The sequence below is a fragment of the Agelaius tricolor genome, unplaced genomic scaffold (genome assembly GCF_023055355.1).
Source record: "Agelaius tricolor isolate 1412-34295 unplaced genomic scaffold, bAgeTri1.0.p SCAF_23, whole genome shotgun sequence".
Taxonomy (NCBI): Eukaryota; Metazoa; Chordata; class Aves; order Passeriformes; family Icteridae; genus Agelaius; species Agelaius tricolor.
Genome location: NW_027269283.1, coordinates 12,512,701 through 12,573,648, shown reverse-complemented (window position 1 = coordinate 12,573,648; position 60,948 = coordinate 12,512,701). Strand labels below are relative to the sequence as shown.

Sequence of the window (60,948 nt, the reverse complement as noted above, 5' to 3'; positions counted from 1 at the left end):
TTCATTAAAAAGGGCATCTGTGTCCTATAGAATCTAAAAGAAACACTTCCATAGATGGCCAGTGATCCCAGGGATAGCTCATCACTGCTTTCAATAAACAGTCTCCCAAGTCAGAGATTTACTTTATCCAATTGCAGTCCTAATTTTCTTGTTTTTAGGAGTGTTTATGGCTCTATTACATTTTTGTAGAAGATGGCTGTACTGTGTTTGTACTCACCATTATTGACGTTTCCCCTGTGGAGAATATTCAGGGTTCAGTCCTGCCTCTGCCCCTGCTCCTGGCCCTGCTCTCGTGCTGAGGCACTCACTGCCCCAATGTCCACGGGATGGGAACATGCCCAGAACAGCTGCTCCTAATGCTGCTCTTCCAGGGCAGGACACATCTGTGTTCCTGGGACAGTTCCCTCCTCATTCCCAGCAGGGGCTGCCAGCAGCAGTGACCACCCCTGTTAAAACCAAAGCTGGCTCTGGAAAGAATTTATCACAGCAGCTCTGATCACCTCTTGGAGATGCATTTCCCAGCCACAGGTTAAAGGCCCATGGTACAACTTCCCTGTGTCCTGACAATCCCCACATGCCTGGGACTGACCATGCCAGGACTAACCAGGTGCATCATACAGGGGTGAAGTAAAGAAGTTGCATAAAATTTATTTTTTCCACCTTGTTTTACAACATTCCCTTTTAAGGTCTTACACATCTGCGACATGTAACTCCACAGAACAATAAATAATTGGCATTCATGTTTCTCTTGACTCAGGATATTTACAGGTTGTTTAGCTGGATGACAGGTACAAAACATCGGCATCACAGTAAATACCATTTTGACACCAGAATCCATTTCCCCATTAAAAATTAAATTAACTTAACATTGAGTTTTTAAACAATTTTAACAATGAAAACTGTTCTCAAAGGCATATAAGTACACAAGTTGTCGTAGGCAGTAGTAATGGACCATATTGGCAAAGCTGTGAACCACAGGATTTCATGCAAATCATAGAGTTTAACACTTATGAACTAACTGATAATAAATAAAGAGCCCATCCTGCTGAAATGGGCCCCGGACACTGGGGGCTGAGCCCAGTCCCACAGGAACAGCTCAGGACACTGAGCTGCACAAGGCAGGGCTCACATCCCTGGTGGGGCAGAGCTCTGCTGTGGTGCAGCAGAGCTGCAGCAGCTTTCCCCCACAGAAACCCCCCAGAGCAGCTTTAGGGGTTCCCCTGAGCTGGGGCTCCCTGACAAAGCCAGCACCACTCCCCAGGCAGCTCCAGAGGCCGGGGCTGGGCTGGGACAGCTCTGGGAGCACAGGAGGACACCCCTGCTGCAGCCCCCAGCACACACCCCAGGGGGACACCAGGGATGGTCCTGAACACCCCTCACCTCAAACAGCTCTGATCAGACCCTGCACAGTCTGTGGAACCCAAAATGTTGGGTTTCCACTGCCCCACGAGCTGAGCTGAACAAATGTTCGCCCAGGTGAACAGGACAAGCTCTGCAGAGGAGAGAGATCCAGAGGTGAGGGGATAGAGAGGGTGTGACACACCTGGAACTGCTGCAGAGTGTGCCACAAAACCTCAGCCTGCAGCAGCTCAGCACGGGCAGCAGGAGCACAGGGAGACTCCACTGGCACCAGGGGCAGCCCCAAAGCACACAGGTCACACATGAGCTGCCACAGCACACAACCCACACAGAGAAAGGAATAGGAAGAACACTAAGGCCACAAACAAGATACTGCACAGAAGAAGAAAAACAATGCTTCACTCCCCAAAAGTACAAATTATGAGCATACTAGAGGAAAAGATGAAATTTCCAGCAGAGAATCCATTTATTTTAATGTACAGTAATAGGAACATGTGTATTAAATTTTGCTTTTAAAAACATTTTTAAATAACTTACGAGAAATGGGTTGCAAACATAAAGTGCTAAACTTGAAAAATAGAAGTTCCTGCTGTTTGTTAGATGGCAGTTTTAGCCTCTGACTGCTTTGAAAAACTGTAGTATATATCCAGGCAGAAATGACTTCTGGATTTACTACCTTGTGCAAAAACACAAACTGCAAAGAACATAATCCACACCCCAAAACACAGCTCTAGATCACTATCAACTCTACTAAATATGCTACTAAACTTATGATTCAATAAATACAGATGAAATCACAGTTCACTCCCTTCTTGGTGTAAGCTAATAGTTTGCAAATATGGTCCACTCAGTGTAAACTGTATTGACTTGAGGAAACAGTGAATTCTACCATTTATATGTCTCAAATATTTACACACAGTAGCTTGGCACTGTTGCTGTTGCAGGACATTGAACTACCAAGACACAGGAGAGGGGCAGGGCTGGGCACCAGAGCCCAGGGGGACTGGGCTGCTGCTCAGTTGCCACCTGGGGCCAAGAGGAATTCTTGGTTCTTGGATTTAAACTAATGAAAGCAAACTGGAAGGGATATTTATATAGAAATTCTGGGAGGGTGGGCAGGCCCTGGCACAGGTGCCCAGAGCAGCTGGGGCTGCCCCTGCATCCCTGGCAGTGCCCAAGGCCAGGCTGGACACTGGGGCTGGGAGCACCTGGGACAGTGGAAGGTGTCCCTGCCATGGCAGGGGTGGCACTGGATGGGCTTTAAGGTCCCTTCCAACCCAAACCATTCCATGATTCTGTGAAATGCTGTCTGGGGACTCCAGAGCAGTGGCATGGCCAACACTCTCCAGTCATGATGAAGACAACGTTAAGGACCTTTCTGGCAAAAAGGCATTCATTAATTAATTCATTCACAGGAGGCTGTGAGCCCACCTGCCAGAAGGGAGCCCTGGTTCTGCCTTGGGACAGGAGCTCAGGCCCTGCTCTGGGACAGGAGCTCAGGCCCTGGGCTCTTTCCCCCTGGGCAGCCAAGGAACAAGGGTCCCAAGCAGTGCCAGCTCTGCCCGTGGTTTCTCTGATGTGGGAAGAAAACAGCAAGCAGCTAATTTAGCACAGACTGAAGAGCCTCAGACTCTTGGAGGATGGTTGCCACTAAAAGCCCATCCGTGCTTGATGCACCAACCCAGCTCTAAAAGGTCCCTGTAAGTCTCTGTCCTTCTGCTGAGAAGCCCAAGTACGTGTGGCTCTCCTCATGAGATTACAATGTGGACTAAATAATTATAATAATGACAGAACTCACTGAGTTTAATTTTGGAGAATGAAAACCACATAAATTTGCTCTGCACTCAGCCTAATGCCTTTGTATGAACCCACTCCTGTGATTCAGGTTTGGTTTTTAGAGCCGAGCAAGTGCAAGTCTCCAAAAACTGCCTCTCTGCAGGGAGCATGTCATTAAAACATCCACCTAGGAGCGCCTCTGCTTATTTGCAGCTCATCCTCAAAGTTTCACACTAACAGGAAACAGATTTCATGGAGCTGTGAGGAGTAGCAGCTCTGTGACCTCTCCTTTCAGTCTCCAAGGATTCAAGACACGTCTGCCACATTGTCTGCAGAACAGTACGAGACTCTTCTCACGTTGTCGACACATTTCAAGGATGATCAACTGCAAAGTTCTGTTCCAAAGAGGATTTGCTTTAGTTTAGATAATTTTCTCCTACACAAATAAATACAGAGTGAAACTATTATGTCACTGCTCCTTTTAACAGGAAGCACAAAAGCTAAACAAAACTGAATTTTCTCGTTTTGAGCTACCACTTTTCTGTCGTTATCAATGGCTGGATACCTCCAAAATCACTGGGGTGACCACATTTCAACGGAAGGAAAATCTCAGACATGCTCAGATTCTCCAGTGTGTGTAGATCCGACAGGCTGGAGCCCCATTATGGAAACAACATGCCATAAATCAGGAATCAGCTGTCAGCAGTGTAGTGCATCACCTACATTAAGGGATTTCCAAGATGTAAAAAGAATGTAACTACTTGAATCAAAAAGACGAATAACATAAACTTAACAAAAGGTAACACAATGCAAAGGACAGCGCAGACACTTAAAAAATTCACTTCAAATTGTCAAATGTAAATCCCAAGGTCAGGTAGCAGCTTCCACAGACTTTGAACCATGCAAGAGAAACCCATTGCCATCGCAGTTCCATGCATTTGACCCCAGTTAAGTAGAACAAAAGTGCCAAGAACTGGATGAACTGAGAGCCTCCACCCTCCAAACAGTCCCTTGTGGTGCCAGGCTCCCGTCCAGGGCAGTCTGGAAGTGCCTCACCACAGCAGCAGGTACCAGAGATCACCACGGGGCCCTGAGGCAGGGACAGGCCTGGTCATTGAGGAACAGCTGGGGTGTCTCGGGGCCCTGGGCAATGTCTGTCTCTGTGTGCCAGCAGCAGCAGCCCTAGGACGTGAGCTTCGAGTAGCTGGGGGGAGAAAACCTCCGTCTCAGGTACTTGAGGACGTAGAGGGGCAGGCAGCTCACCAGGGTGATGACAGTGACCTTCCACAGGAACGACAAGGTGGCAATGAAGTAAACATCTGTGTGGAGAAATGAGCACAGAGTCAAAACCACGGGGAGAACCTTCTGGGAAGGGGTGCAGAAATGCAACTCAATCCCCCACTGCTTTCTTCTGCCCATGGCACAGGGTTGGACCCAGATCATCTTGAAGCTCCCTTCCATCCCAGGCCATTCTATAATTTTACAATTCTTAAAGCTGCCCCACCTCCAAGATCAAAGCTCACATGATACCTGGCTCCTCACTCCTCTGCCCTCCTCTTCCCCAGGAGATGCAGAGCTGTGCTGAGCAGTGGGGTGTAAGGAATGTGGTTCTCACAGGTAACTGCCCTCCCAAACCCCACCTGGAACAGGGACATCCTCCTGGCACTGCCAAGCACTGCATGTCCTCCCACTCTGGGAACTGCCTCTGCTGCCTGGCTGAGCCCAGCTCCTGACCCAAAACACCTCAGAACCTTTACAAAAAGAGTTAAAGCATCCTTCAAAATGGAACTGGCATAACCACATGCAAGAGACAGATCCAGCCAGGGGGAAGTTATTCCTGTTGTCTTCAGTTAGGAAAGAGCTTTATGGAAGAAGCAGTGACATCTTGTGGCTCCTGAATGAACACTGAACGAGCCCATGGGTCTGATATTGGCAATTCGACAGTTACTGGGGGAATCTGGAACTGCTCACCCTTCTTCCTCTAGCCAGGGAATAGGATCAGTTCTGCTTCAGGCAACTAAAACACCAACAACTAAACCCATAAGAGAATGGTCCCAGTGAACAGATAAAATAAGGTAAGTTTTAGGAGGCAGCTCCTTCCCCCAGTTTAAGAGACCAAATCTTTCAATCCAACAGCACAGACTTCAACCTTCCATGTCAAATTCCCACATGGGAATAAAGGTCACTGCTACATGAGACAGCTGACACGTGCTGGAGCTCAAAGAATGAATGAGATTCACTGGGTATCAGCACACTCTGCTGACCATCTTTACCTTCTCTAGCATTTTGCTGTGGGAAGAAACCATAAAATATCTTCCAAGTGCCTTCAAATCCCACAGAGCTTACTGTGGTACCACTGTCACTGTGCCTGCTGTTGGCCCCACCAAGAGCCTTCTGCTCAGCTCAGTCCTGTTACCATCCAGGCCATGAACTGACTCTGGTGGAGAGCATGGAACCTCACCAATAAACTCGTGCAAGAAGACCAGGGAAGCGATGTAGCAGGAGAGGCTGAGCAGCTCAGCCACAATCATCAGCCAGTGCCACGTCTGGATTGTCAGTGCCACCATCAGCAGCTCGGTGAGGATCAGGGACGTGAAGGAGATGGCAACAATGTGCACAAATTCGGATTCAAAGAGGAGGAGTGCTCCGTACATGATGATGCTACCTGCAAGGGAATGGAACTATTTCAGTCAAACACCGGCTCAGCTCTCAAACCCACAGTTAGGCCTTGGAAAGGCTGAAACAATCCTGTCTTGAGGCTGTTTTTCATGAAACCTGATGAATGTAATGACAACGAATCAGTTACTATTTAGGAGACAGAACTGATGAGAAGGCAGGGAAAAGTTACAGCAGAGGTACCCAAAGTTTTCTAACAGTCTATCATGTTCATAGACACATGGAGATAGGAAATTAATACATGCTGTTTTGGCAACTGGAGATCTCTAACATCATGAAACTCTATCCTCCCACAAAAGCACTTGGTCACTACTCAGAAGCTAAAAGATATCAAATTCTTCTATATCCTACCACACTGCCTCATGCCAAGAGGCAGCCAAGTGTTGAAACGCTCAGTGGATACAAGTGAGGCTCAATTTGCACTGCCTGAGCTGAAATCTCTCCCCTTTACACCTCCCCTAAGAGAATCCCATTAGAGCCCTGCTAACGAGGCATTGTTTGTGCTCCTATGCTGCCTGGCCAGGGCTGCTGCAGGCCACCTGCACAAATAACTCATGTGAGCAGCATGAGTAATCCACACCAACATCCATCACTCCTGGCCGCCTCCGGAAGGGAAAACCTGCGAGGGAACCCAGCTCCAGCCACGGAGTTCAAACCCAGCTGTGAACTTTCCAAACTTTTGGGCTGCTCAAGTTTTGGTCGGGCTCATCTCTGCTAGCAACTGGCGCCGTTGTTTGGCCGCTGTTTGCTGGTTCTTGAGCACAGCACTGGTGAGGTCACTTTAACCAAACCCTGTAACCAGAGAGGGCTCTTAGCTCAAGGAGGAATCTTTCCCCCTGTGCATCACCCTCTGGCTGCAGCCTTCCACCACTTGGGAGTGTTCTCTCAATGCCTTGGCTTTGCCATTGTGTTACTCAGCATCCCAAGCCCTTGATCCCTGTTGTAGGATGCCTGTGATAGAGTTCAGAAAATAAAGCTAACGGAGATTTTACACTCCATCCCTGCTGAGGGTGGCAACATTAATTAAATCTGTAAGAATTACCTGCTTATTTTGACCCCTTATTCTCACTCTTGTTGATAAAGAGAAAACAAGGAATTTTGCCACTTCAGCTTTTAGCTCCACATTACTGACCTGTTTTCTACAACTCCCTGATTAATATCTACAGAGACCATTTGAATTTGAGGGTCCTGATTTTAGAAAAAGACAAAATGAAAGAAAATACCTTCTTAGATATATACCCAAACTACTACATCCACTGTTGAAATGCATTGTAATTAAGGCATTTACGTAATTGCTTTAGCAGCCTAATTAGAGTGTATCAGATATGATCAAGAACATGAGCTTGACTGTGACCCTGAATCACAGATGCCTGTGAAGCCACCAGAACTCTTGCCACTTCCATTTTTTGATAAAATACAGAAGGCTACAGATGCTGCATTTTCCATGTCGACAAAAACCTGCAAAATCCATAGACTGGAGAACTTTTCCCAAAAGAAGGGAGGGAGAATAATGAGCTCTGCTTTACAGAGGAGTAACTACAGCACTGCAAGGAACTTGCACAGAGTGACAGTGGATGGCTCTGATGGGAAGAGGCACAATGGTTTGAATTCTACATCACAGCATTGACCAATTACTGCCAATATTTGGGTTTAGATAATTTTTTCCTTTGGTAACGCTACCGACATTTTCTGAGACAAAAAAAATACATATTCATCACCACAAGGATGCTTTGGGAAATTCATTTCATGCCTTACTTCTGCAATACCAAACCTTAGATAGCCACACACACTACAAAATCTAAAGGCACAAGCAGAAGTTGATTTCTTACCTTGATAAATGCTTATCAAGACCCAGATTAAAAACGTTTTGTATGACAACGGTCGTCCCTGGGTGGGGGAAAAAAAGATAAAGCTCCATTGGGGTTTTCTTTTATGAAAATTCACTTATTAGAAATTAATAAGAGAACTGGAAGGTGCTTTGGAAAAAAAAAGAAAATAAATCAAGCAACGCTAAGGTAGTGCCTCTTTACTCTCATTTTTCTGGGTGCATGAAGGGGCTGTGGCAGCTCAGGGCTCCCCCAGCACAACCTGGCCCTCAGTGCAAACACAATTAATTCAGTGCAAAGATGCCTCAGGAGTTGAATCCCCATGAAATAGAAGATGTGTGTACACACATCGATGTGAACACATTAATGCTGTATTTCTAGACACACACAAATCACCCTCATATTGAAGGCAGATAGATTTTAAAAACCCATCTCCAGCCAACACAGCTATACCAGCACAAAACCCCCTATGTTTAGACCAGGCCTAAGGATGGTTGAAGAATTAGTGGTTTATGACATAAGAGACAACATCCAAGTGAAACCAGATGGAGACTTATTGAGGCTCTGGAAAAACAGGCTGTGCTTCTCAGAGTATCTGTTAAACAGCAATCCTTGAGGGAAGGGAGCTGGGGAAGACTCAGTCCACCCCTTCCTCCAACTAAGAAAGATGTTCCCAGGCTGCATTCCCCAGTTATTCAAAACATTTTCCAGGGAGGAATAAAAAAAGTTAAAAAGGAACCTAAGACAAGATCTACCTTCCTCATATTTCTGTGGCAAACATAAAATAAAGTTTTCTTTGTTTAAGGAGAAGGACCTGACATAGATGCTAAAGCTACAAACATGGCACAACAAGCAAACCTTTAGATCATGCTGCAGTCAAATTTCTACTGAAGAAACTCTGGGATAAGCCCCTGCCTCCATCAAATGAGCAGATCCTTTCCCCTCTTCCCTCTTCTGGCTTCAGGACACTGCCAAATCCCCAACAATTTCTCTTTTCCCTTTATTATGGAACAAATTGGTAATATTAAATCCCCAGAATTTCCCACAGAATGGAACTTCTACTTGCCCAGCCGTTTTTAATAAATTGCATTTCATGCAGCATTCAATAAACAACTGCCAGAAATTCTGTTTCTATCTGTGGATTCAAATTTGACTTTAACAGAATTTTGCCTGAAAATCCCTGATAAAGTTCTGGATCTCCTGGCAATATATTTGACTTTACACATTTACAGTTTTAAATCAAGATGAGGATCTTGCCTTAGAGCAAAACACACAAGCAAAAGTCTCACACACCTTAAGAAGATCTTTGTAGAGCTCTGGGTACAACATTGCCACTTCAGATTTCACATCCTTGTCCAGGACAAGAGAAAACACAGGAAACATGGTGTAAATTGTAGAGTACCTGGGAAGAAGGCAGGAGTCCAGTAAATATCTCAGGTGGAGAGAAGCAAAACAAATGCTAGGCTCCAGAAAGGAAATAGCATATTCTCTAAGTGCCCAATAATGTACACATTATAAAAACAAGCAAATGGAGCACACCAGAGTTTTGCAGGTAGGGAAAAGCCATCAGGATTGGCTTTTTGAGTGAGTTTTGATCAGGAACACTCATCCACAAGTGACAGCCTCAAATACTGCAGTGGGTTCTTAAAGGAGCCAAGGACTGACCTGCGCCCTTCCCAAAGTCTGCTCTAGAGCTCAGGTCTGATTCTGTTTGCATCAGAAGGCAATGGAGATGAATTTGCTGGTTTTCAAATTATGTACTAGAATGTCTCAGAAGTCATACTGGGATTACAGTTGCAATGCCCTGTTCTAGAGAGTTTTTGGGTAGGAACTAAGGATGGGTTTTCTCTCTTCCTGACACTGCCAGGAGCTGGGCACTGCCTCTCACTGCTGTGCAGACACCAGCCCAGAACAGCTGCCCCTCTGCTTTTACTGGGATCAAAGGAACATTCCTGGAGGATGGGTGCTTCACAAACATGACAAACCATCCTGCTGGAAAGGTTTCTGCAAGTGCCTGCACTGAAGGGGACGAGGCTCACACCCAGCTCCTGAAGCAGTGCAGTCAGCAGAGTGGAGATGCTCATGGCTTGCCTGTTAATCAGCCCAAAAGTGTTCACTGTGCAGAGGTTCTCCTCATTACCAGCAAAAAGTGAGCTCTTACCCAATGATGAGGAAGCCTTGGTAGAGAGGAACTGAAGCAAAGTAAAACACTGATGAGAAAACAGCCTAGAAAAGAAATGAGCTTTTTAGGCACTGAGATACTGCAGTAAAAGTAACAGCTTAAAAATACACTCTGTTCAAACTGGAACATTCCTCCAGTGGGCTCTCCCAACTCCTGAAATGAAGACAGACTCATGGAACATCCACCCTTTCTATTCCTTTGGAGCAGTTGCTGGTATTTGTCCAACACCAGGAATTTTCTCATGTGTTTTCATATCAAAGTAGCAATTTCAAGTCCTAACCCATGAAAATTTTCAGGAGAAGAAATAGCAGCATTCCAAATGAGACACAGGACCTTTCCTTCATGATTTCCCTCCTGGCAGCCCCTTTACCTGCATGGTGCTGATGCAGAGGCTCCTGTGGATCACAAACTGGCTGAGGGCTGCAGACCTCTTGTAGCTGTTCCTTCCATGGACCATGAGCAAACGGCCCAGGTGCTTGAACTGAGTGATGGAGAAATCAGCTGCCAGTGATGCCTGCTTCCCTTCCTGGGAACAAGGGCAAGGAAAAGCACAGTGAGATCATTCAGCACTGGAAACAAAGAATATCGTGTTATTACTGAGTTATCACGGACACAATTTCCAGGAATATTTGCAGTATGCTAGGTGAGGGAGAGCATTGCCTCAGTACTTCTCCTTCCACTGTGGGTTTTAAGCAAAGAGCAAAAATATGAAGAGAATTCCCATTTGAACCTTGGCCTCCAATTCTAAGCAACCTCTGGATTCTGATTCACAACACACATGTTAACGTGACACTCCTATCAAGTCAGTGCTGAACAAATTCTCAGTCTCAAAAGTTCACACAATTTTGGCTCACTGCAAGCAGAGTCTGTCTGCTGCTGCCAATCCAGTCCTGCAGCTCCACACAGCCCCAGGTGCAGGAATCAGAGCTCTAACCCAGAGTTTGTTTTGCAAACTAATGTGAGCAGTTTTTAATTGTGCATGTAGGGTATATCTTATCAGTGTAATTATAACTCCAGCACTTGGAGCATCAAAAACCCCCAAAACTAACCATGAGGTAACAAATTCAGGGGTTCTGCCAAAAACCAAATAATGAACTTGAACTCCCTTTAACAGTAGTCTCCTTTATAGCCAAATTATTTCTCATTATAGGGCTACTGGTCTGATGATGGTTCTTGTGGGAGCTTGTTCCCTTTCTTGCACAAATATCTGAGGATTCATTTAAGAGTGGCCTGAAAACTGGCCACAGAAATTCTCATTAAAGATGAGGTAATCTCACCTTTCCTTCAACTCCAACACCACAGTCAGCCTCCTGAATCATGCTAACATCATTCCCTCCATCACCTGCAGGGCAGAGCACAAACAAAACTGAGAGTTAAGCAACAGGGGCAACCTGCAACCCCACCAAAATCATCTGCACCACACTGGAATATTATAAGAAACAACCCAATCAACAAAAGCAAGATTTTAAACAGAAATCATGAACTTAAGCCCTTAAGTTTTGTTTTAATAGACCCCCAGATCAGCGATTGATATATCTCCCTTGCAGGTGGTACCATTCTATCTCCAATGCTGAAACACAGCTCAAATTAATAGTGGCACTTCACCTGATCAGGTCCAAGCTCTGCTTTGCAAAGATGCCACCTGAAAGGGTGATGAGGAGTTTGGCATTGAATTTCCACATGCAAAATTTCCATCATTTTCTCTATGACCCCACAGAACCACCGCTCCCTAAATCTCCATCTCCAGGGGTGTGAGGTGAGTGAGACTTCACTCAGAGAAGAGCTGGCAGCTGCCATTCCCGCGTGCCTGGCCCTGCTGTGACTCACCCACGGCACAGGTGAGCTTGCCCGTCCTCTCCTGCAGCAGCCGCACGATCTGCGCCTTCTGCGTGGGGGCGCAGCGGCAGCACACCACGGCGGGGCACTGGCACGCCAGCTCCATGAACTCGCACTCGTAGTACTTCAGGCACACCTGGTTACACACAGCACAGCCCTGGTTACACACAGCACAGCCCTGGTTACACACAGCACACACCTGGGTTACACACAGCACACAGCCCCGGGTTACACACAGCACACAGCCCCGGGTTACACACAGCACACAGCCCTGGGTTACACACAGCACACAGCCCCGGGTTACACACAGCACACACCTGGGTTACACACTGCACACCCCTGGGTTACACACTGCACACAGCCCCGGGTTACACACAGCACACAGCCCTGGTTACACACTGCACACAGCCCTGGGTTACACACAGCACACAGCCCTGGGTTACACACAGCACACAGCCCTGGGTTACACACAGCACACAGCCCTGGGTTACACACAGCACACAGCCCTGGGTTACACCTGCTCTGCGGGCACCAGTCTTTCCCCAGCCTGTGCTATGGGCTGGGCCTACTGATCCCTTGAGAGGCTACCTAGAACAGAGGCTACCTAGAACAGAGGCTAGACAGCAGGGATTTAATAAACTAAACTATAAATAAACTAAATAAACTATTTAAATAAATACTTTAATAAAGTAGGGATTCATTAAAAAGGCCTTCAAAGGATACACCTTGGGTAGCACAATAACCCGGCCATGGCTCTGCCCAAGATGGACCCAAGATGGACCCTGAGTCACAACTTTTCACACTTTGATAAGTTTTGGTCCATTTCCATATTGGGGTTAATTGTCCAATTACAGCTCCAGGTTAAGCAGTCCCATCCTCCCAGTTTGCTCTCCTCAAATTCCCTGCTGTTTGCACTTTTTGGGCCTGAAGCTGCATTGGCTCTGGGGCTGGAAAGGGATTGTTTTGTGTGACTGAGCTGTGAGGAGAACTGGCTAGCACTTTATATGCAGTTCAGAGTTACATACTATGCAGTCCAGCATCTGGAAAGTGTGAAAGCTAACACTTGAGGCATCAGTACCTCCAGTGAGTCCCCCGAGATGACCAGGGCACAGTCGTGCTTGCGACGGAAGGCGTTCAGCTCCAGGTGGGCTTCTCCTCGGTTTGTCACCTGGGGGAGGATGGAACTGAGCAAGGGGTGCTCCACTGGGGTGAGAAAACAGCAAAGAGTCCCAGAGGGAACAAAAGTGACGCAGCCAGGACAGGCAGCACACTGAGTCAGGGCAGCAGTCACAGAAATAAAAACTCGGGGTAGAAAGCTGGGGCAAAAGAATAAAAATACCCTGCTGGAAACCAGTTGTGATCCCACAGCCCTCCTGTCCCAGAGCCTGGGCCCCTTGAGCCAGGGTCTGTGGGTGTTACTCACTAGTCTGAATATATGGATGTCCTGTGTCCGTGTCACCAGATGAGCGTTCTTGGCCGTACACGTGGCTGTCTCCAGCTTATCCCCTGTCAGCATCCACACCTAAAATCCAAACATTTCATGTGTTAAGGGAAGCTTAACAACCACGTCTGCAGGACCTCTGCAAGTACCACCTGCCCCTTCAGGCTTATAAAAGGACTGTTAAAATACATGTACAAATTATTCTTCTAAAAACCCCCTATTTTAAAACATGCAAGAAAATTCTCACACGCAAAGACAGCAAAGCTCTTACAGAGGCTGAGACACAAAGGAAGTCACAAACTCTGGGTAACATTTTTCCCACCTGCAATAATTCAAGATTCTGCTGATAAACCCACAAAATGCAAGTAAAAAAATGTGTATTTGTGTGTTAATGTGTCCCTCCCCAGCCATTTCTCAACTGGGCCCTGCTGCAGAAAGATCCCTCCTGGCCCAGCCTGAAATGTGGATGATGCAACTGGGGTTAGCTCAGTGCTGATGTGTACGTCTGGAACACACTAACTTGCTTGAGGGTTTTTTTTTAGATTTTTTTTTTTTAATCTACACTGCTTCTTTTATTTTGTGCTGGTGAGGGGAGGGAGTTAGAAAGCAATGTCAGCAGCAATGGCTGAGAATTCCTTCTCCAGTGTAAATATATCACAGTGAGTTTGGTTTTTTCCACTGGTGTTTTTATTCTTTCAAGACACTGCCCAAAAATATTTAATGAAAAATACAAAAACCTTAAGAAAATCCCAAAACATCAACAAAAAAACCCACACAAAGACTCATTCATTTGTTCAATAATCTGAGGTTGGAAAGAGATTTGATCCTAACAAGACAGTCATGAACTGCAAGACCCCCTCCACTCTGGATTTACTCCTCACATGCAATGCCCTGATGAACACTGCAGTGCAAGGGGTGCTCAGCACGTCCCACACCTCCAGCTGCAGCCAAGGTGAGGAGAAAGGGAAGCAGGAAAACCCTTTGGAGTGCTGGGCCAGGACTCCAGCATCACTGAGGAGCTCTGATTCCCCTGGGCTCACCTCTCTGCTGAAGTCTCTGTTGTTTACAGGGGTGGCCCCAAACAAAAAGCTCTTTTGGAAGCTCATCCCAAGTATTGAATTCCCTGTCCTACCTCAGCCCCCAGCACACAGCCCTACTTTTCCTTCACAGCACGGATTTGGATTTTTGCTCACTTTGCAACTTAAAGCAGAGAAACCACAACCAGGACCTTTCACCTACTTTTCTTACCCAAATCTGAATGTTTAATCCATTTTTTTCCCCTTTTGCAAGCCTGACAAATTTTTCAGAGAGAGAACCTACAGAGGCACCACAGCAGCTCCTTCACAGCTGAGCACAGCTCAGGCTGTAGGTGTGGAGTCACAGATGCCCAGAAAGCTGGAAAAAAAAAATCCAGTCCCTGATTCTCTTGGCTCAGACTCCCCTCTAGTGGCTACTGAAACGTGGATATCCACAGCTCTCAGCCCAGCATGGGGGTTCATGTACCACAAAGCAAACACAGCCCAAACCTGCCTTGTTTCATGCAACTCCCTGAAAGAAGAACTGCCCCAAATCTCCTGTTGGACCCCTCTCGTGCCCACCTGATTCCTTTCTGTGCCAGAAGAGATGAAAAGCACAAGAGGTGCCACACTCATGTGTTAAGATTTACCACCTGCAGCACATTCTGTTCCCACAGTGATGTTTAAAACCCTCACAGGGCCCCCCAACATTTAATGTACTGCCTGTGGGACAGGGCCACACGCTCCAGAGGGTCTCAGTGCTCCTGCTGGAGCAGCCCTGGGCAGGCAGACCTTAATGCCAGCGTTCCTCAGCGTCTCCAGCGTGGGCCTGACGTCTGTCTGCAGCTGGTCCTCCACCCCAGTGAGACACAGCAGCTCCATCTCCATCTCCAGGCTCTCGATCACCGTGGCCACCTTCAGGGAGCGGTCGTGGACACTCAGCTTGGCCTGGACGTAGCGTGCCTGGGGACAGAGCACAGCCAGCTTGGGACTGGGGACAGAGCACAGCCAGCCTGGGACTGGGGACAGAGCACAGCCAGCCTGGGACTGGGGACACACAGAGCACAGCCAGCCTGGGACTGGGGACACACAGAGCACAGCCAGCCTGGGACTGGGGACACACAGAGCACAGCCAGCCTGGGACTGGGGACACACAGAGCACAGCCAGCTTGGGACTGGGGACAGAGCACAGCCAGCCTGGGACTGGGGACACACAGAGCACAGCCAGCCTGGGACTGGGGACAGAGCACAGCCAGCCTGGGACTGGGGACAGAGCACAGCCAGCCTGGGACTGGGGACACACAGAACACAGCCAGCCTGGGACTGGGGACACACAGAGCACAGCCAGCTTGGGACTGGGGACACACAGAGCACAGCCAGCTTGGGACTGGGGACAGAGCACAGCCTTCTCGGGACTGGGGACACACAGAGCACAGCCAGCCTGGGACTGGGGACAGAGCACAGCCTGCCTGGGACTGGGGACAGAGCACAGCCTGCTCGGGACTGGGGACAGAGCACAGCCTGCTCGGGACTGGGGACAGAGCACAGCCTGCTCGGGACTGGGGACACACAGAGCACAGCCAGCTTGGGACTGGGGACAGAGCACAGCCTTCTCGGGACTGGGGACAGAGCACAGCCAGCCTGGGACTGGGGACAGAGCACAGCCTGCTCGGGACTGGGGACACACAGAGCACAGCCAGCTTGGGACTGGGGACAGAGCACAGCCAGCCTGGGACTGGGGACAGAGCACAGCCAGCCTGGGACTGGGGACAGAGCACAGCCAGCCTGGGACTGGGGACACACAGAGCACAGCCAGCCTGGGACTGGGGACACACAGAGCACAGCCAGCCTGGGACTGGGGACACACAGAGCACAGCCAGCCTGGGACTGGGGACACACAGAGCACAGCCAGCCTGGGACTGGGGACACACAGAGCACAGCCAGCCTGGGACTGGGGACACACAGAGCACAGCCAGCCTGGGACTGGGGACACACAGAGCACAGCCAGCCTGGGACTGGGGACACAGGGCTGGCCAGCTCCAGAGGGAAGCAGTCAGCCTCCCTCTGTGGCCTGGCACCTGCTCTAGGGAAAGGTGTCCCCGTGCACAGCTTGGAACCACATCCTCTTTAAGGTGCCCTCCAACCCAGGCAATTCTGATTCCATGATTCAAGGTGTAACATGCTTCAGGGAGCTGTTGCAGTTTTGTCCCTGGGCATTCCAGGTGGGCAGCACAGGGCACACACAGGCACAGCAGCTGCTGGAGGGGCACCTGCAGAGCCTGCAAGCAGCTCCCTGCCACCACAGGCAACACTTCCAGAAACAATGGCACCACAGAACCCTAAGCAGCTGCACCACATCCCTGCATTAACTGAACAGTTCCCCTTCCCATTCTGTCTGCCTGGATAAGCCAGGCAGTGCCCTGAGCAGAGACCAAACCCCACATGTGGAGCCCCTGTTGCCAGGCAGGTTTATATTGTTGCCTGGTTTATATTCTGGTTATTCAGGATTCAGGAACTGCTTGGGAGGGTCTTCCTTGGGATAAACACTTCATACCTATCACTTGAAAAAAGAATATCAAGACATTTCAGAACAATTCTAGCAGAGAGTTGGGAGGTGAGAGGCAGCATTATCACAGGAGTTTTGTGAGAATCACTTCAGTGACTGTTTGAAAACAAAGGAAAAAAAACCAAATAAAAACTTACTTCAAAGTCTTGGTACTGCTCTTCTGTCAGAGACTTCTTGGCCACGACAAGAACCCTGAGGCCTTCCCGAGCCATGTTACCACACTGCAAAGAAGGATCAGATTGTAAACCATAAACTGCACTGAAATGATTTATGCACAGCAGCGTGGAGATGCCAGTGTAAGATAGCAGGTTAAGAAAATAACCATCCCATTTGAGCAACCCCAGCAAGTCTGCAATATCTGATAAAGTGCATGATAAACACGAGAGGAAAGGGGGATCTCCAGTGGTTTGTGACCTAGCCCAGTGATCAGGAAGAAAAATGTCCTCACTAATACACCAGGGGGGCAAAAACAACCCCACTGATTAGATTTTCTCTGTGTCTAAGTAAAAGGGCACAAGCCTGTGATTTGTAGACTTCACATCTTTGGCAACCAACTCTTTAAAATACACCCAAGATATTATTATTTCTCTGAACACCAGAGAATCAGTAAGTGAAGCTACTTTTGAGGATGCCCCTGGATCCCTGGAAGTGTCCCAGGCCAGGCTGGACAGGGCTTGGAGCATCCTGGGAAGGGTGTCCCTGCCCATGGCAGGGGGTGCAATGGGATGAGATTCAAGGTCCCTCCCAACCCAACCCATTCTGGGATTCCATGAACTCTGTGCCACCTTTACTGCTAACCTGACAAACACACCCCAGCACAAAGCTGCCAAAGGTAGTTTTGAAACCGGACCCTTCAGGCAAAGACAGATCCAAACACAGAATCAAGCCCAGGACAAATCTGGTGAGTGTCAGTCAATTTTGAGCCAAACCCATTTTATTCCCAGCACCTATTTCACGTTCGATACGCTGAACTCGCCACTGACACCCTTGTTCCTGTGGGTGTATCTGGCTGAGGACTAATCCAAGGAACTGCCAGGATCAGAACCTTCTGGCTTGCAGACATTTCATGGATATTTGAGGCCTGCTGCAATGGGCTGGAGCAGAGCAGAGCAGCCCCGTACCTCCTCCTCCAGCCAGTCGTTGTACTGCACGATGCCAGCCATCACCACGTCTGCCCCCTTCATGTAGAACGTGATCTCTCCTGTGGATTCATCCTGCAGACACAACACAGCACTCACACAGCTCAGGGGCAAAGGGAGCCATGAATTCTCAGCACAGCAGGCACAGAGCTGTCTGCTCTGGGGCAGTGAAGGGCCACCAGCTCAGCTCCTGCTCTGGGGCCACAAGGAGATGCCTACCCACCTCCTCCCAGCAGGAATTCATGCTTTAGACAAGGGGGATCAGCTTTTTAATCAGCATCTCCACACAGACAGGCCCTCCCAGCCCTGAGTGCCTGTGCCTCCAGAATAACCTCAAGCTCTCACCTTGAAACCTGACTCTCTGCTTACCTGAACAACAGAACAGATGCACAAAGCCTAGCAGGGTAAAAATCCCTCTGATTTACCTGCTCTGTTACACCATATGGAATATGCATAATTAAAGCTCATGCTTGCCACAGAAAGCTTAGACTGCTGCCTGCCTTATCTGATACAAGGGGTTTATAGGCTGCAAGCAAAGCGTATTTACATTACCACAAATTAAAAGGTCCCTTCTAAGCAGGCAGATAGGTGAGGGGGCCACAGCTCTGAGTATTACAAGCTAATGGAAACCCTGGCAATTTCCTCAAAGGAGACAAAACTATGAGTAAGGAACAAACTGCTCTGTAAACCTTGACAGCCACCAGGGATAGGAGGAAAACAAACTTAAAATGCAAAACCAAAAAGCCCAGGAAGATCTGAAATAAACAGCTGTGAATGAAGGGACCAAAGAACTTTGGAAATAAGAAAAATGAAAGAAAAGCAAAGTGGACACTTCAGTCTCTCACCTAATATTTGGGTCAGTCTGTTCCACTGTTACAGAAATTAGTGGTGGAGGCTCTCACACATGAATAGGTTAAAAGCCCCAGGTTCTGTGGCACTGGCAAAACAGAGTTTAAATCCATAGCAAAAAAAAAAAAAAAAAAGGCAAAATGTAGCACCTGATGTGGACACTAAAACTGCAAAGAAATAAAGTGTCTTTGCTGAGGAAATGAAGAAGTAGCCAAGGATAATGAAGCTCCTTTGCTGAATATCTTTGCCAAGCTCACAGAGATTTTCACAAGGAAGATGCTTATAATTGAGCCCAAGTGTGGTTTTCAATGTCCTGGAACATCCAACCCTCACTGAGTGATACACATCCCACATCCCCAGAGGAAAATGGGTGTCACTCTTCCAAAACAACCAGAACCTGTTTAAATAAAACACACCACTTCTGGCAGTAGCCAAAGGTAAAGGTTTATCTATGAAATTATTTGATTAAAGAGTGTCTAACAACATCTCTGTAGGAAGCTGAATAAAGACTGTACTTCCCGTGCTGCAGAGCTGGCTTAAGATAGTTTAGATTTTTTGTCCAATATAAATACTGTATCAGCTATCTCCTTGCATTAGTCATTTCCTCTGCCCGAGTTCAGGAGGAGGTTAGTGCGTTCTCAGATCATGGCAAGATCACTCTATAAATCTGCACACAGATTTGCCAGTTACATTGTTTTGGGGAAGCATCTTTTTCCACCATGGGCTGCCTCTGGCCACGGTTCAAAGGCTCCTTTTCAATTCCAGATATGACAATAGCACTATCTCTGCTCTACAACAAAGATCACTCCACACGGCTAAGGGGAAAAAAATAAAGCAAACAAAGAATGGAAAATATTGTGGTCAAACAAACAGGCCTTCTTCAAAGAGGAAGATAAGTCAGTGCACACTATGGTGAGGAGGCTGTTTGGGTAGAACAGGATTTCTTAGAACTGAAATAATCAGGTACAGAAATGACAGTTGAGTGCAAGGAAACACTCAGATATTGTAAAAATATCCCAAAGCAGGCAGCATCTGCCACTTGTTTTCACTATTAACTATTGCTTTATTTACTAGAAGCTGTGTTGAAGGAGATCATTTCTTAGGGGCAGAGCAGACAGGATGTGCAGGGAGATGCTGCCTGCAGGGCCAGCACTGCTGGGCTGGACACAGGAGCTGCTCACACTCTGTCCCCAGGCTGGGCAGGAAGCCTGGCAAAATTCTCCCAGGGCTCTCAAGAGCCTGAAAACTGCAGTTTATAAGGACAGGCAATCCCTGTGCAGGTGAGCAGGAATGTTTCCCTTTGGGTTCTGCTCACTGCAGTGCTGGGTGCAGCTTCATCTCCCTCCCTGGGGGTATTTTCTTCTGGATGCTTCATGCTGCTCTCCCTCCCACTATTTCTGTTTTTTAAATAAGCAGCACAGTTTAGGAGAAACACTGAAAAGGTGAACACCCTTCAAGCTGTGGATCAAACCAAATGGAGTGCCTACACAATCAAAAATAAATGTCTAATTAAAGCAAATTTTACTTAGTAACTATCTATTTATAAATGTCTTTTTTTAAATGGAAATTAAAACCCTGCTTGAAGATACGATTTTGGAATATACAGAAACGTGGCAAAGTGATACCCAGGCAGTCAAGGTCTGCTACTTAACCCTAATTCTGCACAGAGCACACACAGAGCTGATTTTAGTGGCTTAGAGCAGCTGAATGGCTACAAATAAAGACAATTCACAGAGAGGGACCAATGCTCCTTTAAAGGTATTTACAGTCAGGATCCAGGCCTGATGTTGCTCCCACTGACCACAAGTGGGAGTTTTGCTGGTTCTGCCTAAAATACAAATGGCAAAATCTAAACAGAGAAATACAAACTAGAAACCTTTTTATTCCTAGTGGGGGAGAAGATAAAAAATAAGTAATTTAAAAGGAATAAACTTCAAATCAAAGAAGGGAAAAGAAAAAGGAGCACTCTTACATTCATGATAAGAAAATTTCAGGGCATTCACTTCTGTTGAGCATAAAACCACGATTTAATGAAGCTCACCCTGGCTTTGATTGTTTGTCCACCTCTTCTACCTTTGATAAAATAGCATTTCACCAAAAGTTTGCACTTGCAATAAAAGCAGCAGGGAGGGAGGTTCTTTAGTCCTCCCTCTTCTATTGACAGTACTCCTATTCTAGGTCATAAAAAGATTGCCCAGAGTCTCCATATAATTTCCATTATAGAAGCAATTGATTTGAACAATTTATCCTTGCTGCACTGCATGCACGCTGCACTTGTTGCAGGTCTCCCCTGCAGCACAAGGTGTTTGTGGGAGCACTCAGTGTCTGTTCAATGCACCCTGTGGCTCTCTGAACTCCCAGATTTAGCACAGTGATTGGTTTGTGCCAGCTCAGCCTCTCAGCTCCCTCGCCCTGCCATCCCTGCTCTTGGCCACGTGTTCCTATCCAGAGCCTTCCAAGCGCTTCCCCTCGTGCTGCCCAGGCAGGGAGTGGATTGCCTTGCTGATGGCCCAGCCCTGGCTGGCTGTCCCACTGTGCTCTGGTGACAGTCCTGAGCAGGAGGCCAGCCCAGGTGAAGCCCCAGGCTGGCCCAGGTGTGGCTGTCCCCAGGTACCCGGCCCTGGCAGCCCTTACCCGCACGATGATGCCCATGCGCTTGCTCTCGTAGGTGAAGGGGAAGATCTGCAGGATGGTGAAGTTGAGGATGTGCCCCCCTGGGCTCCTCAGCTGCACTGAGGACTGGTCTCTGCCCACCAGGGTCAGGCCCACGCTCTCTGTCCACTGCACCAGGGCCACCTGAGAGGAGAAGGGCACGGTGAGGGCTCCTGCCACAGCTCCCGACGGGAGGGCTAGCAGGTGGCTGCAGAGAATTCACCAGTCAGTCATTAATTCACCAGTCATTAATTCACCAGGCATTAACTCACAGTCATTAATTCACCAGCCATTAGCAGTGCTATCAAACACATCCACTGACAAACACAGGTGTTCCTCCATGGCTTTCCCAGTGGCTTTTTCTAGACCCTTCCTGCCAGGCTTTAGGCAGCCCAGCCCGTGTCTGATGCTGCTGTGGCACTGCCCACGTGTCCGTGGCCACCTCCCTGCCTTTGCCTGCCATGTTCCACTGGACACCAGGAATTTCCCCATGGAAAGGCTGCCCAGGGAGGTTTGGAGTGCCCATCCCTGCAGGTGTCCCAGGAAGGGCTGGAGGTGGCACTCAGGGCTCTGGGCTGGGGACAAGGTGGGCACTGGGCAGAGTTTCGACACAATGGGCTGGGAGGGCTTTTCCAATCTAAATGATTCCATGATTTCATTCCAAAGTACAACCCTCAGCAAGGGGCAGGCACTGGAATTCTCCACCCAGCCCTAGGGTGCCCAAACCTCATGGGCACATCAGGGAAACCCCTTTACAAACATTTACTTTTGGAAAGAGCTATTTCCCAGCTTGCTGTCTACGAAATTAAGAATTCAAAACAACACATTCACCCTGGATTTGCAATTTCAAAGCCAGAGACACTAATGCAGCACATTAAAAATTCATATTAAAACACCCAAACAAAATGAGCTCTGTGGTATTCTCTGTGTTTTCAGCAGTAACAGCTCATCAACAAATTTCAACAATTTTGCAGTGATCAGCAAGACAGCTGAAGGCTGGCTCAGACACTTATTAGCAGAGAACCCTTCTTCCTAAACATTAAAAAACCAAAAAAACACCCCCCAAAAATCCCCAGATTGTTCAAGGTTTAACTGAACTGAGGTGGGCATCATTTTGATTGCAGCCTCTACTATTTTAGGACCTACAAAACTGAATTCTCTGCAAACTTTCACTCAATTGCAACCAGAGCCATGCCAGAAAACCAAAGCCTTTATTTTGCTTCCCCCAGAGTGCCCAGCTCAGCTGACACATCCATCTCAGCCTGAGCTTGCTGAGATTTAGCTGCAGAAGCTGTCTGGGCAGTAACAGATGGAGCAGCAGCTGACACGAGCCCATCTATCACTGGCCCCCAGAAAGGATCAAGGGATAAACAGACATGAAATACTGGAAGTGTTTTACAGTGACATTTTCAAAGGCACAAGAGTGCTGGGCACATGGTTGCTGTCGACTTGAAGGTTAATTATCCCTTCTGCCTTTCAGGTTCTGCCTCTACTGCCTCAAGCGACCACAAATACCTCACTTAAAAATGAAATTGATTTTGGAAAATCCCATACAAGAGATATAAATAAAATCAGAACGTGTAAATACTTGCACTGAGTTGAGATTTTATTAATGAATTGATACATTTGGGACTAACTGAAGAAGCTTTTGTGAACTTGGCTCCTTTTCATCCAAAAGCTTAAAAGAGAACCCTAAACCAAACTTTTCCTTTCATAAAGTAGTCTTAAATTGTCAGATTAAAAAAAAAATAATTGAGTTGCTTCGCCTTGAAAGACCTTTAAGTCAATTTGAATCAATATTTAGCTTAATATTAACAAGTTTGTGCAGGCTTACTCCCAAAGATTACGACAAATCAAAGGCTCTTTCAAGCTTATCTTTCTCAGAAGTTTCTTCAAGCCCTCCTCAGTGCATTAAAGTGTGCAGTTAGATAATCCTCCTAGAGCAGAGATGGAGCTTGACTTTCTAATACTCTGGTTAATAAATAATTATTGGGAATTATTCCCAGCATGATGCTGCGTGGCGTTCAGCGTGTGAACAGCCCTGGCTGTTCAGCCTGTGCTGGTGAGCTCCAAATGCCTGGAGGTACAAACCTCTGCTCCAGCCTGGCCTGTTAAAGGTCTCCTCTGCACAAACACCTCCTCCCTCCTTCCCTGCCATCCCATAGAGCTCTGGAAGCAAAGCTTTGTGCAGAGGGACAAACGGATAAGCAGCAGGTTGGAGGTGGCACAGGGGACACCAGCATCCATGGCACCAGAAGCACTGCCAGCTCTTCTGGCATGTCTGGGCACTGGGCTGGGATGGGGAGCACATCCCAGCTCCAGGTCAGACAGAACAGGTTTGCTTTGCACCCCTGTAAAACACAAGGTTCTCTCAGCCACAGCACAAAGATGAGAAATATTCAAGATGCAAAAGTGTATTTACAACTTAGAGGAAGGAGAATTACAAGCAGGTTTGAAAGCCCTCAAACACCTTAAAGGGAGCCCATGCTCACTGATGGGGGAAATCAATGAAGTCCCTGCCAGCATTTGCAGTTCCAGCCAGGCCAGGCCTGATACAGATGTGAGCATTTCAAAGCACAGCAGCCCCAGCAGCCCAGCACAGTACCCTCCAACTTTGCTCTCCCCGACAATTAAATTACCCAAGCCACCACTGAAGTGAGTATCGACTAATAAATTTCATTCTAAAGAGACAAATTGATCCTTCTGTGCCATGAGCTGCTCTGCAGGGTCCCCTCTGGGCTGCCTAGGCAGGCAGACAGCAGGCAGAGACCAATTGATCCCACACCCTTTCATGTCCTGGCAGCTGCCGCCCTTGTCAGGGTTAAAGACTGTTTGCCCAGGAATCCCAGCCCTCTTATCTCTGATCAGATTATATCTATTTCATTTCCCCTGTTAGTTACTGTATGGCTACAACTGACAACTGGCTCGCAGAGCCCCAAGGCTGTAACTGATACCTGAATAAAGATACTTCAAGACTTCTAAATGGCAGCGTGCACAGGAAACAAATTTAGGAAATCCTGCTTTCTGTTACAGGAAATGAATCCTATGCCAACTGGTAGAAATTACCCTTGCTGTTAAAGTAAAGAGAATACAAGTTTTTGTACTCATTTCATAAACTGACCTTCCCTGCCATGGCAATATTTTATTGATATAGGATTTCAAAGGCTGCTTTAACAGGAGTCCAAAGCCATTCCCCTACAGGGAATGTTATTTAACAGCATTACTCCCTTCTCAAGGGCTCCACTTGTGTAGCTCCTGCATTTTGTACCATCTAGGATGACATACAGAGCACGGCTAAATAATATTTGTATATCCAAGACCTACAGACAAGATTTCCTCAGTGCAGCAAAGCATATCTGATTTCTGAACCTGCTGTAATTCTCTACTTAGGAAAGGAAAAAAGAATTTAAACAATAATCTTGGAAGGATTAGTTATCACGCTATAGTAAAACAAATAAACAATATCCCCTGGGTATTTCAGACAAATTGCTGTGTAAATATTTTAAAGACAGAACAGTATAAAGAGTAAAAGTAAAAGAAAAATCACTGACTTCACAATATACCACAGTATATATGTAAATAAACAGAAATCTGTGCAAAAATAGCCTGTAAATGCTTTAGGAGAAAAAAAAAAAACAAACTTTGATGCAGATCACAAAAATGACCATCTGGAAATCATTCAGAACTCGTTTCAGTGCATAGGCACTTACTTTCTGTACACTGCCTTTTCAGGGGAGAGCAACCCTGCCCCAGCCACGTGGGACAGGACACCCACACCCTGCCCAGGGAGGAGGCACTGCTGGCACCTCACTGCAGCCCAGCCATGCAGGGGGCACTGCAGAAATGCAGCCTTTGGATGATGCACGGAAGAAAATTAATATATATAAATATATATGAAACAAATGAATTGCCTACTTTGGGAGAAAAACACTATAGGGAATATTTTGAATGTATGTAAATGTGCAAACCAGCTCTGTGCCAGTCTTTCAGCAGCACAACAGCCCCAAAATCCTCACTCAGCTGGGCTTCCAATGAGTGCATTGAATTCCATTTCTCCAGCAATGAGGCAAGCCAGCTTCTCTTGTGATGGCAAAGGTGGGAAGGTTATTATCAGAGGCAAAGCTGGTTTGTCTGAGGCAATACATGGAAGAACCCTTTGAATGTAGTCAAAAGGGTGATTTGATCTCACAGTCAGTGGGATTCTCAGGAGAAATCTCAAACTTCAGTGTCTCTCCAGCACAGAGCAAATGTAATTGTACATATTGACAGAAAGCAAAATGTGTTACTTTTGTTGCACTAAAAGGTGTATCCAAGAAGCCTAACCAATATATGAAACCACATTTTATTCCTCCTGTCTTTGTCACAGAAGGAAACAACACTATAATTACATTTCCCAGATTTTGCAGGGGGTGGCAAACAGCACTTAAACTGTAAGTGCTGCATTGAACCTGATCTCCCAAATGCTCAATAAAAGTCTCCAGTGGGTGTCTGGAGAGCTCCAAAGCTTCTCCCCACCATGCCACCTGCACAGCCCTGGCTGCACTGGGCGCTGGCAGAGAATGGCAGGGCCCAGCTTTGCTCTCCAATAAACTTGTGCACTTCACTCCCTCCCCAGAATTAACCTGGGCACTGGCTCTGCCCACCTGCACGTGGGATGTGCCATGGTTACAGTGATTCCCAGCTTTTCCCTGGTCTGGAACATCACACACCTCGCAGAGCTGAGCTGAGGGAGCATTCCAACCCTCTTCCACAAGCCATCCTCCCCCAGACAAGATAAGATTGCTCATAATTTACCTAACCTAGTCAAAGGGATTCTCAGACTTGAAATGAAAAATACGCCCAGGACAAAAGGTGCAGAAACAGGGACAAAATTTTGTGATGCAGAGGCTGACAGAACAGCCAGACAGCAGTCTGGAGCTTCAGGCAGAGAGGCAGAACAGCTGAGAGGGCACTCACAGCCTATTCCCAGCTTATCAGAGCTACAAACACATTACAATATTATCCCCTTCACTAACCCCGAGCCCTCCCCCAGAGAACCACGGGGTTTTTGCAGCCAGCAGGGTCCCAGGCTGCTCGGACTGACCTCGTCGGGGCTGGAGGCCTGGTACACCCTGCAGGAGTCCTCGTAGTGGCGCTCGGCCTCGGCCTGGTCGGTGACGCCGTTGCTCTCGTAGACGGGGGTGACGTTGTGGCACAGCGCGATGGCCTTGACGGCCTCGTGCACGCGGCTGCTCATGCTGCGCCGCACCTTGGTGGCCAGGGACAGCCCCTTCACGGCCGGGGGGTCCTGCGCCTGCTGGGGGACACACAACACGCTCTTACTGGGGGGAAAATGACATTTGGGTGCAGTTTGTACAGACCGCGCAGACCCGTGTCCCCACAGACCAGGCATGCTATTACCAAGGGGAAAAATGATATTCAGGATCAGTTTGTGCAGGCCCATGTCCCCACAGACCAGGCATGCTCTTACTGAGGGGAAAAATGACATTTGGGATCAGTTTGTGCAGGCCCATGTCCCCACAGACCAGGCACGCTCTTACTGAGGGGAAAAATGACATTTGGGATCAGTTTGTGCAGGCCCATGTCCCCACAGACCAGGCACGCTCTTACTGAGGGGAAAAATGACATTTGGGTTCCATTTGTATGGACTGCACAGGTCTGTGTCCCCACAGACCAGGCATGCTCTTATGGGGGGAAAAGTGACATTTGGAATCAGTTTGTACAGACCATGCAGGCCCCTGTCCCGACAGACCAGGCACACTCTCCACCCTGCAGCCCCACATTTCTCTTCACAGAGAAAAGCAAGGCACGATTCTTCCCAAGAATATTTCTGGATTTTGCATTCTCTGAACCTCAGAGAAAGGAAACACAATTCTTATCATGTGCTGTGCCCGTGTTTGTGCCAAAGTAGAATGCAACGTGGAGATTGTTTACCCAGAGTGATGGTGTTTTGTTTCCTTGGCGTATCAAGGCCAAGTGTGTGTGTGTTGGGACTGTTGGGTGACAGTCACGAGATTCTGGGCAGTGTGTGCAGGGTTGAGTGCTTGGCAGATTCAGTTTTAGATGTATAGAATAATATAGTATAATAAAGTAATTAATTAGCCCTCTGATTGATGGAGTCCTCCTCATCATTCCTCCTTTGTCAGGGCCCTCGCAGCATTGCCATACCACCCCTCACTCAGGCCACTCATTGTCCCCTGGGAACACCCCAGTGCAGCTCAGCTCCTGGAGCATTGCTCCTGAAGGGCCCCAATAGATTGAAGTTTTGGGACAGTACACCAAGAAAAATGGTGCAAATCCACCAAAGGGGGACACACCAGCCTCAAAAGACTCAGCAAAACCACTTTTTTACTCCACAAAAGACCATTGGTTTGGGAAATTTAGAGTCACTTGGGTTTCATGTGCAAGAGAATATAATTGGTGAAAACACAAAACAGATGACTGGTATGGAGCTAGAAAATCTTAATTACATTCATTTATTTTTTAATACTATTTTTAGTATAAGAATGGGAGTCTTCAGATAATTGCACAATTACTAAATTATCCCAGTTGAAGAAGGGACACACAGTGATCCAGTTTCCTGCTCTGTTAACCTTTAGTGTCAAGAGGACAAGAGTTTCACTTCCAGGTCAAAGGGCCACAACATGGTAAAAATAAGAGCAAAGAATAAGAACTACAGTTCAAAATGAATCATTGCCAGCAAATGCTTCTCATTATAAGGAATCTCGGTAATTATGAAAGTTTTATGAGACATATATCCATTACCAGGGTAATTCCACATGTTATTTTCCACACTAGTGATTAGGACCCATAAGATCTTCAAAATTAGTATCACTGCTCATCAGCACTGCTGCCAAAATCCAACAGCAAACCCTCAGCTGAAGTGCACTCAGTCACTGCTCACACACTGGACTAGTCAGGCACCCAAAGGTTCCTGACTGGGCACTTTGGCAAATAATTAATCAGTAGTCAAGTTTTCTCTAGAGATTCTGTACAAAATGAAGGCAAATAAAGCTGAAGTCTGGGGCTTTTTGTTTTTTGTTTTTTTTTAAATACAGTTCTGTCATTTAAGGGTCTCAACACAAGAGAAGAACTAAATGCTAGGAAGGAGAAAGAAAAGAGATAGCTGGATGTCTAAATAAAAGTTATTTTAGACTCAGACCTCAGCAGCAAGACACACTTGCTTGTGATGTGAAACAACCCACAGAACATAACGAGCAATCACGACATTATTTATGAATTAAGCATCCAGTGACCTTCAGGCTTTCCCAGAAGCAGCTCATAAGCAGATCCCTACCACATGAATTCCCCACTGGCACAGCAATGTGGAATTTTGGGCAGAGGAAGCCAGGGGATGCAGCTGGTTGTACCTGTGTGTAAATGCTGAATATGTGGCTCTGCACCTCGTCCATGGAGTCCAGGCCGTACGCCACCGTTCCCAGGTGGAGCCTCTTGAAAACCATCTCGTTCTGGGTGAGAGTCCCTGGGAAAACAGCACCATGGGGTGGGAACAACACCTCCTGTCCCCGCTGTGCCTCCAGCACAGAAACCTGAATGTGGGCCAGCAGCTGAAGCCATCACTGCAGCACTCCCAGCACAGCCAGGGCTGGCAAAAAACCCAAAATCAACAGACCTGAGGGCTCATTCTCCTGGGAACTGGGAGTGTATAAGTAACAATGAGATTTAGCCCACAGTGAATGCCAGCAGGAGCTGCAGGCACAGTTCTGGTCTCACTGGAACCAAAAACATCAGAAACTACTTCAGTGGGACCAGGATTTTATGTCAGACCAAGCTTTTCATTACAGCTCAGGCCTTCAATTCAAGCTCAGCTTCAAAAGTGTAAGGCAGCAGCAGACAGCTTCTGCCTATATATATGTTATCTTAACCTGGCTTTGAAAACCAGCTCTAAAAAGTTGATTTTAATTTTATTTTTACCCTCAGCTGTTGTTGTAATAGTGTGCTTTAAGTATTCCTTCAAGTAGTATAATATTCCTGTCCTAGCTTACTTACAGCACATTCAGAACAAAAAAAAGCAGAACTTTTTTTTTCAAAATCTGATTAAATCATATTGTCAAAGTGACAGGAAATGCATATTTCTTCCAGTCCAAAGAAATCTCACATTATTATCTTTTCCTGGCCAAAAACATAACAGAATCCAAACAGCATGCCATGACTCAAAGCTGTATTTTCTGCACCAGTACCTGTTTTGTCTGTAAGCAAATAGGAAATCCTCCCCAGCTGCTCAGGGATGGTGCTGGACCGAACCACAGTGCCAGGGATTTTGGAATCTCTGCGGATCACCCAGCTGTACACAATCTTCCCCATGTCCAGATTCACACGTAAACTGCACAGGAGGAAAGAGAAAAAGGAAAATAAAAATTATCACCAGGTAAACTTTGGAAAAAATCCTTGTGAACTGCCACAGTACAATGAAAGGACAACAAGTTCCACAGTGAACCTGAGGTGCCAAAGGAGAGTTTCAGAAGTTTGTTCAAAGTCAGTGCTCTGGTGGCCAGTGTAATTACCCTGTCATTCAAAGACAGATGACAAAATTGAATGAGAAGAGCAGATATGATTTGAGGGGAAGGTGGACAGAGTAAGGACAGTGATGGATACCAGAGAGCAGATTAAAACTGGAACTGAAATGAATCCCAGTCCTGCACCCAAATTTACTAATCTACTTTCTAATACAGTACAATTTAATATCAAAGTTTCATTGCCCTCTAAATGCATTCTCCTACATTCTGTATAAAACACCCTCCTTTTCCATTTTTTACTCTGTTCTAATCACAGTAACCAAGTATATCAAACACTGAGAGAAGGGAATTTAAATGCCTAATCCCCAGTCTGAGCCAGTGAATGGGTTAATAAATTCAACAAATTCAGCAGAAACTACAAAGCAATTCTTATGTTCTAACTTCATTTCTACTTCTGGCCTGGCTGAGCTGTGCCAGGAGCAGGTAAGAGCTCAGGGGCCCGAGCAGGCAGTGCTGTGCTGGGAGCACTCCCAGCTGTGCCCTCACCTGATGGGAATGATGTTTGAGAACAGCAGCAGGAACCTGATGATCTGCAGGTACCAGCGGCCTGCGAAGTGCTGAAGGGCCACCATGACCAGGGACACCACCACCAGAGCCCCAAACAGGATCTTTGTGAGACAGTTCACCTCCAAATCAAAGAGGCCAATCTAGAACAGCAGGAGAGACAGATTTCAGGCACACAGATGAAGGTGTCAGCTCAGTACAATATTCACAAAGGAAGTGAGCTGCCACTCCATCCAAAGAGCCATTCCCACTAGTCAGCTTCTCTTCTTTCAAAACACTACAAACATATTTAAATTTATAATCAATACGCTTGCCAGCTTATTACATGAGATTTCCATCCCTCAGAAGCTCAGCAGAGGATGCAGAGGTGTGAGAGGGCTCACGCTGCCAAAAGCTGTGTAAACATCCCTGCACTGTGTCTTAGCTGTGCTACAATGGAAGAAATACAGCAAAAGAAGCTTTTCTATTCTAATGGGAACTGTCTCATTATAAACATATAAAACAATGGTTTGAACAACCTTAAAAAAGTGTCATGACATATGTATAATAGGATGAAAAAAATCCTATAGAAATCCAGGAGAAATAGCTTCTGTCCTGGTAACTATCTTAAATCACAGGCTGGAAAATATGAATTATTCCTATGAGGTTGTCCCTAGAGTGCGTACATAGAGAATTTGGAAGGATCTCCTTTTAAAAAATGATCTGTTTCTGACCCTTGTTATTTATTACAAACCTGTTTCTTCACCATACCTTACTTCTGGGGTTGGAGGTGTTCATCACACTGCGCAGCTCCCTTCCCGTGTAGAGGACAACTCCCACCACAGTACCTGCACACACAGAGGTTTTCTCCATGAAAATACTCCTCAGGTGGAGAGCACTTTCAGCAGGCTAATTTCAGAAGCAAGCAGAAATTCAAAAAGCTGGGATCTGCAACACCACACCTATGAAAACACAGACTGGAACAGGAAACATCCTCGCAGGCAGTAATTCAGGCTCAGGGCTGGACTTGATGCAGCATCACAGACTCCATCAGCTCATGGGAAGAGCAGCCAGCTCTGCTCTACCTTCCCTGACCCCCTTTTGATCCATTTGTCTCTCTAGACTATAAATAAATGTTGGTAGGGATGGAGGATTTCTTGGATTTCCTCCCACCACTTGGAATCCCACTTTGGTGCTGCCTTCCACCAAACCCTCATTGTGTCTCCAAATTACACCAGCTCTGGGCTAGGGGTATTTACTGGCAAAGGTTGAAACAAACAGAGCAAATCTAATTAATTCCAGAGCTCAAAGACAGAATTACCTTATTTTAAAATCTACAATTTACTTTAAGCATTTATCTAAATACTGCTCCTACCACAAAGTGAATCACACCAACTCCTACCTTCCTGGAACAGATGGAGCTGCTGGGAGCCCATCAGTGAATTTGAATGCTCTGTCCCACAGTTGCTAAAGAGCTGAGAGCAACAAAGTCCCCAATTTTCTTCTTGCAGAAACATAATTCACCATAAAATACAGGGTTTCTATGGGTTTTCTCTTAAAGACTTTTCAAAGAGCCATGAAGAAAAAGCTGTCTACCATCAACAGCTTAAAAGCTGCTATTGCCCAGAGTTAGGAGTCTGTAAAAATGGAGAAAACCAACTCTAAAAAAAGCACTACTGCCAATACATTGCTACTTTATACTCTACTGCTCCCCTGCTCTCACTAATGATCAGTTTTAACAAGCTGCAGGTGACTTATTTTAAAATAAGGCTGATTCAAGAGAGGTGGTTTCTAAAAATATGCTGAGAAACATTCCTTTAAAAAAACACCCCCAAAAACAACAACAAATCCTTGGAGCCAGATGGCAGGTGGTGGTAAGATCATCACAATTCAGATCAGCAGATGGCATAGCTACTCCAAATCCACTGCAAACAGTCAGACCCAGCCCTCCTGCAGCAGATGGAGAAAGACACATTGCTCTGCTTCATCTTACAGGGGCTGCCCCATGAGATGGCACCACAACCCGACAGCAGAAGAAAAATAATATCCACATTTTCTCCTTACAGAAATAACTTACAACATGCTATTTGTTATTACCACAGGAGAAACAAAATCCAGTATTGTATTGATCAGTCAGTCAAAATGAGAGGAAGCACCTGCCAGGACTAGAATAAGCTTGAAAACAGATTGATCTGTGAAAAGGGAGTGTTTCTAGCTGGTTTATGGCCATTTCAAACAGACTCAATCGCATAAACCCTTTGAAATTATATTTGCAAATGCACTGTCAAGTCTCTCCATTTGACAAGTTTAGCTCCAGAGCTGGACTCCAGAATTCCACTCTCCTCCAGCTACTGCCCAGCAAACACACTGGGCAGGAGAGGAACAAGGCTTTTACTTTGACAAGCCCCTACAGGGGGGCATTGATTAATCTCAGGCCTCGGGAGTTTATCGTACATATGAGTCAAAATCTGTCAAAGACTTGATTTTTTTCCTTTCTTAAGAGTATATAGGACAAACTCGATGGCAGCACTTACCTGGAAATCTTTCATCTCAGCTTCTGTTCCCAGAATCCATTTGACACCATTTCTGTTACAGATTAGGATGTCAATGTGCAGAGCAATTAAGTGCTATTCTGCTCCTAGATGCTAAAGAAGGGCCCCAAAGGCCACTCCACTTCTTTCTCATCTAGGAATGTCCAAGAGGCAATTAGATGTCAGCTTAGCTCCCCAGAGGTGTTAGGACAAGGGGGAAACCTCATTCCAACTGCTAATTTCTCCAACTGACAGAATTATTATTCCATCACAGAAATACCTTTAAAAATTGTTAACATATTCCCTTAAAAACAATTTTACATGGGTCTCCACCTTACCTGATGCAATCACTGTGCTGGCCCACAGGGTGTTTTCTATGCTTAAACTTTCATTTACTGGAGGGTCACTGTCCTCCTACAATGGGAAAAAGAGAAAAATAAACAAACTTGTCAGTAATGGAAAAGAGCAGAGGATGAGAGGAGTCCACAGAGGTGTTTGGGGAGGGATGCTGGGTAAGCTGGCAGAGGGATTTCTGATAGGATGGAGAATTTTCATAAACCCTGGCTGATTTCAGGCCCTGCCAGCTGACTCACCCTGGTGAAGGTCCCCACGAAGTTGTGTATGTCAATGTTGGGTTCTTCTGCGTAGACGTAGGAGCGGATTTGCAGCAGGTCCTGTCAAACAGACACATCCATCAGCCCTACCAGCTCCTATCAGCCAGCCACAGCTTATAATGTACAGGAGTTTCATCAGAACACTGCACCAAGAGTTACTTGGCGTGGTTTTAGAATTGACTTGATACCTACTGCAGCCCAGGAGTCCCCCAGAAAACACACCTGGGGTAGCAGGGGACTTCCTGGGGTGACACCTGAGAGACTCCTGGGACTTATGTGTGCCCCAGGAAAGAAACCCCAGCCTGAAAACAGGACTGCAGCAGCCCCGTGTTTTCAGGTAAAGCCTGTCCACAGCTCCCAAGCACAGAGTGCCAGGCAGGTGCTCACAGAGGCCGTGGGCAGGCGCTGGGTGCAGGTGACGGGCAGCCGCAGCTTCCAGTCGGTCTCCCCGTCCAGCTGGTCCGTGCGCAGGAAGCAGGACCCTGGGGATGGGAACAGCAGTCAGGGACCCTGCCACCTCTGCCAGGCACACCTGCAGGTAACTCAGGGCATGGCCTCCCCTCTAGGACACCCACATCCTTCTTCCTCTGGAAACACGGGCTGATTTGCATTTGTTAATAATGGAATGATGGTGTTCCTGCACCACATTCCTTTCCCTCCACTAGGACAGAATTCTCTGTGCTATATTTTTTTTAAGACACTTGAAATGTTCCCATTAATCTGTTTTCTAACCCTTCTGATCAAACATTTCCTTATCCCACACTTAACAAAGCAAGCCTGAACAGTAAGTCAATATATCTAAAATGCAACCAGATTCATTTACCCTGGACTGAACCCCTACATTCTTTGATTAGCAAACAAAACTAGAGTATAACATCCTGAGAAGTGGTGGTCCATAAAACCACTTGAGTTCCCCCTCTCTCTAAAATTTTACTATTATCTATTTCTTTCACATTTCCAAAAGATAATTTTCTCCAAACAACCAGTGAAAGGTTAATGGCTATTTTGACAATTGGTTCCAGATGTTTACCATTCTTCTCCGACGTCCTCAGGAAGATCATGTCAGCAGGGACCCTCTGGTTCTGGGGGGAGAAGAAAGGCCATTATTGTGCAGCCAGCCCTGCACGCGTGTGCAGCGCCTTCCCCAGAGCAGCAGAGGCACAAAGAGGATTCCTTTGTCAGCCTGGAGCCTGGGATTCAGTTTGCTTTGAATCCTGAACTCGCTTCCCTGCAGAATTCCAAGTGCACGATAATAACTGGTGCCAGCTCCCACTGACCAGACCCAAGGGTTAGGTTTACAAAAGGGCTGGAGAGTAATTCTAGAAGTATGAAGAAATCTTAAACTAGTGCTGGTTTCCTTTCAAGGAGTCCCATGTTAGCAGAAAGGTTGTATCTGGAATCTGCAGCTACCAAGTTTCTCATTTTGTACTGAGTATTTTCATACTAATGGTTTTAGAGGTCACAGCTACTTGCAGAGAGTGGGTGGGAAAAACAAAATCAGTGGATTTAAAAAAAACACATTAAAAGTTGTACAAAGGGGGAAATATACCTGTATATACCAGTATCTACAAACAGATCACTGGGTCTCCCAAAACTGCAATGCTTATACCCAAAGAAACACCTGGGTGCTGCATTTGTTCCAGGTATTTAACCTGTGGCCAACAGTCACAGAAAGGATAGGGAAGTTCTTTATCTTGCTATAGTATAAGTAAAAGAAGAGGTTATAGGCATACCTACAGATTTACCCTCATTTGAAAAGATAATGATGTCATTGGTGAAGTGGGAGAACACCGTAAAGTGATTAAATATTTAAACTTGTGTTCAACACCTGATATTCTAAGCCTGCTGTAAAGTAAGTAGGAATTCAAAAGATCTCATTTTCCGTGGTCTTGCAAACAAAAAAAAAAAAAAAAAACAAAAAACAAAAAAAAAAAAAAAAAAAAAACAAAAAACCCATACAACCAACTTTCCACAGTAAAGATGAGTAAAGATGAATATAAAGGCAAACCTTTTCCACAATGATGAGGTCACCCACTTGTATGTTAGAGCTCTTCACCTTGACAGTCCCTGCAAAGGAAAGGCGCTGGTGTGAGAGCGGAGCAGGACAGGGTTTGGGTGCTGTGTGCTGCTCCTCCCCTCCCTTCCTTCCCCTGCACTATGGGGGTGAAAATGGGAAATGTTTCCACCCCAGGAACTGGGCAATGCTGCCCTGGGAGGATTTCTGAGCTCACTATCCCCACCAAGGGGTGGGTCCCCCACAAAAGGCTGAAGCCCCTCCTGTAACAGCTCCAGACACCAGCCCTGGCTGCAGAAAGCCCCAGCCACTCCTTAGTCATAACTCTGAAACAACTCACTAAACTCCTTTTTGTACTGCTTAACTCATGAATTCAAAAACACTTTCAGCATCAGGCAGGTGCCAGAGCAAGAACAGAAAGTTACAGCAGGGAACCATCAAATCCAACTCCTTTATCTCAGGTGCCTGGAAATGCAAAGCTCGACTCTCAAGCCAAGGCCTGGAAGTACAATGGGTCCTTCCAAAATCCAGCCTCACTTGCTGCCTGCTGCAGCTACAGTCTCTGGCTCAGCTCTGCCACCTCTCCTTTGCCTCTTGCAGCCCTGGCCAAACCAGCAGAGAACAGGTCCTACAGAAATCATGTAAATATTTATTCCTGTGCAGCTGTCAAACATTTCCCAGTTGCTTTAAAACAGGGGATTAATTTAACAATTGGCTAGTAATTTCAAATCATTAGCCAGCTCTAGATTTGGCTTCTCAGACTAACTAGTGATTTATAATCAGTTAATTTGAACCCTGCCTCCACGTGTCTGTTATATTTCAACAAAAGCCTCTTTAATCTGCTGTGATTTGAGTGGAAGTGGGGGAGGCACGTGGAGCTCACCCTGGCACGGACAACACTCCTACTGTACCTCAAAATTCACGGGCTAACTGGCCAGATAGCAGCTCAGGGGAAAGCAGGAGGGGGAAGGGAGGGGGAATAGAAATTAGCACAAAGCACAAAGGTCACTGGGATTTTACTACTGGCAGTCCCTTCATTAGCATCCTTCTCAGGATATGCTTCAGTGTTTCTGCTCCAAATTAACAATGAAAGCCATTCTGGGCTGGGGCAGCCTGCTGCTTTGGTGACACACTGTGTGCCTAACAACATGCTTCATCACTGCTGCTAATAAATGCAGACTTCCTTGCATGCTGTAATTATTCCTACAAATTATAAGCAGTCATGGCCCATTTCACAAATATCTCATAGGTCTTTCATGGATTCTGGAGTTTGCCTTGTGAGGGTTTTTGGTTTAAAAAAAAAAAAAAAAAGGTAAACAAAACGAATGCTGGGCTAAAGACATCTCTGCCGGGGCAGGAAGCAAACCGGGGATTAAGAGTCCATTACGGTGGGGCTTGAAAAGAAAAGCTGCACTCCAAGAGGATCAAAAAAAGCATCCCTGGCAGTCTTCTGTATGGGCTATACAAAGTTAGGTACTATGACACTAAAAGGGTCTGACAGATAACATCTCTTCCTCCCCTTTTAATACGGTTATTCACAAAGCAACAAAAAGTGCTTTTGAATATTCTCCTGTGCAAAGGAAGGGGGGGAAAAAGCCCGAGTGCTCTCCCCACACAGGCACAGCCACTCCCGACCCAAAGTGCAGAAAAGCTATGGATTTGTTTAACCATATTTTCTGTATTCTCTCCAAGATCACAAGGACTTATCTGGTGACTGTCAGCAGAAGCAGCGCTACCTGCAGGGTTCAGGCAAACTTACTTTTTTAGGTTTTCCTTAACAAGGAAAAAAATCATTCTGCAAAAGAAAAATTAATGCCTGGACAAAGCTGTAATGTGATGATTTCCTATCATTACGTACATAAAAGGCTTTTGGGATCATTATGCTGAAAACAGTATCATCTGCTGTAGAATTTTTCCAATTTGAGAAAACCCAAAGCAGCTGGAGCAGATTTGTCTTGTTCAGGAACCCTCCCAACCTCAGCTGTTGGAGGGTAAAACAAAGAGGGGACCTTTCTAACCAGCACACGTTTTTATAACTCCTGGATAAATGAGATGCCCTTTTTAGGTAGCTAATTCTGCTTTTGCAGCCTCCCTGGCCCCTGTGGGTGACATCTCTGCAGAGTGCACACACGTCCTGCTAAGAAGGCCCAGGACCAGATGTTTCCTTTGACTCAGGACTCCCATAAAGAACTTACTTGAATTAGTTTTATTTTGATCTTGGGAATTCTGTAATTCCCTTTTCTTTCTGTGGGGAAACTGCCACCTAAACATCAGATGTTTTCTCATGCATGTTTAAAACCAGCTAATAAGCACAACTGTTCCATTTCCTACAACTGCTCTATTTAAATATTTTTGTAATTAAATATTTTTGTAATTATAAACTCCTGGTTTTGTTAGTGCAACTAGAAATGCTTCCTCTAAATACACACAGGTTTATTCAGCATTTATATTACTTTCAGTTTGTACTTCCTTAAGTTTATCAGAATAGAAGTTGGTGTTTATCACTTTTTAAAAGGAACTAGTCTTGAGCTCTCATTCAAATAAATCTATTGTTAAAATTTGTCTGGTATTTGTTTCATTCTCTGCTATGCCCTGATTTATCTTCTTTAAAGAAAGTAAACATAATCAAATGCAAACAGTTTGCTCCAATTTAAGCTATGATTTTTGAAATTATCACCAATTTTGCAGCATGATGGATGCACCAGAAAGCAGATAATTTCAAGTAATAAATATATTAGCCAGAAAAGATTTAAACAAGTTAAATGCATCTAAAACATAAAAAAAGAAAGGGGGTGGGTTTGTTTGATGTGCTGCACCAAACTTTTGGCTTTTGTAGCCTTATGCTGTGGAGCGGGACTTGCAGAGTTTGGGAAAATATTGGTTTTTTTATGGCTGGTAAATGCCAATGATCTGTATCTTAAGTAGCACCCCTCAGTAGGAGGTCCCTTCCCACTTTTCTGTGGAGTTTCTCTCTATTATGCAGTGTTACCCAGGGAGGGGGGCTGCAGGAGAAGAAAAACAAGCCAGGAATTCGCAAGCACAGTTCGAGCTTTCCATCAAGCAGATCAGAACACAGAGCCCTGAACACAGGAAGGCTTGTGGCTTATGAATAGGGGATTGAAATTTGATTATTTTTTATAACAATCCAAACAACTCTTCTTTAAATGCAGAGCTTTCCACTAAAAAAAGAAACAACCAAAAAAAAACACTTTTCGAGAAGTCTGCTGGCTTTGTCATTTTGGAACATAAATGGATCATCTGGGTAAAAAGATAAAAAAGGTTTAGGGTGGAGGGTTTTGTCATTAGGTCTCAGCACAGGGCTGTACCAAACCCCTGCAGCACGACCTGTGCTTTTCAACAGCAGCTACAGAAGAAACAACTTGTAAAAACCCCAGGTCCTACTGTCAGCTACACTGAAAATTAATTGTTCATATCAGCTGTTCCAAATTTATTTTGATATTTGCTGCCTCTACCTCTGAGCTGGGGACACTCTCCCTTGAAAAGCCAGCTCCTTCCTCTGACTGTATAAATTAACCCCCAAATTTCCATCCCCAGCCTCACCAGGCCCTTCCCTGCTCCCAGGTAATTCCCAGAGGAGCTGAGGTTTTAATCAGCAGAAAAGATGATCAGCTCTCCCAAAAAATAAAGTTCTGAGATTCAGTGAGAGACAGAAAATTACTCTTCTCCCCAAACCATGTGACAATCATAAATAATTTTCTACAATTTTTCTACTCTGAGCTATACTACACTCTCATTCCTGTTTCAGCACAAAGATCACGTTAAATACAGTGGCTTGAGATTTTCAGCTAGTGCCCAGCTGCCAATCCTCCTTGGTTTCTTTCACAAAAATTAGAGAAGTTAAAGGACTGGGGGGAGGGAAATCATTCATGGGAAACGTAATAGCAATATGAAAAGAACTAAAGGAGAGGTCAGGCCCCTTATAGATCATTGAATAGAATCCAGAAGGCAACTCTTTTATATCTTTAAATAGATGTAGTACACCCCTCTTGGATGAGGCTTTTGTTGGTTGCCAAGCATTTTAAGTGTTGTACTAAGAACATGTTATTAAAAGGGGATTTAATATTCAGAAAACTCAAACTCCCCAGTTTGGAGTTGCCTCATAACTCCTGGCATGAGAAATATATCCAGCCTTAAGCAATTATATTTGAAAAGCAGCCTTATTCCTACAAATGCAGCATTTTTTTTACTACACCTACATCACTGCATCTTAATCCAGGGGTATAAACTTTTATAACTCAGAAATTGGAAACGGAAAAGAACCAAAACTTGCTCAAATTCAGGTAATTCTCTTTTTGAAACAAAACTCTGGCCTCACCATCTTTGTCACGGTATTAGAAGTAACTCCATGGTGAGGCAGCACTGGATTGTTCAAATGAGAATTTAAATGTCTTTGTTAGGTACAGCACAGCTGGAAACAATGGCCAGAGCAGGGTCAGGCTCAGCTGAGCCCAGCCTGGGCTCTCTCCCAAACGGGGGCTCCAAACTCCTCAGGGCTGCAGAGGAGCTCAAGGGGATGGATGTGGAAAATGCAGGAGCTGATCCTGCCAGTCCTCAGGAACCACAGCAGCTGCTGCAGACAAACACACACCTCATCATTTTTAGGGTCTTTTTAGGCTCTGTAGGGTGGGCAGGCCCTGGCACCGGTGCCCAGAGCAGCTGGGGCTGCCCCTGGGTCCCTGGCAGTGCCCAAGGCCAGGCTGGACACTGGGGCTGGCAGCACCTGGGACAGTGGGAGGTGTCCCTGCCCATGGATGGGGTGGCACTGGGTGATCCTTAGGGTCCCTTCCCACCCAGCCCATGCCATGAATCCCTCAGCAAACCCCAGCCTCCAGCAGAGCCGCTGAGGAGCCACCCAGGAGCAGCCCCCGCGTGCCGGGGCTCCGTGGCCACAAAGCCACGTGCCTGGGAGCCCAGAGCCCCCTCCCAGGCCTGAACTCTGGCTCTGGCTGTCAGCAGGGCTGAGTTCCCAGCCTGGGGCTGACCTCTGGCTGTGAGCTTGCTGTAGATCTGCGAGTTCACCTCCTTGTCCCTCATGTAGCAGCGCAGCTCCTCGGCCGCCTCGCGGATCACGGTGACAGCCAGCACAAACCCCTGCCAGCAGCACGGGGAAACAGAGGGAGCAAAGGGTCAGGGAGAAATCACATCTGCCTCCAACAACAGCCATATTTATCAGTGCCAATGTAACAATCTGCATTTCCTTCCTCTAGCTGATCCTCCTGCATCGGTGCACTGAGATGTGCTGCTGTGCAATCCCCAGTACCAAACCCACACCAGCTCCTTAAAAACACACTTGCTGCTTAAGAAACTTCCCAGTTTTATCAGGGTGCTCTCCCCAGGCACACCTTTGTAAAGGTAATACCCCAAGCAAATCTTTATAAAGTTTATCCCCAAGAAAACCTTTGTGGAGTTTACCTGAAGAATGTAAGGACCAGATCTCATTTTACCCCACAGCTGAGTAACCAAGAGAGAGAAATCCAGGGTAAGGCAGACCCCTCTAATCCCAGTGCTCAGCACCTCAGAGCCACTGTACTCAGCACAACTCATCTGGGAGAGTTCTTTGTATAGCAATGTATACAGAAATCTGTATAAACCCCTTTTTATATATTCAGATAAACAGAGGATGCATGTGCCTTCATGTGTATGTACACAGACACTCCACCCACACAAATAACACTCTAAAGATATTTATGTGCTCTGCTCATGGTATAATTACATGTTTGCCTGATTAGGGCTTCAGTCCTACCCTTCTGTACATCTGAGCAGTCATTTCATTTCCTCTTGCCATGAGGAAATGCCTGCATCCCATCCTTCACTGTATAAAAAATAATTAATAAATGCAAGGCAATTCTTTGTGGGCTTGGTATCACAAAGTCATGTTTCTACCAGAGACTATTAGCTCAGACTAAACAGTTAAAAGACTCCTCATGCACCACAGAAAATGAACTTTTTACAACTTGTGTTGAAAGCTGCAACCAGCTACTGATTACCTCTGTCAATAAGGAGCTTTAGGAATGGAGCAAGGGGATGTTAGAAACTGCAGGTTTCTAGTACTTACACATATCTAAATGTGTGATCTAATTATTAATATAACAATGAAATGCATTCATTCATTTACCTAGAAATTCCTACCTGCTTCCCAAAATAAAACTAAAAACACATCAGCTATTTTCAGCTTAGGTTTCAGCTGATTGAAGAGCCTTCAAATAATCACCCCCAAATATTCCCACATGTTCCAGCTGACTGTGCCATCTCACATGTCATTCATGGAGAATTCATGGAGATCCAGGCTTTAAAACAAATAGAATTTTAACAGCAGTGTCCCAGAGCTGCCCCTTCACTCCTTTCTGGCTTTTCCCAGGGATGTCACTGCACTGAAAGGTAAACCCTACAACATGCACAGCACAGGCCTCAGGAAGCAAGTTAAAAATACCATTGAAGGTGCAAACTTACACCTCACAGAAAAGGCAGCACAAGAAATTTTGTCAAACACCAAAACTTTCTTGGAGAAATAAACCTTGAAGGACCTACCAGAGGAACCCAGTATGTGTAAAGTGCACCAAGCCTCATCTCAACCACGAACTGAGAGCAGGCCAAGAGCAAAAAATAAAGGTTGAAGAAGTATTTGAACTGGTTAAACAACACCTAAAAAAAAAAGCAGACAAAAAGAGAAGGGAGGATGTTACACATGTTGAAGTAACCACCAGAAACATTTCTGCATGCTTTCCTAGTGACTAAATGCTGACTTGGGGCAGTTTTAAAGCAGTCCTGGACACTCAGGACACTTCTGTGTCTGGTTTGCTGCTGCCCTGAGGCAGCCTTGGCATCAACTCCACCAAACACAACCCCAGCGTTTTCTCCAGCTCCAGATTCTGCACTTATCTACTGTAAAACCACTGAAAAACGGGGAAAGCATTGGGGTGGGACGATGAAAAGCAACTTTAGTCATGCTTACCCCAGGGAGGAAGGTAAAAAAGTTGTACTTCTGGTTGTTGATGACATTGCGAGGGTACCTCTGGTCTCTCTTCTCTGGGTGCCCAAGCCAGACACTCCGAGGCCTCGGCTCCCTCCTGCCACAGCACCTCAGGCACTCACAGCACCTGCAGAGGGACCATTCATTAATGAATGAGTTCATTCCTAGCACACCTCTGGGTGTCACACACACCCCCTGCCTCAGCTGCTCCCTAGGGAGTGCCATACAACCAGAATTAATAGAAATACCCTCAATATAACCACTTCAGGAAGTTCTGCGTGCCCCCGAAACTCTCAATTTTTGTCACCTCTACAAACTAGTTTTGCTTGTTAAAAAAACCAAACTAGTAGATTCTTTCCCCCCCACATTTATGTATAAAATCCACACTGAAAGGCAGCTGGTTACCAAGATCAGACAAACAGCAAAATTGGTGTTAAACACTGAAATTCAGAAGCTCTACTACAGAAATGTATTTATGAGCTAGATACCTTTCAATTTCAGTTTGCTTTTGTGCTTGCAGGTGAAGACCTAAGACAAATAGCCACTTGCATCCCAAATATATTGGAATAGAAACTGCTATAAATGGTGTTATTTGGATTCCAACAGAATATAGATATGCTCTACAGAAATAAAGGGAGAAAAATGTGGTTTTCCTTCCTTCACAAAGGAGAAAAGGCTCCAAAATGAAGCTTTACCCAAGGGAGCAAATCTGGTCTCCACACAGCCTATTTCATCACAATGTGCTTTCCAGTTAGGAAAAATCCGTCAGTCCTTGCAATCAGACATCTGAAACCATTTACCTTTGTTTATTTTTGAGGCTGGGCCTCTTACAGGGATTGTACTCAACAGCAAAATAGCCCCACACCTATATCATAATATTTACAATAGGGTGACCCCTTGCAGCATTTGCCCCACAAACACACTTGTTGTTGTAAGAATGGTAATTTCCAAATGCTGCGCTACTCCGGGGCCTGAGAAACAACCTAAAAATAATGCAGCTCCAAGAATATGCAAGAAAGGGCATGGGAGAATCTGCTGAGTAAAACTAACAGGTTTGTGAAATCCCTGCCTGGCTGGAGTCAGTTTTTGCAAGCTCCTGAATTACAGGGAAAGCAAACTGAAAACCTAATTAAACAAACAAAAGGAAAACTTCCTGCCTAGCAAGTTTTGAAGGCAAATATCAGGAGCGTGGATGCCAGAGTAAAGAATATCCAGAATTTCTGCTGGGAGTCTCCTCCACAGCCTTACGGCACGAGCTTCCTGTACAATATTTAATTTTGAAATTCCCAATGAACAGAATACTACAACCAGCACTGGGAGCCCCAGGTTGCAACACTGGAACTGGGGAGGTTCCTCAGCCCTCAGGAATCCCATTACATCACAGCCCTGGAGCTCCTGTGCCAGGGAGGAAAATCCTGACAGCAAATCCTGACTCTTACCCCAGAGTGTTCCAGGATTTTTGTTCTGAAGGCACCCCCTCAACCCCAGTGCTGGTATTTAACCCTCAGCACCCTGTGACCGTGTTTGCCCCTCCTGGGCTGTGCTGGGTGGGCTCAGAGCAATCCACTGCCCAAACCCTGCTCCAGCAGGAATGTTATCTCACAATAACTGCTCCAGTGCCAGCCCATGAACTGCTGAAATCAGTTAAAAGTGAACTTTTGGTCAGAACAGAGCAATTTCTCAAGCACAGAACCATGTGCTCATTCTTCCAGGCAGATGTTTATCACTCCTCCCAAAGGTGGCCAATTGCCTTAATTTTTAATTATTTTTAAACTTTTCAGTGATGTCTTAAATTTCACTGGGGAAGAATCAATAAGATTATTAGTTCTCCTTTCCCTTTCTCCTCTGGAAACTGAATAATCTTAATGTAAAAAAGAAAAACCTATTCATATGGGCACCAGAAACAAAGTACTCTGAGCACATACATAGGTGTTTTCAGATTAGCTTTGGTGCCCATTAAATATCAAGTCCTTTTGACTGGAGCTGTCAGCTTTTTCCAGTCACTTTATTTGTTCCTCCCTGCAAGAGTTTTGCAGGCACTGTGTAGTTCTGTGATCTGCTGTTTCTCTAGCTGCCATCCCTATTTTTAAGTCCCAAGCTTAGAGATGCAGATGATGAGGGAAGGGGCTTCATTACTACAAAATTCTCTGCTCAGAGCAAAGGCAGTGGCACAGGAGGAAGTTTCTGGCAGAGAATTATTTGCATTAGTAGGAATAATAAAATGTTTTCCATCATGAAATCTAAAGACTGCATCCTGGAAAGGGAAAGATTGTCTAGAAAAACAGCTGGGAGTTTACATTGCTGCTGAGAAACGCTGATAAAATGAACGTGCACTTTCCAAGAAGAGGAATCACAATGTTACAGAAATGTAAACAGTTTCTGTAAAAGTTTGGGAACACGTTCCTAAACATTTCTCCTTCTCCATTTTGAAGCTGAAGGACTGAAGAACAGTCCTGCAATATCCCTGAAGTATAGAAAAGCAAGTGAGGGTAAATAATGGACTTTCAAAAACATCACCTTGCAGAAAGACTACGAAAAACACATGAGGACAGCTTATACAGCACTGTGCAATTCACATTTTAAATCATAACTTGGCAAAAACAACAATGGGAAACAAACTCAAAAATCCTCAAATAGAGTCACAACCACTGAAAAGAATCTCTCAGGATGCAAACTGTACCTGAAGCTCAGGCCTGTAAGGGATGCTGCCCTCAATCTGCAGAGGGATCCAAATGAACAGGAGGAACTGAAGAACAGGTCTGCTGTGCACTTCACCTGGGATTATATTTGCTCACAAAACCACGTTCCCAGTGGTGATGTAAGAGGCAGGAACACAGCAGAGTGGCTGCCAGGTGAACAGCCACTAGCAAGAAGCAGGTTTTATTTATAAATGTTTGACAGAGAAGTATTTGAGGATCAAATGAAAAATACTCCCATGTAAAACAAACCCAATAGGAAAAAAGTGCCACTTTTGTAGGTGTGCAAACCTACAACCAAATGAGTTCTGAGGTGGCATTTGTCAAATTGGTGCTGAAGTTCACTGGCATATTTAGTCACTTCTAAACCGAGCCCATTTCTCAGATCTTGTTTCTGTGACCCTTATGGGCTGTGCTTGGCACCTCTAACACACAAACCAACCCCCACGTGACATCATTCCAAAAACAGGGGACAAATTTTCCATGGCTAAAGAAAACCAGAGCCATGCATGACCACCACCTCACCCTTTTATGCACCTGCAGGTGGAACATTCTGTAACACTCCTGCTGCAGGCCATGCAGCTGGCATGGCTCTGGAAGGGCCAGGGGAGCTGCAATTCCTGCAATTCCCAATTCCCAGGCTGTGGGAAGGCAGCCCAGCCCCAGGCTGCATGTGCCAGGGCACACCCACACAGGCTCTCCCAGGGCAGGAGCTGCCATCCCTCTCTGTTGACTCTGAAATGGAATTTGCCATTTTAAACAGAGCCAGAGTACACAGGCAGCACCGTGGCACAGCCTCAGCAAGTGTTCCTGTAAAGCTCCTCCTTCCCCTGCAGCTCTGGAGCCAGGCCTTCTCCTCACAGCAGCTGCATGAGCACAGCAGTCTGCTGCTTTAAAAGGAGCCTTGCAGGACTGAGGGCTGACACCACGAGCTATTTAGGGGAGCACTCGTGTCACGTGCTGAGCAGAGTGCCCAGGGTGCTCCAGGAACCTGCAGCTCCTGACTGGGCCCGGGCAGCTCGGGCTCAGCCCCAGCCCAGCAGGGCTGCTGCAGTTCTGCCATCCCTCCCTCATCACAGGGCTCCAGAGAGCTGCAAAGCCTCGGGATGAACAGGGCTGAATCAAGGCACAGCATGGGAATGGAGAGCTCAGCCCCTCTGAAGCTGTGCTCAGGAACAGATCCCCACTCTCCCACTCGCTTCTTTAAGCTCATGGCTTCTCTCCAGCACAGACCTGAGCTGTCTGAGCCATCACTCATCTCTGCAAGGTTCCTGAGCCAGCTCCTCCCTGGCTTCCTTTCCAAGCATGCCAGAAGCTGAGGGAAATAAAAGCCTTGCTGGATGGCACCTGCCCTACAGGTGAATTAGCCATTTCTTGCTTTTATTTTAACAGAAACCAAGATTTCTATAGAGGCATTCATGACCAGAAATCTGCTCCCCACTCCAGAAGACCTCACCAACAAAAATCTGTCTGAAAACTCACCCTCACTGCTGGGGGACCCCCAGAGCAGGAGCCAGCTGGGGCTGTGCTAAAGTGAAGCCCCTCAACACTTGCTCATCCTGGGTTTCATATGCACCAAGGAACATAAATTGGATGGCTTTCGTGTGGGTTTTTCCTCAGAGGGAACAGAAGAAAGGAGGCCTTGATTATGGCCTAGGATTCCCAGGACTCTATTCTGGCTGTGACACCAGGGACCCCTCCACTTGCTGGATGATTTATTCTGTGGTTTCTAACACTGGTTTGACTTGACTTCAATGCTTTGCTATCCATCACTTGATCAAACACCAGGAGATCACATCACTAAAACAAGGGTTCCTCATGTATGACAAATCCCACCCCCAAACAATTACTGCACCAAACAGAAACCCCAAATCCAATTTATTTCAACTGCTATTGAGTGAAAGCCCTAGGCAAGCTTCCTTCCTGTGCCGCTGGAATTTTTTGCCACCACTGGAAAGCCTCTCAGTGGCTGCTAATCAGGCAGAATCCACAGGCAATGACCCATGGCTCGGGTTAGCTGAGGGCAGGCTCTGCTAGGCAGCACTAACCACATCCAACACCCAGGAGGCTCTTGCTGGAGATTACAGAACTCCAGGAAAAGAATCCAATCGAGCAGCTTGGAGAAATTTCCCAGGCCCTCACCTCTCCCCGCTCCCTTCAATCGCGTCACCAAAGGCAAGGCCGTGGTGGCTGCACCTTGTAGCACTGGCTCAGCAGCGCATGTGACACAGGCACCGGGGATTGCTGCTGCATCACACACACCTCCCTGCCCCGGGTACGGCCACAGCACCGCCAACCACCTGGCAACAAGGAAAACACCTAATGCTGAATAAACCGTGCACAGCAATGTCAGTCGCAGGGCTCTGAACACAAACTACCAACCAAAAACATTAACAAGGCAAACGTGTATATTTCCCCTTGCTCTAATAGTGAAAATTTCTGTCAATATTTTGGTTTATTTTGCTAACATCACTCGCCACATTTAAAAAAACCAAATTCTCCAGGGACGAATGAAATGCTGTGATAATTGACAGCCAGGTGACTCGGATACCACGTACACCCTGCTGTGTGCAAACCAACCTGTCTGCACAGTGGTGCGATTTCGTAATGGCAGACTATTGGAAAACCATTTTCCTTATTTAACTTCCTGCATGGGCACACCGGTATAAACATTTCCCTACGTCTCCTTTAGGGACGCATCGCACGCCCGGGCTACGGCGACATCGCCACCAAGGATATTGTATTGCCGAGCTGATACAGTAAATCAGGGAGCCGGGCCTTTGTTACACGCACCACCGAGGCTCCTGCGCTCCTCCCAGCCGAGGCCGGGGATTCTCCGGCCCCGGCTGATTCCACAGCGGGGATGGACGATGACAAGCAGGAGCCGGGCCGGGCCGGGCGGGTGCGGCGGTGACACGGCCGCGGGGACACGGCCCCCGCCCGGCCCGGCCCCTCCGGGCGCTGCTGCCCCGCTGTGTCCGCGGCTCCGGCGCTGAAGGCCGGGCCGAGCCGCTCCCCGCCGGGGCTGTCCCCGCTCCCGCAGCCCGCCCGCATCCTGCCGTGCGCCGGGCGTGCCGCGGCAATGGCGTCAGGAGCAACCTGTCAGCGCCCGCCTGCCTCCCCCCCGCTCATCCTCCTCATCCTCTCCTCCTCCTCCCGCCCGGGCTCGGGCCGCCGCCCCCGTCCCGCGCATCCCGAGCGCGGCCCCGCCGCCGCCCCGGGGGTCGCGCCGCCCCTCACCCGCCGCGGTGCTTGCTGTCCATGCGCTTCTTCTGCCGGACCGGCTGCAGCGGGATGTTGTCGGTCATGGCCGCGGCTGCGGGGCGGAGCGGAGCGGGGATGCTCCGGCTGCCGGCAGCGCCCAGCCCGGCCGCCGCCGTCTGGCGGCACCGCCGAGGGGCCGGCCCGGCGCCGCCGGCTCCCAGCACGCAGGTGCCGCGCCCGCCCCGCCGCCAGCTCCGCCCCGCGCTCCGGGCACCCCGCACCGAGCGGCCAGGGAGGCTCCGCCGGCCCGGCCCCGAGCGCCGGCACCCGGCGGCTCCCAGGGGCCAGGTGGGGTCGGGTGGGGTCGGGTCCGCTCCGCCCCGGACCGGGCAGGGCAGTCCCGCCCTGATCTGCCCCGCCCTGCCCCACCCTGGTCCCGTCCCCGGCCGTCACCCGCTCTGTCCGTCACCCGTCGTGCCCTTTCCCCGGCGCTCCGCGCTCGTTTCCCGTTCTCTCTCAGCCTCGGCAGCCCCTGGCCGGCCCAAGGCCCGCAGCTCACCCCGCCGTGCTCTGTGCTCTGCCCGCAGCTCACCCCGCCGTGCTCTGTGCTCTGCCTGGCGCAGCTGCGGGCTCGGCTCCCCTCCTGTAGCGCACCCCACCCGCGGCACAGGGATGGGATCCCTGCTGCTGCTCGCACCCTGCCTGCTCCGTGACCTTCACCCCCTCCTCTCAACGCCCGTCTCTGGATCCAAATTCAGATGTCCTCTGCAAATTTAGGCTCAAATTGCTCCAGCACTTGTGGTTCTGATTTCAAGCATCTCGTTACACTATGGATTACAGCAGCACAAAACCTTCAACTGTCATTTAATATTTTCCCTTACAGTTGAAGCAGAGTCATCCTGGCATTTTGCAATGAGGACATTTCAGCAAGACAATGAAGAGTTACACCAGTTTCAGGCACCAGTACTGTTTAGACACATATTTCCAATGCCATCCTAACTTGGGCTGTCTTGTTACAAAAACTGTAGGATTGATTTTTAGGCTGTATTTCAATTAAGTAATACCATGTTTTAATTTATTATTTCTCAATCTACTGTTCTTACCACCTCCTGGAGACAGCTGAAGTAGAAACAGAAATCCCTTCTCCCACAAACACTTCAGGGCACGAAACATATTTGCTCTATTTTTTCTCATATTCTACATCTGAATTTTTTTTTATATGAAAGGATGTGATGCTAGAATTCACTGCAAATTATAATTTCCTAAAAGGAGCAATTGAAGAACCTAAAGAGGACCTTGTCACACCATTGCCACAAACCCACTGCCCTAATGCTGTACAGGCTGGAATGCCAGTCTGAGCCTCCAGCCTCGATTAAAACAAAACTTATCAAATGCCATTTTTCATTTGCTTTGATGTGAAAGTGGCACTGGATTTGTAAAACATCCAATGTTCTTTTATGCCCTTGACACCTTTGTGATCAGACAGAACTTCATGACATCTCTCCTTTACATGGAGCAGCTGAAGCTCCCCCACATCATTCCTGCCCCACTCCAACATCCAAGGACGTGGGAGAAGGAACCACTGACTGCTGCAAGGTGACTCAGTCCCAAAAATCCTCCAGGAGGAGCAAAGGGATGCTCTGCAGCCTCACACAGCATCTGAGGAGCCAGAAAAATGCTCAAAGCCTCCTTATGGGCACTCTGATTTTCTGCCTTGTATTGAGACACTTTTGGGTTTTAGCTATAAAATCACTCTGGAGGGTCTAGACCAGGCTGTAGCCCAATGGGCTAAACCCACTCCTTGACATATTTCTGGCATAACATTTGCTTTGCTGGAAGGATCCTCTGGTGATCTCAGCAGCACTCACAGCAGGTATGAGCTCTCCTGGTTTCCAAGCCTTTGATTTTCATTCTCCTGTTGAGAAGGGATGCCCAAGGGAAAACCTCCAGCCTCAGTCTGAGAAGTTAGAATTGTTAAATCAACTGAAATAAAACTGATTTTGTTTTTTTCCAATGCCACTGGCTTGCTTTGATGCTCTACTTTTGCAAGCACAGAACTTCAGGCTCACAAAGGAGCCCTGCAAGCTCCAGAATTAACACTGCACCACTGCTAATTAAAAGGAGCTAAGATGTTTTCCATAATTTTAAATCATTATCTATGTTGTTTTTTTTCCTCCCAGGACTTTTTCCCCCAGATGATTAAATTAACAGCAGAGCAAGCAGTTTTATATCCCTCCTTGTGATCCCAGCAAGTGATTTATCTTAAACCCAGAGCTGGGCCCCTTGGCCCCCTCTGAGGTTGTCCTGTAGGGAGAGTCCCTCAGACTCTGTCACAGTTCTCACCACTGCACCCCATAAATCCCATTTAGCCCAGGAATGGTTTATTGGCAGTCCAAGGCTGAGCCCCATTTTGAACACAGAGGTTGGGTGAAAGTACCAGGCTGTGGATTGGGGTGATTTAATGCCTTTTCCTGAGCAGGCAGCACAAGCACACCTGCTTTGCCAGCAGGATTGTGTTTTGTGCACTGTCTCCCATAGTCCAGGCTCACACAAACAAGTGGAAACTGATTCTGGCAAAGCCCAGCCTGTGGATACACCTGGCTGCAGGTGCATCTTAATCAAACCAGAAATTCCTGTGTCCATCAGTCCCTGCCACAATTTCCCACTGCTTTTGGAAGCCTTGCTGCCTCCTCTCCTGCCTTTCTCCCGCTCAGCTGTGTGGTGCAGAGCTCTGTCCCCTCCTTGTCCCCTGGCTTTGGCCCCTGCTCTCTGCCCATGACACCAATTTCTCACCCACACGTGAGGCCTTCAGGGCCCCCCTGACCCTCAAAGGCACCCAGGTCTCTCAGCTCCACTGATCAAAGAACATGTAAATAAATTGTGTGCTGGGGGTACTCCTTCAAGGAGCAAGTCCTGGTGCCAGTTTCCCACTCAAACAATGGATGGGTGGTTCTAACAATGCATTGGCAAATTGTACTCATTACCTGTTTAGCACAATATGCTATAAATTTTGTTCCATTATAGTTCTCTACTAAATAAATAATTGGGTATTTTATGCATAGGACTATTGTATTTTTCCTGATGAACACAGAGGAAAGTCATAATAATTATATCCTGTTTGACTTCTTATAAGCTGAAAGATTAATTCAATTTTGGAACTACTTTTGGGTTTGTTTACTTTACTTTTTTTCCCTAACCATGAATATCAAAATATAGAGAATTCTGACATCTAAGAAGTTGGCCCAGACTAAGGGTGTACAACTGGTTGAACAAAATGTTTATAATTCCACAGGCAGGGCAGCCCGAGTTGTGCCATTATTCTTTGTACCTGTTCTTATCTGATTCCATAAGTGCATGTTTCACAAACACCAGAGTGCACCCCCTTTGTCTGGAAGCACAGCCCGTTGCAGATGGTATTTGCAGCTTTGTTCCAGGGCTGTGTCTGCAGCTGCCCCGCTTGTGAGGAAGGCAGGAGAAGGGATTTGGTTGCCGAGGGCAAAGGGGCAGCACTGGGCTCCTGCACTGGGATAATTCCCTGTGCTCTGACTCACTCCCACAGTGACAGGCAAAGAGTTTGGTGCTGTGACACATCACTGCTCCCCAAGCAGCACTGAAACAGGGCTGTGGCATTCAGTCCCCCCAAATCAGAGCCTGGGCTGTGGCATTCAATCCCTGAAAATCAGAGCTTGGGCTGTGGCATTCAATCCCTCACAATCAGAGCCTGGGCTGTGGCATTCAATCCCCCCAAATCAGAGCCTGGGCTGTGGCATTCAATCCCCCCAAATCAGAGCCTGGGCTGTGGCATTCAGTCCCCCCAAATCAGAGCCTGGGCTGTGGCATTCAGTCCCCCCAAATCAGAGCCTGGGCTGTGGCATTCAGTCCCCCCAAATCAGAGCCTGGGCTGTGGCATTCAGTCCCCCCAAATCAGAGCCTGGGCTGTGGCATTCAGTCCCCCCAAATCAGAGCCTGGGCTGTGGCATTCAGTCCCCCCAAATCAGAGCCTGGGCTGTGGCATTCAGTCCCTCACAATCAGAACAAACCTGCCAAAGCTGCCCATTCCCAGCTCAGCTCCACACACGGAGCCACTGCTGGGAAGGAGCACTGAGAGCCAGGTGCTGCCCCCAGTTTTAGCTTTCATGTTTTCCAGATTCTGGACTGCATTGGTTTATAACTCTGAACTGCATATAAAGTGCTAGCCAGTTCTCCTCACAGCTCAGTCACACGAAACAATCCCTTTCCAGCCCCAGAGCCAATGCAGCTTCAGGCCCAAAAAGTGCAAACAGCAGGGAATTGAGGAGAGCAAACTGGGAGGATGGGACTGCTTAACCTGGAGCTGTGATTAGACAATTAACCCCAATATGGAAATGGACCAAAACTTATAAAAGTGTGAAAACTCACGACTCACCATCCATCTTGGGTGTAGGCTTGGCCAGGATCTTTTCCTGCCCAAGGCGTATCCATTAAGGCCCTTTAATAAATCCCTGCTTTATTCCTTAACTCTGCCCAGCCTCTGTTGCAGGGAGCCTGTCAAGGCACCACAGGGAAGCCCAAGCCCGAGCTGGGCCAGCCCAGCAGGAGCCATCAGCAGGGTGGGATCGCTGTACAAGTGCCCTCAGCCTCCACAGGATGCATTCATCTTGGAAATTTATCTCTGAGAGGGCTGGGCTCAGACAAGAGCCCTGCCATTAATTGGGGGCTGAAACACTCCCAGATTAGTGAGCACTGTTAACACCTGCAGCCCCGAGCTGCAGCCATGGCTTTGATATGATTTTGGCTTTTGACAAGTGGGCGATAGCGGATATCCTTTAAGCTTATATTTAATGAAGCCCTCCATAAATCCATCAACACTTGCTAAGGGAAACTACAATAAAGCTCCCACTGCCATGGGCTCTGCTGCGCAGGGAACATTTGGCATTCCCATAATGAAGTTTCAGAGCAGATACTGCTCTGAGGAAGTGCAGTCTTTGTGTAGGATCTTTTTCTTCCTCGCATAATTATATGTTGTGGATCGAGAAGAAAACAACCCTTTAGCACCTACTTTTTAAAACTATAATAGTCAAACTGTCGTTCAGCTAGGACAGCTGTCAGCTTAAGAAATGAAGGAAGAAAAAGGCTTTCTAGACAAATACACTCCCACTTGTGTTTTATGTTTGTATTTTGTTAGTTCTTGACATGATCTGGCTATTAGCTGTAGCTGTTCTGTGAATTCTTGCCATGCTGTTTTTCTGTTACACCTCCTGCGAGTGTAATAAAACATGTAAAGCTATAAACTGAAAATATTTGTTACACATTTCATATGTGCAACTTTTATAAAACATAAAAAAACAAAACCCAAAATCCCTACATAATGCAGTTATTTTGTCATTTAAGACTGGAAGAATTTAGGGGGTGACAGAAGAATAAGTAATGAAGGAATTTGATGTTTTTCAAATCTGCACTTTGGGACTTGAGAGGGGTGGAGTACTTTTAATACATACAGAAATTTAGATACCCCAAGGCAGCAAATCACCTGAATGTGTGCTGAACTTTAAGGACCTAAGTAATCAAACTGGTTTCGTGGGAAAGAGAACCAAAACAGCGTGTCAAAAAAAAAATTAAAAAGTTATGTTTGGTATTCTGAACATCTAGACTGCATGGAGACAATTTTTTCTAAAACAAACTTTGCCAAGAGGATGGACAGGACTGTGCAGGGCTGTGAAGCCAACCCAGGTAACCTGATTTACAAACAGCCTCTGTCACCACATGCACAGGGCTGCAGAGCCAGGGAGTATCTGGGAAAAGCAGTGAACAGAGGATTTCAGGACTGATTCTGTGTCACTACACTGAGAATACAGGTTATTTGTCATTCTTTTCCCCATACATTCCTCATGCATCACCTTCTGTTCACAGCACACTGTGTGAACAGAACAACCTGGCCCTCAGATTCCCATGGGTTCATGATCTGAGTGTTTGACTCAGCTCAGTTTGCTCAGTTTTGTCCCTCCTGGAAAGGCTGCCCAGGGAGGTTTGGAGTGCCCATCCCTGGAGGTGCCCCAGGAACCCCTGGAGGTGGCACTCAGAGCTCTGAGTAAACAAACATACATATTTAATAGCACTAGATATTGTGAACTTTACTGGATTTGGGGTTTTCGTTTTCTTTAGGGAGTCATTTACACAAATGTTTAGTCATGTCTGGATTTTGCCTAAGCCAAGTATGGAAAACAAGGCCCATGATGAGATCCACCTGTTCTCATTCTGACTTGAGACTCCACTTTCTGCACAAAGTAATTGAGTCAGAGAAGTGAATCTTTGGCTTGTGAGATGTGACAATCAGATATGTCAATAGAGAAGTTTAAAAGGAGAGTGATGCTGCCAGAGAGTGGCTGGGAAGTCCAGCACAAAATCACTTAGAACAGGCATTAACAAACAAGCTTTCCAATAAAGCAGCCAGCAGCAGCAGCAATCAGAACACGGCCCTTTATGTGCAGTGAACTCAACGTGCACAAAGCAGAAACCATGATAACAAAATAGATAGCATGGTAATGGGCTCCAGGAGTGTGTAATTGCTGGTTCTTTCTGTGCCTCTGAGCTGTTTCCTGTCCTGCTGTGGCTGTGCAGTGCCAGGAGCTTTTCTAGGTCAGTGGTGAATGTGAGCTGAAGTCAAACACGTGAGGCCAGCACTCAGCACAGCCCGGCCAGCAGGGAGGCAGGGCAAGGGCAGGCAGAGGAGCCCTCTGGGCTGAGCACTCAGCACACAAAGGCACCGAGAAAGCCTCAGCTCTGAGCAGAAACCTCTGGGGATCACACAGACAGCAGGGCAGCTTTCAGTCTCTGCAGACAGAAATGATCACCTTCCCTGACTCCAGGCTGCACACCCTGCCAGGAGCACCATGGCCTTCAACAGAAAAAAAAAATGAAAAGTAATGTCATACTCCTCTCTTTGCTGTTGTTTCAGCCCCTCTCTGCCATCCCATCAGTTCAAGCACCTCAGCCAGGTCCTTCCCCCACTGCCAGCTGTGGAGAGGCAAATCAGCCTCGCTGAGCTCAGCCCAGAGCTGCTCATCTACAATTGTCAAATTCCCTCCTCAAAGTTCCCGCCGACTTTTTGGGAGGCTTTGAACAGAAAGGGCAGGTTTAAAGAAATCTTTCCTTAGAGGAATACTTGAGGTAATGTATTAAAGTAAAGCAAATGTACTTACTTACCGTTCAGGTTTTTGTTTTAAGCAATGCAATGTTTAAGTTCAAATTTGACATTTTAAGCAAGCCAGATTTTACCTTAGCTCATGCAAGCACATCTGCTACTTACACACCAGCAGCAGCCTGCAAATTCTCTGAGTGAGGGGCAAAGCAAGCAATAACAAACACCAACAACAGAGTGCTCCAGGCAAGAGGAGAGGCTGATGAGCAGAGAGTGCACACACTGAGCTCACTGTGCTCTCACACCACTGCAGCAGCTCCCTGAACTCGCTCCTGAGTCACATCAGCCGGGCCACAAGACAATCAGCTGTCTCTTTTAACTGCTGAGATGCAACTGTAGATGTTACTGTGAGCTAAGCACACTTGCCCCTGTGGGCAGTGCCAGCACACTGACTTGCCCAAGGCGTGGGTTCAGCTCTCACGCATGGGAGGGCAGGTAATCCCCAGCTCGCTTTGCAAACACCCTCCCTGCAGCAGGAACGTCCCTGTGGCCCAGCTCCTGCTGTGAGGACAGGCTCAGATAGGTCCTACCTGCTACCCAGGAGCTGTGGGGAGATCCAGGACTTGCTAGCTTAGCCAGGGATCTCACCCTGCTCCAGCCTGGAGCTGCCTTGTCACCAGGCTGTGACAGCGTGGGGCACAGCCAGCACCTGGCACATGGCCTGGAGAGCAGAGCCCTGAGTGCCCCGGGGCAGGAGAGCAGAGCCCCTGCACTGCCCCAGGCCAGGAGAGCAGAGCCCCTGCACTGCCCCAGGCCAGGAGAGCAGAGCCCTGAGTGCCCCTGGGCCAGGAGAGCAGAGCCCTGAGTGCCCCGGGCCTGGAGAGCAGAGCCCTGAGTGCCCCAGGCCAGGAGAGCAGAGCCCTGAGTGCCCCAGGCCAGGAGAGCAGAGCCCTGAGTGCCCCAGGCCAGGAGAGCAGAGCCCCTGCACTGCCCCAGGCCAGGAGAGCAGAGCCCCTGCACTGCCCCAGGCCAGGAGAGCAGAGCCCCTGCACTGCCCCAGGTCAGGAGAGCAGAGCCCCTGCACTGCCCCAGGCCAGGAGAGCAGAGCCCTGAGTGTCCCAGGCCAGGTCACAGCGTTTGGGGCCTGCCCCATTCCCCCAGCACAGCCTCTGCTGTCCTGCTGTGCCAGCACCTTCCTTGCTGTTTAGTTCTAGACCTGCACTCAGGCTTTATAAAACTCCTTCCCTCCTCCTCTCCCCTCACTGTCCCACCTGCTGGACAATACAGCTGAAGGCAGCAGAGGTGCGAATATGGAATTACACTGCTGTGGATGGTAATGAAGAGGTAGCCAGAGCCCCACAGCTTGGCCAGAAATCCAACCCACCACTGCAAGGGTCAGAGCTTCCTCAGATTTGTCCTGCCCTCCCTACACCTCCATTCAGAGCTTGACAACACAGCTTGCCAGAGATGAGAAAGTGTTTGTTCTTGCCTCTCTTTGCACTCCCAAGGACTGAGCAAGGAGCACCACAATCAGGCAGCTCTGATGTTGGAAGAGTGCAGCTGTAGGGTTCCCTTTTCCTCCTCTGTTACCTCCCAAAGGCAAAAGACATTTACTGGATTTTGTTGCCAGAATCAGGATCTCAGCACTTTTCCATTTTATCAAGGCTGTTCTCAGAACTGTTTTTCTTTGCTCTTTAGGAGAAGTTATTTATCCCTTTTCCATGCAGCCAGCATCTTCAGGCACTGGCAATTTGACAACTTAATATTAGTTTTCCCTTTGTAGGATGATCACAGTACAAAAATGATTGCCCATATTCCTATCATTGTATTCTAGTGGGGAAATCAACACCCCTGGCACATCCCAAGCCCTGCATCAAAGCCCAGCTGTTCCTGAGCAATGGATCTCCAACTCCTCCATGGCCTCCTAGCCCCTGTTGTTCTAAGCAATGAACTAAAGCCTAACTCTAGGTCCTGGATTTCAGGTCCCTGGAGTGAAGCAGCATGCTGCCTCCTAAACTCACTCTTCAGCAGACAAAAAGCTTTTTGCCAGAAAAATGTTCAGCACCAAATGTGAAAAAGCCATCCCAAAATTTATTCTCAAAAATGTCAACAGAAACGCATCAGTAGATACTCAAAACTACAGAGTTCTTCCAAGTCATACATTCACAATGTAGAAATGTGACAATTGGGATGCCTTTTGCGTGGTCTATGTAACAATATCCATTTTACAGTGTAAACAGGTACTGGTATGTTCTTACCCACGAGTCCAGCAGGAAAGGCACAACTCGGCATACAGAGATCATAAGCAAGAATCAGGTGCAACAACATCACACAAACTTTTGGTAAATCTGCATTTTTGGGGCCTTCCACAAGAGACTGGACTTGAAGATTTCCTGCAGTCCACAGCCAGGTTTCTTTCCCTCCTTCAGTCCTTCCACACCAAATGCTCCCTTTGCAGCCTGGTTCAGATCCCACTCCACATCCAGTTCCAGCAGGCATTCGAGGAATAGTGAAAGGTCAGTCCAGCAACTCCTCAGGTGCTTCCACTAATAATACAACAGGTTTTGGTTTCACATAGTGCATGGAAGCATCTGCTTGGATCTCAGTCATTACAGTGGTCATTATTAGAAAAAATAGACACTACAACTACAAAAGGAAAAAAATGAGGTAGATAACTTAGAATCCAGATGACTATCCCAGCAACCTTCATACAACACACGTGGATCATTAATTACCATTTTGGTGGAATGCAAGCTCACAGACCACCAAAAAAACCTTAATGACCAGAGTAGGAATGCCATCCAAAAACCCACAAAACATTTAACCTAAGCATGAATACTTCATATTTAAATACAGGTTTACACAGACTGATCTCCTAAATTACCCAAACAAAAAATAAAAAATAAAAACAAAAAGTCTCTTGCTAAGGAAACCAGTTCCCATGGCAAATTGCAACAGTCACCTGAGATTCCTTGCAGAGCTTTCAGACCTGACTTCCCAAGGCAAGTCTTCCCTTTCAAGAGGAAACAACAACAACAAAAAAAAGTATATACATACCCACCCATGCTTGTTTGGGGCTCTTGGTATTGAAATAAAACATCTAGGAAAAACTGCACATCTTTGGAAGCAGGAATTTTGGCACTATACTTGAAGGACTGTCCTAGTAGTAGTATTAAATAAGCAGCAGTCAACAACACAAAGAATTAATTACTTAGGAGCAGTGACTAAAGAAAAACAGCAACTTGCTTTTCATAGAACTTCTGAGGCAAAAAACCAAAGGAATTAAAAAAACAACTTTGTAGCTTTTATAGCAATTATTAAGAAAAAGTACATTCAGAAACCACACAGAGCCAAAAATCCAAACAGAAAAACTCTAAGAGGGTGGCAGACATTCTAGGATATTTACCCGCATCAATAGTTTCCATTTCTCATCAGTAAATAGAAGCTTTTCCATCAACAGTAGGTTGTTTCCACTCTATTCAAAACCCCCATTATCACTCTAAACAAAGAGGTAAATATTCTAACCTTTGGAATTTCAAGTTGTAGAAACTTCTGTAAGGCTTGTACACATTAAAGTCACACGTAAGAACTACTTTGCAAGACCCGCATCTTTCCAAATAGAAGGAAATCCTATTCTTTATTAATTACTATTTGCAAAGCAATATCATGATTGTACTCTGGGCAACTCTTACAAAGACAACCATAAAATCATTTGCACATCAATAGGAAAATAGGAGGCCGAAGTGGAATCTCTTAAAAATATATGTTTGTGTCTATATATATTTGTTCTTTCTGTAGGTCATCTCCTCTCGAGTCCTTAGCTGACGGCGATTTTGTTCTCCTCCAGGAAGAGAGGGAACTGGTGTTTTGGCACACTGTCTGCAGCAGCGCTGCCCGCCTTCTCCGCCTCGGCAGCGGTGCCGGCCTGGGCCGGGTCTGCCTTGGCGGCCGGGGCAGAGTTCAGGGGCGAGCCCCCGGGCAGGGGCACGGGCAGGGCGGGCAGGGCCCCGCTCTGGATCACCGAGATCTCGTTGGCCTTCACGGCCAGCCCGTTGCTGAGCACGGCCGCGTACTGGTTCCACACGGCGGGGTCGATGCTCACCGAGGGCGCCACCATCTCCTTGGGGAACATCTCCGACACCTTCTTGGGGTCGTTGCCCAGCAGGGCCATGGGGTTGTCGATGGACAGCCGCCTGCCCCGCCTGGCTGAGCTGTTCCACATGTGGGTTCCTACGTGGACCTTCCGGAGGGGGGGGAAAGCAAAGAGAATCGTTAATTCTGCAGCTCTTCCATGGTGGACCCAAATTCTACTGTGCTTGCAGCCAAGTAGCCCAAAGAAGTCAGGCTTGCTCTGTTTGAATTCAGGTAAATATTAAGTTGGGTGGTTCTTGTCAGAGTTCCCTTCCTGGCATGTGTAAGACAGTCATTCACTGCCTGACATCACCATGGTTCCCTGGAGCTGGCTGTTAGAGGACTCGGAGGACTGTGTTTTACACTTGTAATAAGTGTTGTTGGCAAAGACACCCTCTCTCCCCTCAAAACAGAAACCACATTATCTGCTGCAAACAGACCATACTGAAAAAAATACTGGGTAATGCAAAAAAAACCACGAAGTAATTTGGCAGAGGTTCATTTAAGCTGAAATCTTCCACACCACATTCTGCTTGTGCTTCCAGCAAGGCACTGCTCACACACTACAGAGTATTTTCTCTCCCCTTCAGCATTTATGCAAGAGCACTGAAGAGCTTGAAGAGGTTCTCACAGGGAGGGAGAAGCCTCTGTGCAAGTGAGGGAGCTGAATCCCTCACGGGACAGATGGATTCATCTGGCAGAAGGACAGACTCACAGCACTTCTTCAGCGTGTGCTTAGCCACAATCCCCAAGCACTTTGTGCCATCTCAGGATTATCCCAGTTTATCCCTCCTCATCTCTCAAAATTTCAAGCAGTGCAGTGTAATGCATTTACTCAGCAGGCAGCATTTTGTAGCAGTCTATGAAATGCTTATGTCTTGACACATCCAAATCCAAATTAAAAAAGAAAGCAATCTGCTTAGTGAGGGCTAAGCCTCCCCTTCCATCCCAAAAGGAAAATCAAAGACAGCAGCAAAGACCCGAGGGTGAATCTCAGTAACACACAAAAAACTGTGTGAGAAACTCAGGAAGGAGACAAGGGTCAAAAGTAAGTATTTGAGGAGCTAAGAGAAAAGTCAGTGCTGTCTCAGAGGCAGGTCAAATATTAGAAACCCTAGTTTCTAATCCCTAGTCTTAGTCTCAGAGACCAAGGAGATGACAGCAGACAGGACCCACCTTCAGGTTCCCCTTGGTGGTGAAGGCTCTCCCACAGATGGTGCAGGCAAAGGGCTTCTCCCCGGTGTGGGTGCGCTCGTGGATCTGCAGGGCGCTGGCAGAGGAGAAGTTCTTCCCGCAGGTAGTGCAGATGTGC

At 47.0% G+C, this 60,948-nt stretch overlaps 2 protein-coding genes across 4 annotated transcripts in view; both read right to left on the bottom strand.

Moving 5' to 3' along the window:
• Nucleotides 1-623: 623 nt before the first annotated feature.
• Nucleotides 624-48,644, bottom strand: ATP9A (ATPase phospholipid transporting 9A (putative)). 2 transcript variants are annotated; one of them, XM_071447097.1, is made up of 28 exons: nucleotides 48,425-48,644; nucleotides 42,471-42,615; nucleotides 42,047-42,160; nucleotides 40,501-40,609; nucleotides 35,492-35,550; nucleotides 34,514-34,565; nucleotides 33,871-33,965; nucleotides 33,463-33,543; nucleotides 33,208-33,283; nucleotides 31,110-31,186; nucleotides 30,342-30,502; nucleotides 29,520-29,662; nucleotides 28,689-28,801; nucleotides 26,402-26,614; nucleotides 21,301-21,462; nucleotides 17,800-17,892; nucleotides 16,816-16,899; nucleotides 14,905-15,075; nucleotides 13,079-13,177; nucleotides 12,734-12,823; nucleotides 11,647-11,791; nucleotides 11,097-11,161; nucleotides 10,190-10,345; nucleotides 9,799-9,863; nucleotides 8,931-9,039; nucleotides 7,641-7,698; nucleotides 5,597-5,800; nucleotides 624-4,454 (listed from the first exon to the last, which is right to left on the bottom strand). In XM_071447097.1, the coding sequence occupies exons 1-28, from the start codon at nucleotides 48,490-48,492 to the stop codon at nucleotides 4,318-4,320; spliced, it is 3,144 nt and encodes a 1,047-aa protein (XP_071303198.1). In that variant the 5' UTR covers nucleotides 48,493-48,644; the 3' UTR covers nucleotides 624-4,317. The 2 variants fall into 2 exon arrangements, with proteins under 2 accessions (XP_071303198.1, XP_071303199.1); XM_071447098.1 differs by having other exon boundaries at nucleotides 26,402-26,611.
• An 8,991-nt stretch (nucleotides 48,645-57,635) lies between these two features.
• Nucleotides 57,636-60,948, bottom strand: part of SALL4 (spalt like transcription factor 4) — a 14,225-nt gene continuing 10,912 nt past the window's right edge. For both annotated transcript variants that reach the window (XM_071446815.1, XM_071446816.1), the window contains exons 3-4: nucleotides 60,813-60,948; nucleotides 57,636-59,745 (exon numbers count right to left, since the gene is read on the bottom strand). The exon at nucleotides 60,813-60,948 is cut by the window's right edge and continues 172 nt beyond it. In XM_071446815.1, the coding sequence (XP_071302916.1) occupies nucleotides 59,323-59,745; nucleotides 60,813-60,948 (559 nt within the window). In that variant the 3' untranslated portion in view covers nucleotides 57,636-59,322. The remainder of the gene's footprint in view (nucleotides 59,746-60,812) is intronic.

What these genes read in the sequence shown, in the direction of transcription:
- ATP9A (XM_071447097.1), bottom strand. Translation starts at nt 48,492, where the DNA reads ATGACCGACAACATCCCGCTGCAGCCGGTCCGGCAGAAGAAGCGCATG. An exon ending in AGGCCTCCAGCCCCGACGAG is followed by an intron (nt 21,463 to 26,401) that starts GTCAGTCCGAGC and finishes TTCTCCTCTCAG; the next exon opens with GTGGCCCTGGTGCAGTGGAC. An exon ending in GTGTTGGAGTTGAAGGAAAG is followed by an intron (nt 10,346 to 11,096) that starts GTGAGATTACCT and finishes CCTTGTTCCCAG; the next exon opens with GAAGGGAAGCAGGCATCACT.